Genomic DNA, 72,089 nt, shown 5'->3' on the forward strand with positions numbered 1-72,089 from the left:
GAGCCTTACCTTCAGCATTTTCAATCATCTTCTTAATCCTTTCCTGTTTAAACTATCCAGAGGGGTGTTTTGCTTTGTTTCTAATCTGCAGAACATCTGTTCTGTTGCCCATCGGGCAGCATGTAGGTATACTAGGCTCTCCCTTTTTAAGTAGTGAGTTGCAGGGAGAGGTACATGGCGCTAGTTTCAACTCACAGCTTCCTCCTCTGGTTTCTTCGGGCACTCCTCAATGCCTTTTTTAATAAGGACAAGATGAAAGTGTAAGATATAAGTGTATGTTTGGGAGCTTCTAACTTTGTCTGGTTCCACAGCACGTTCTGGTAGGCGCTAGGAGAAATTGGTACTTGAACTATCCTAAGAAACTCATAGAGAACTCTTCCTTCCTCTCCTGGCCCTCCTTGGTGAGAGGGGCCTGGGGCTTAGCCTGAGGAGACCGGTCCACACCCAGATGCTCCCACAGCTCTGGGGCTCCCGCAGTACAGCTCAGAAGGGGACCTGCCCAGAAATGGACGGGCTCCGGACATCCTAGGAGGGATGCACCCAAGGTGACCTAAAGGTCATAGGAGGTGTTGGGTGTGGTGGTGCTGTACAATATTTTAAAAAATAATTATTTTATTGTTGTTCAATTACAGTTGCCTGCATCCCCCCCCACTCTCCCTGTACAATATTTTTAATATGATAAAGAAGCAGCACCAAGATAAAGCAGCAATGTGTGGAAAAGTAAAATTTTGTGATGATCAAGACAGGAACAGATTTACACACTCTCTAAATTGCTGCTCAGGGCAAAAGGTCAGTGGACAACCCAGGATCAAACAGTTTAGGTACCCTAACAATTCTTCTTAGTCTCTTAATTAACTTAATGCTGCCTTCATGCCTTTCTTAACAGAGGACCCTGTTTTCTCCAAAGAAGGGGACTAGATAGCTGGTGGATAGAGGCAGAAGTGACATTTTTCTTTTGTCCTTTCACATTGTTTGTATTCAATATCATATACAGCTATTGCCTATTGAAAATCAAATTAAATAGCCCCAGCACTTCCTCCCTAATCCATACTCTCAGCTGATGGCTTTGCCTTTCACTTCAGTGAGAAAACTGAACCATCAAAAGATTTCCCTCAGATTCCCATCATCAGCCAGTGCCTAAAACAGTGCCTGAAATATAGTCATCAACTACCTGAGTGTCTGCTGGATGTGAGACAGGCTTTCTGCGGCCTCCCAGGGGCCCAACCTTGGCCTGTCTTGTAAGACCTCCTGGGGCTCCACGCTGTCCTGACTACCCAATGTCCGTTCGTAAGGCTGGTCCGAGACACCCTGTGCCCACCCCCAACCCTAGCCATCGGCATCCTAACCATTCTTCAACAGGGTCCCTTCCTCATCTCTCTGTCAAGCCTTTTTTATCCTTTCCACGCGCCCAGTCACTTCTTCCCCTCTTAATACGTAGACATTATTTGGGACTCACAGTGACCTCAGTAAAATGAATGAGACTTGGAACTTTGTTTCACACCATTTCTCAGCTCCCTCAACACTTTAGACACACTGCCTACACATCGCAGATGCTCAATAAATGCCTTTGGACTGGCTGAGGACATCTTTATAAATTCATGTAAAATTCGGCGACTGGGAATCCTGTGAGAGAAGTGGGGCCTGAGTTCCCCTCCCCCAGTCACCCTCATGGAAATCTGAATTTCTTAAATGAAATTTAAGAGAGCCTCAGGCTTACTTGGCTTATTTCTGCCAAGTGTTAATTATGTGTGGAATCTAAGGGGACTTCCACATATGGATTACAAGGGACATTATGAGGGGACATTAAAAAAGACAGCTGTGTAGCAGGCAGATATTCTTTCCTAAACTTTCAAAGACCTATATTTTCTCTAGGTTGCTTTTGGGAGAGATGTCTTTTCTTTCATACATTTCATTTGCGCTTACTGAAAACGGAGAACATATTTCCGAGAAAAACCCGTTGTCTGATTAGCTCTTTGCATTATCAGGATTCCAAAAACCAAGGGAAAATTCTCAATCGTTTTCTCTGAGCTACAACTGCTAATATATTATAGCTCCTGACTTTGTTGTCTAAATCTCCATCCAGCCAAAACTAACCAGTGTGTAAGAGTGTCTTATTCCAAAATACTTCTAAAAACATCAGTTATTTTAAAAACACCTGAGCATGTGAGTGACCATGAAGGAACAGAATAAACTAGACAGAGTACTGTCTATCCCATGTGGCCACTTGACAGGCTACTTTTTCCAACTTAAACATTGATTCCAGCTTTGCTGTCCGTGCCCCAGATGAGACTGGGTCACCCATCTTTGAAGCCACTTTGCCAGCTTTATGAAGAAAATCTCTTGTTCTTCTATAGTCACAATCTTTTTTTTTTTTTTTTTCCTTGAATGTAAACTGTATTAGCTTGATCATGTACCTCATTCACCGGATTTGGTACCAGATGATTTTGGGCTGTTTCCCAGAACTCGAATCAAACAATGAACATTTGCCAACATTAAAACTACTTCAGAAAGGAAAGTGATACAGGCCCTGAAGGCAATTTCAAAAGAGGAGACACAAAGGAATTTTGAGTAATGGAACGAGTGTACTGTTGCCTCGGGTAGCTTTTTTATTTGGGACAGCACTAGTTTTGAAGTGGAAGAGTTCATATTTTTCTTTAAAATCAATCTCCTCATCTTACATTCACATTTAATATTTGAAAACTCACTTCCAGCTGAGGAAATGGTCTTGTGGATGAAGACTTTGGGTCATTTCTTAAAATGTTTGGGAGAAATTATATCCTGCCAAATTAAAAAAAAAAATGAGTAGCAGGGGAAACATTAAAAAATGCCAGATGGTGGGAAGCATTAGAACCATGTAGACCTCGAGTCAAGTCCTTGCTTAACCAGTACTTGTTTACTGCTTTGGGTTAATTATTTAATCTTTCTAAGATTCTGTTGCCTTGTCTATACCATGATAGTTTATTAAATGGCCCCTTATGTAAATAGTTTAGTACAGAGCCTGGCAAATATTAGGGTATTAGGCATTCAAAGAATGTTATTTTTTTCTCTTTTCCTTGGAGAACAAAACATAATTTATTAGAAAGAAGTCCTTCTAGGACTTAGAAGTTTCAAGTCCTAATTCCAGCTAATCAGTAAGGTGACCTTGACCAAATCATTCAAACTTTCTGGGGACCAGTTTTCAAATTTCATTTATAAAATTTTGCTATTATCTACTGTGGAAATTAACTTTATGTGTCTATTTGGCTGAGCCGCAATGAGCAGATATTTTGTCAAACATTATTCTGGCCCTGGCTGGTGTGGCTCAGTTGGTTCAAGCTTGTCCCATACACCAAAAGGTCACAGGTTCGATTCCCAATCAGGGCACATATCTAGGTTGTGGGTTCAGTCTCCAGCCGGGGAGCCTATAAAAGGCAACCAATTGATGTTTCTCTCTCACATCCATGTTTCTCTGTCTCTGTCTCTCCCCCTTCCTTTCTTTGTAAAAAAAGCAATGAAAAAATGTCCTTGGGTTAGGATTAAAAAAAAAAACCCCAACACATTGTTCTGTATGTTTCTGTGGGGTGTTTTAGATGAGAATAACATTTAAATAGATGGACTCAGAGTAAAACAGCATGCTCTCCATAATGTGGGTGGGCTTCATCCTCTCAGCTGAAGCCCTAAATAGAAAAAAAGACTGACCTCCTCCAAATGATAAAGAATTCTGCTACCAGATGGCCTCTTTGGACTTGAACAGCATCAGCTCTTCCTTGAGTCTCCAGTCTGGCAGCCCACCCTGTAGGTTCCGGACTTGCCAGTCTCCATAGTTTTGTGAGCCAATTCCTGAAATAGATCTCTCTCTCTCTCTCTCTCTCTCCCTTAAATATATACATATCCTATTGGTTCTGTTTCTCTGGAGAACTCTGACTACTACATCCACCTCAAAGAAATAAAGGAAGTTATGTATGGAATGCTGCTTGCCATAGGCCTGGGTCATGACATCTGTTCAGGAAGTATGTTTTCTTTCCTTTTTCCTTCCCTTTGCTCTTCGAACCTTGGCTTTCTCATCTGGAAAATGAAGAGGTTAGACTCATGGGATAATTTGTAAAGCTGCTTCCAGCTTTGAAAGTCTGCGTATGCATGTGAAACTAATTGCTTGGACTGTAACTTTCAAATATAGTCATGGTTAAATTGGGTATCTGCAAAGGGAGAAAGCCATGGGAGTGTACCAAGACTATTTATGTAGAAACCAATCCTTTCAGGGTTGTGCAAAGAGTTAGGGGGACTAACGGGGAACTCCTGGTAGCCCTATATATATTCTTATAAGCCTGAATGCTTTCTCAGTGGTTGGGGGAAGCAAAGTACAATCTCTTATTCTACGTAAAAGTAACAGGGGAAAGTACCTACTTTACCTGTGAGGATCTTTACATGCATCTCTGTGCACATACTGCAGAGAGGAGAGTCATTTGATGGATTCTACAGAATCTTTGGCTGGTGTGGCTCAGTGGATTGGGTGCTGGCCTGCGAACCAACAGGTCACAGGTTCAATTCCCAGTCACAGCACATGCCTGGGTTTTGGCCCAGGTTACCCAGCTGGGGACATGCGAGAGGCAACCAATTGATGTGTCTCTTGCACACTGATTTTTCTCTCCCTCTCTTTCTTTCTCCCTTCGGCTGTCTCTAAAAAGTAAATAAATAAAATCTTTAAAAGAAAGAACCTTTGGGATCAGGTTGAACACTACCATTAACCTTCAATCTCTGAAAATTTAAGGTCCACTATGTATTCTTTAGAAGGAGAAAAGAAGTACCCCAGATTGTGTTTCAACTATATTCTCAGCAATTCACCAGAAAAGTTCCCTAGTGTATTTTAGGACATAAGTGTTATTTCCTTTCTTAACTGGTGAAGTGGCAAGATACTTAAACATACTGGCTAGAGTACTTTGGAGTCTGAGTTTCTAGATGAAATAGTGGGAAATATCCTTTGCAAACTCCATGGTGTTATATAAGCACAAGTGATTATTATTCTTACAATACACACTCAAGTGATAGCAGCAGTTTGAGATTCAAGTGAAAGAAGTCCGGTTAAGAGGGCCTCCTCCCCAACATGTTGTTCCATATATTTGTTCTGGCACACATCGGGAGCCTTTGTCAGGAAGGCCAATGAGCAAAGTTAGCAACTGCTCACACAGCTTGAATTGAGAGGCTCAGACAAAGCTCCCTGCTCCTCAGTCCAACTGCCCACAGCCTGCCACCTGGGCTCTGGGCCACCAGGCTCTACCCTACACAAACCCATGATGCATCAGGTGCCACTGTAGGCACAGTCACTGTCACAAGAGTTCACTGCTTAAAGATTCAATGCTACTCCATTTCCTGTAAAATAAAATTCAAACAATTTAATACAGCATACAAAGCTACTGAAAAATAATGGTTTTGTTATTTCTCTAGTTTCATCTCTGCTGTGATTCTTGACCGGTCTTCTATGGTTCAATTTTAGGCTCCAGTCTGCAAACTTTCATTCTCCAATTTGGTATTTATTCTGCAAATGTTTAATACATGTCTACTAATGAGTGTCAGGCACTGTTCTCAGCACTGGTGATATATCAGTAAGTAAATCAGAGCTTACATTGTATGGGGAGACAGATGACAGACATTGTACAACATGTTAGAAAGTAATGAGAACTGTGGGAGAAAATAAGTGTGTGTGTGTGTGTGGGGCTCTGCTGGCACCCCCACCCCTGGCTGCCGTGGATGAGAATAAATCTACCAAGACATAATCTGCTTGGGGAGGAAAGGTAGCCAATCTCTCAAAGGAGAAGGGCCTTGAGCCTGTTCCTCAATGGGCTTTTATTGGGTTCAAATTACACAGGAATACAGGTAAAGCTCATCAGTCATTGTTAGGCAGTAATGATCAAACAATAGATAACATTCAAAGAACTATGAGGGCTTATTCTGAGTCAGGGTCAGATAGGTACAATGACACCAAAGGGCCATAAAACTTTGGGAAACAAACTTATTTTATGCTGGGACCCTTATCATTTAAATAGACTTTATTCTTAGCAAAGCAGTTTTCACAGGATTTTATGCATTCTTTCTTAGGCCTGATTGCCCCAGGGAACTGCCCTTTTCAGCACAGGACTGCACCACCCTCCAGCATTGTTTTAGGCTTAAGTCAGGTGGGGTACGCAGGCAGCCAAGAGATTAGGAGACCTTTTACAGATAGAATGAAAACTTGGGCTATGACAAAGCCTAGGGGTGAGGGTCCATCACCCCTTTTCTATAGTCCCCTAAGTCCTTCCCTGATGGCCCCTTCATGACGGTGCCTGTCTTAGGTCATCCCTCCCTTGAGGAATCTGCCCAGGGCCAAGCAAGGTGAAGTAAAAGGGCAGAGGCTGTGCCCCTGTTGGGAGGATAAGCTTTGTCTCCTTAGTGGCTTACGGTCCCAATGTCTTTTTACTCAGCCTTAGCCATGAGGGGTTACAGCTTCTGAAACCAGGCAGGGTGGTTCCCAACAAGTAAGAGCCTTACCTGTGCTGGGAATGGGAATGGCGCATTTTATAGAAGGGCATCAGGGTAGGCCTCCCTGAGAAGGCAAGGGAATGTTTCAGTTATGCAGCATTGTTGTAACAATAGCTAGCTGATATATGGAGCAAACCATGCAAGCATCTTGGAGAATAGCTTTCTAAGCAAAGGCAAGGGCTGCCTCAAAGGTCTTTAGACAGTAGGTGGCTGTTGTGTTTGAGAAAGAGTGAAGAGGCTGGTTTGCGGGAATGCAGTGAAAGCAAAAGAGTAGAAAGAAATTAGGTGGGCAGTGGAACCAGATGTGGTAGTTCTTGAGTGCTGCTCTGAGGACTTTGGCTTTGACTCAGAAATGGAAAACCATTGGAGGGTTTTGGGCAGGAGAGTGGCATGATCTACATGTGTTTTCAAAGGACCCTCTGGCTACTGTGCTGTGAACAGACTGAAGTATAGAAGTGGGAGGACCAATTGGGAAGCCATTGCGATAGTCAGGTGAGAAAGGATGATGTTTTAGACCAGGGTAACAGCAGTAGAGGTGGTACAAGGCAGTCAGATTAGGTATTTATTTTTAAAAGTAGAGCCCATAAGATTTGGATGTGGAGTGCTTTAATATGCAAAGGACCAAAGATGGGTAGAGTGGTGGAATCAGTAAGGAGGTTAGGATGGTGCTTTCAGTAAGTAAGGAGAAAAAACAGCAAAGGATAGTGTCCCAGATGTCCACTGAAGAGAGTATTTCCAGAAGGAACCAGTGATTAATTTTATCAATTGCTGCTGATAACTTCATCACGATGACCTGAGAACTGGCAGTTGAATGTAGCAATATAGAGATTATTGGTAAATTTGAGAAGAGCAGTTTTGGTAGAGTGGTTTGGGGCAAATTCCCAATCAGTGCTTAGTATGGAAGAATTGGAGAAGAGAAATGGAAAACAATGAGTCAAGACAAACCTCCGAACACTGTTTAGCAATAAAGGGAGCAGAATCATAAGGAATAGGTGGAAGGGAAGGTGGAGTCGGGAGAGGGTTCCATTAACACTCTGAGTAGTCTCATGCATCCGTGCCTTTTTGAGATTCCTTCCTTAAGTCCACTTGACGAATTTCTTTTTCTTGAGGAGCTAACGTAGCTATGTCTATACTGAGCTTTCTTTGTGTCTGCATTCGTTCATCAGAAAGGACTTGTTGTGTGCCTACTATAACACAGACATTGGTCCATGAACACCTCAATAAACAATGAACAAACCTGATAAGATCTCTGCCTTCCTGGAGGACATTATGCTAAGTGAAATAAGCCAGTCAGAGAAAGACATAGAGCATATGATTACATTCATCTGTGGAATCTAATGAACAAACTGAGCTAACAAGGAAAATGGGGTCAGACTCATAGATGGAGAGCAGGATGACAGCTGGGGGTGGGGGGAGGATAGGGGGTGGGGGGAGGTTAGGGGATGGAGGGATTGAGCAAACAGGAAAAAGGACTCATGGACATGGACAACAGGGTGGTGATCGCTGGAGGAGAGGGGGTATAAAGGAACCAAATGGTAATGGAAAAAAAATACAATAAAGATTGTATTTAAAAAATAAAAATAAAATCTAGCTGTGACAAAAAAAAAAATTCTCTGCCTCCCTATAAGTTATGTTCTAATGGGGAGATAGAGAATACAGAAGCATACAAATAAAGAAATAAGGAAATTGATCACTACAGATTATGGTAAGTGTTGTGTAGGCCATAAACCAGGTCATGTCAGAAAAAGGGTCATGGAAATCTTTCTAGGGAGGTGCCCATTTAACTGAAACCTGAAGGATACTGCTATGGACTGAATGTTTCTGCCCGCCCCATTCATATGCTGAAGTCCTAGTTCCCAACATAATATTCGATACAGGTGGGACCTTTGGGAGGTGATTAGGTCATGAGTGTGGAGCCCTCATGAAAGGAAGTAGTGCCTTTATCAGAAGGCACATGAGAGAGAGGATCTCTTTCTAAACATGTGAGGAGGATGCACCAAGAAGGTCTGCAGAGCAGGAAGAGAGCTATCACCAGACACTGAATCTGCTGGCACCTTGATCTTGGACTTCCAGCCGCCAGAACTGTGAAAAATCAGTATCTGTTGTGTAAGCCATTCGCTCTATGGCGTTTTTGTTAGAGTAGCCAGAATGGACTAAGACAAATCCGGAGGAGCCAGTCCTAGAAAGGATCAGAGGGTCTTCCAGGCACAGGGAATCAACCTCAAGAGCAGAGTCCTCAAGGTCAGGAAGGGGTGGGGTGGTAGAAGAAGAAAAAGTGGTCTAATGTGGCTGGAGTGGCGAGAGCTGGGGGGAGGGGTCCAGATTATGTAAGGCCTAGGAGGCCAGGGTGGCAGGGTGGCAGTGTGGAGGTGAGACATTCAGAGGTAGAGACATCTTTTGGAGGTAAACAAGTTGATGGATTGAATGTGGTGAATGAGAGAAAAGAACACATCAGTATTGCTTCGTTAACGTAAACAGCCAGGGAGATGTGGTACCATCATCTAAAGGGAACAATATTTAGAAGAGAGATGGGCTGGAATATGATGTGGGGGTGGGGAGTAGAGAACTGGTTGGAAAACAAGAGAGTGTCATTAAGGAAGCCTCAAGAGAAAATGTTTCAAAAAGCTGGAAAACAGTCAACCAGAGAAATGCCGCTGAGAGAGGGAGACATCATTAGTCTTAGTGCTAACTTACTCTTCCAAAGCCCTCAAAGCTCCTCTAACAGTGATTCTTCTCTGCCTTTCCCCTTTATTATTTGACAAATTGCTAGAGGTTTTGGGTCTCCTTTTATGTTTACTTTTGTATCCCTGGGCTCAACAGGGTGCCTTAGAAACAAGGTAGATGCATGAAGAGTTCCAGATTGAAAATAACCCTGGGAAGGAACCACCCCAAGGTGCTATCAGTTGAGAGATCAGCTGCCAGATGCCAGAGGGTGATGGGAGGAAGGAACCACCCCAAGGTGCTATCAGTTGAGAGATCAGCTGCCAGATGCCAGAGGGAGATAGGAGGGCCCAGCACTACTCCTTTAAGAGCCCTACCCAGAAGTTGTGCACAACAGGTTCCACTCAGCCTTACAGGATGAAAAGCATTCTGTCTTCTTGGAGCTAGAAAGGGTGTTCCTGATAAGGCAGGGTGGGGAACCTGACTCACAGACACACAATTAGCCGGCTTTTGTCTTTGGATCTGACTGGAAGTGACTCATGGGCTGGAAAAAAACCTTTTGGAAACAAATGAGGGGGGAAAAAAGAGGTTAGGTCATTACAGCATTTCATTCTCAGAGAAAATGTGGATCTGCTATCCCATAAATGTTGAATACTGTACATTTCTTCAGCCTTTCTCCAACAAAATCCCAAGGGGAATTATTAAGCCTGACAATTCACTCATTTTCTCCAAGATTTTTATTACATGCAATTTAAAGGGGATAAAGTTTCCTTTCTTTTTTCTTTCTATTCACTTGAATAAGCCTTGATTACCAGTAGGGCTTCTAGAAGACTGCAGCTATAGGTAATGTTTCCCCTTTAACCAGTTGAAGGCACCTGATGCAGCCACCAAGGCACTTCCTGTCCACTGAATCCTTGCTCAATTACATTTGAAGAGAATTTATGGAGCACCTTGTTAAGGGGCATTGACACACACTCTTGGGGGAGGGGCTAAAAGACACAGCCCTGTCTTCTGGGGGTTTATAGTTGGGGTAGCCAGCTAGTCTTGAACTCAAGATATTGTACAAATTAGACTACTAAATGCCATGTTGATATATTAATTAGAGCTTTTTTGTTGCACGTAAACAATAAGGAGAATTTGTTGTAAGAAATACTGGATTGCCACATGCAATCTGGGGCAGGCAGGACAGTACCAGGGACATAGGAACTAGCACGGCCAACATTAGGTCAGAGGCCCATTCCCACCCCCACCTCCACCCTGTCCCTCAACTCTGCGCTCCTAGTCTTTGTCAGTCTCCACCTCTGTCTTTGTCTCTCTACCTCTATTCCTGTCTTCTGAGAGGCCTCGCCTCCGCAGGATGGGAAACACGGTTATGCAGAAGAGGCCCACATTTATATTTTGCAGTTTAGCCCTGGGGAAAAATTGACCTTTTCACTCCCAGTTTCAAAATTCCCCAAGGCTTATGATTGGACTAAAATATGTCAGCAAGGCGGGGGAGGAGCGGAGTTAGAGGGGGACGAGAATTTGGGAAGCTGCAGTGAATGGTTGACTTGAGGTCAAAGGCACATTCCCCGCCCCTACCCTGGCAAGGAACTGGCTGGGTCCGAAACCCAGTGGGGTGGGGTTGTGGGGGCGGATCCGGAGAGGCCTCCCGCAAGCCAGGAGTGGGGGAAGGGAGGCGTTTAGAAAACAATGGGTCCAGCTCCTCTGCAGACTCGGCCTGACAAGTGTAACTCGACTAATGTAGGCGAAAAGCTGCAATATTTTAAAAAGGGAGTCAGTCTATTCCTAAACCAGGCTTTGTTATAATCCTCACAACAGTTATGAGGGGATTACTCCTGCCCCCGTTTTACAGATGAGGGATTCGGAGAGGTCAAGCACTGGGCCCACACTCACACCGCTGAAACGGCAGAGTAGGATCCGGAACCCGACCTCTGCGGTTTGCAGCTCACGGTGCTTCCACAAACCCAGGGCAGGGGGGACAGAACTGCGGGAGCCCCGTAGGCCCTAACAGCACGCCGTGCCTGGGCCTCCTGGGAAGATTTCAACAGGTCTAGGGGACGGAGAAAAGAGCTCCGCCGTCAGGCAGGCCTCCGGGCGCCCAGTCCCAAGGGTGCGACGTGCCCCGGCGGTGGGCGGGCGCCGCGTGGCCAGAAAGCCAGGTCTGGGCCTGGCAGGGAATGCCACGCCCCAGTTTGGAGTGCTTCCCTCCAGATCCCGGCCTCTCAGTGCAATTCCATTTAAGGGCAACCCAGCCTGGTTCCCACCTAGCCTGGAGGATGACAGATTGCCCCGTGGTCAATTTGCCGGGTGAGAACGGGAGCGTATAACTCTGCACCTGCGTTGCCAGCGCTATAAATGAAGCCAATCACGTCCCGTAAAATGTCACCACTGCTGAGGTGCAATTTGCAAGGGGGTCTTCTGCAGCGTGTAGTTGACCACGGAAAGCGACCCCCGGATCCGCACATTGACTGCAGCCTGGTAGGAAGCATCTAGTGCAGGGTGGGGGAAGGGAGCAGGGAGGGCCCTCCCTCCCATTCCCATTCTTGTTTTCGGCTCCCAGCTTTGGAACCCGGTTCTGCCCTGTGGCAAAAGGTTCGGGAGGTCGAGGGGCGGCTTCAGTTATTTCTGTTTGAAGAGTTGGGCCAAACGTAAACAGCAGAAAAGCAGGAACCAGGAGGCGCGCCTGGACTTGGCTGCACGACCCCGCTGCTGCCGCGGCGGAGCCTGAACGCGGAGCCGCCGCCCCTCCCCCGCCGGCCCGGGAGCCCATTTTCGCTTGGCCGGTCCCCGCGCAGCCGGATGGATTGCGCCCCACCCCCGCTCCTCTGCTCAGTCATTCAGACTTGGAAAGTCAATAACACGCTGACATCATCAGGGGTTTGTGTATTATTACAAGGCTACTTTCCAGAGTACCTGGCATTATCTAAGAGAGGAGCACTCTGGCTGCCCAAGAAAGAGCCTGGATGCGGGGCCAGGCGGCCTCGGGGAGGGGCGGCCCCCCTGAGCCAGGCCTTTTCCTTGGTGGGGAGCATCTTCGGGCACCATTTAGAAACAGATCATGAGCTTTTGCTGCACTAAATGCAGATGCACTTTAGATATCGATACATAACTTCATTTTGGCTTGGGGTGCACTTATAAATCATTCTTAAGTGACCTCCATTTCTACCAAAGACATCCACTTGGTCTTTAAGAAGCATTTTTAGTGATCCTCACAAAGGAAAAGAAGAAAAAGAGCATCTTTTATGACAGGAAGCTAAAGGCTGATTCTTTGGAGACTCTTGGGGTTTGCGTATGCGATTCTCGATTATGTAATCGCCATCACGGGCGATTAGGTCTTCTCTTTCTCCCCAGGGCTGGCCTGGGTGGTTTGGTTGCTGTGTTTTTCTTAAGCCTCATGCAGAGCAAACACACACATAAAAACATGTCCCAGATTTATGGCGCAAAACTGCTCTCCAAAGCAAATTGCCTTAGAAGAGTGTCTCATTTGGAAGAAGGGAAACAGATGAATTTGTTGTTAATTAAGACTCCTTATCTTTCTACTCTAGCATTTCCTTTTTCTAGAATGGGTTTTTAAAAATAATTTTTATGTATTTTCGGTGTTCTGTTCCCTCGCCCTAAACTATTACAATGGGCTTGTAATAGTTTAACTAATTGTGTAGATTAGTGTTCTTTTGCTCTGTTAACACACACACACTAGAAAAACTGAAACTCAGGAACATACAACATGGTACTTTTTCTTTTTTGGCCAGACAGGCCATTTCTTTCTTTACACACACAGGGCTGATCTCATTTAAAATCTCTTAGTGTCTTAAATTGCAAAAAGACAAAAACAACAAAAAAAACCCCAACAACAAAAATACCCCCAAACCCCAAACAAACAAAAAACAGGCAGCCAGCCCAACTACTTGGAGAATGACAAGGGGAGAGCTGTTCTTCACTGGCCTGATTTCCTCCCCCTGTACCTCAGGCAGGAGAGGTCATGATTGATGTGAAAGTCTTCAGAGCTCCCCAGGAAAAAGCAAAGCAGCCATGTTGCTCACAATGTAGCAATGTCCCTATGTGCACTTGATCATTTCAGGAGAATTTGTGGTAGATTATAACCACTTCCCTCCAGATGGTGTGAAGAAAAACTCCCCACCAGGTTTGCACTTCTAAAATCACCTCCCCAGGCCCGTCCTACACCCCTCCCCCCGCCCCCCAGTCTGCCCCGGGAAATTCCCCTTGTTCAGGTGTAGGCAGCTGGCTGGGCCCAGTGCACCAGCCCTCCAAGATAGATCAGTAGGTGTTCCGTGGGTCAGTGGAGCTTGAAGCAGTTGAAGGGAGGAAAGAGCGAGGGGTGGTGGAGGATGGGACTCTACCAATCTGTGCACAATTTACTTAGGGGTTTTCCCTTAGCTCATTAAAGAGTGTGCAGACCTGAGAGTCTGTCCGTTTGATGGTTAAGGTGAAGAGGTCTTTAAGTCTCTAAGCACTTCTTTTCCTTGCCTGTTGGCCCTCTGCCTTTTGCTTAAGCCATCTTAGGTGAGACTGACCCACATGGGCGTCCTTCGCTAGGCCAGGAAATCAGCCACATCATTCTAGATATTGAACTTTGATAGCTGGCAACCAACTTCCTATTCTGGAGCTTCATCCCAAGCAGGGGAGGACAAAGGTCAGAGGGTTGCTTGGGCAGAAGCTCCAGGGTAGGAAGTTGGTTGCCAGCTATCAAGGCTCCAGAACTAGGTGGCTGACACCTCTGCCTAACAAGGAGCCCTATACTGGCCAGGAATAGGAGAGCATTCAGTGGAAAAGAACTATATTGGGGGGATGAAGAAGCCAGAGGCTTGGTCTAGAAGAGCTCAGCATGTGTTCAAAGAGGCAGATACACAAACAGCAGGAGAATGCTGTTTGCCCCAAGGTGAGGGTCTTACGTGGGTTGGTCCTTGTGTACTGGTGGAAGACAAAAGGACTGTGGCATCAGGCCACTCCTCCCACAGTTAGCCATGGAGGAAACTTGGTGACCTGCAAGAGTGACGTGAAATTTCCCCTGTTTTCTGGGGAAAACAGATTGCCACCTTTTGGATCTCCACTGCCAAATATTTGTCATCTGGTTAGAACTGTGTGTATTTTAATTCCTAGGCTTGTGTCTCTTCAGGTTGTCAATGTGAAGATTCCGGGGACCGACATTCAGTTGTCAGCCCTCATTTTGGTTTAGAAAAGGCAGCATCTTCAAGTAGACCCTGTACTTTGTACTTTGCAGACCATGGCAATGCTTAAGCTCTTTGTGGACAAGGTTTCCACTCCACTGCCTGCAGAAATTTCGGTTGAGAAACTTTGAGAAATAAATTAAAAAACAAAAATATAAGCTGTTTTTTTTATTATTAGATTTAGAAAATTATATTCACCAAAACAATCTGTCAGACTACTGCGGCTGTTTTGCAGTATTCTCAGTTGCTCCGTGGATTTCACTGTGGAATATAACAAACCGTTCTTGGATCTGGGGCCTATTCTGAGTAGCTCTGGAGCAGAGGGTGCATACTGGAGGTCCAAGGGCTAAAATCAGCTCACATTTGTGTTTAGGTTGGCCCAAACAGATTTTTTAAAAAGTTGGATTGAAAATTCAGAGGTTTCACATAAAGATCCAGCTTTTCCTGAAAAGTGAAAAGCTCCTACAACACAAGCCCAATTGGGTGGAGCTGAGTAGCAGCTTCCCCTTTTAAGCCACGTGTCTCCAGGCAGGGTCACTCATTTTAGCTACCTGCTGGGCTGCAGAGGGTATTTGAGTCTGTGTGCCCTTTCCCCAGGTGTCCCTCTGAGATGGGCTTCCTGGGTATTTTCCTAGTCTTCTTCTCTCAGGGGAGGACCCTTCAGCAAAGTTCAAACCAACCAGTGCGGAGTGGTTCTGAGACCCCTGTTAGCACAGGGTTTCTGTGAGTCCTTGGATGCCCCAAACATTCTCTTTAGATTATAGTTGATAATACATTTCAAATGTATATGAGTTAAAATCTTCAGAGGCATGCAGATGACATTTTAATGGATATAAAAATTCATTTAATGATTTTATAAGTGTTAATACTAGTTTTTTGTTAGTACATTTTTCTTGGTCAACAGGTAGAGAAAGTAAAACTACAGCTACATTTAAAAAATGTTCAAGAGGTGATGCCCTTCATAAAAAAGTTAGGGGACTGCTCTGCTATAACACTTATCATCTTCAGACGTCTATAGGACTCCCTAAAAGGCCCCTAAAAGAATGTTGAAACACAATGTGTCCTCAGTTTTTTTTAAATAAAATAACAGCTACAGTTTTTGCATTATAAGTTAAAGTTGTTGCAAAGGACATAATATTCAGTGTGCTGAAACAAGTGACATTGTAGAATAAAACTGTTACATCCCTTTTTTTTAATGTACCCAGTGAGATGCAAATATCATAACAGTCAGATACCCATCATCATTCACTTAAAAAATACATTAACAAGGTGTTCTTTAACACTGGCAGGTCTTACATGGTTTTTCTCCTTGGATTTATACAGCTATATCCCTGCTGGGTCAACAAAATACATAGAAATTTTAATTTTAAAAATATTCTGTGTGATTATATGGCTTTAAGTTAATTTTTATTGACTATGAATTGCAATGAGGTGAATATGGCTTTTCTTCCAATTACTTTATGGATTCATGGATGAGCATTAATTGTCTTTCTAACTTTTTATTCACATGCTTGCGTTCAAACAAGAAAACAGGTAGATGGAAATGGAAGTCGGGTATTTTTTTAGTAGCAATTCATCTCCAAAATCTGCATTTGCCATTCTTTCATTCTTCATCTTCAGAATCGTTTGCCATAGATCTCATGATTTGCCCCAAATCACCTGTGACTAGATTCTACTTTGGTCTCTTGGGGAGCAAGACCAAGAGGGCACTTGCTGCAGGCTGAACACTTGTGTAGCCCCCACACTCGTGTGTTGAAACCGAATTCTCAGTGTGATGGTGTCTGGAGCTGGGGCCTTTGCGAGTTGATTAGGTCAGGAGGGTGGAACTCTCAGGAATGGGACTGGTGCCCCTATAAAAGAGACTCCCGCAAGATCCCTTTTCCTTCCTGCCACGTGAGGATGGACAGGGTGAAAAGTCTGTCAGTCGTCTGTGCACCAAAGCAGGCCCTGAACCTGCTGGTCCCTTCTTCTTAGACATCTAGCTTCCAGAACTGTGAGAAAAAAGAATTTCTGTTGTTTATAAGCCTCTGTGGTATTTATTATAGCAGCCCAAACTGACTAACAGCATCCGATGAGCAAAGGTTTTGTTTCAAGTTACAATCATCATTTGCTTTCGCGACACCTTTGCTCAGCCCCAGGGCACGGACAACAGGAGGACTGGGTGTGGATATAAGGTATGCAAGTCTTTAGTAAAGTAGGAGACCAGATAAAGAAGTCAGCTTGTTTATCGGGTAAATAATACTCATAAAAATTGAGGAAATTGATTCCTTTAAAAATATCCTTTCCTGTGTACCCCTTGAAAAGTCTTCATGTATCCACAGAAGTATATATGTACCCCACTTTGATGACGGCAGCCTGAGAAAAATGTCAGGCCCGCAAGTTCGTGGGGTAAAAGGGAGGCACCGTGAGGTCAACACTGGTTACACTAATAACGTATTCCTTCTGTTTGGATTGTACACCCAGTTAGTATCTTGTGGCCCATTCTAGGGAAGCTCCCTGCAGGGTTTCACTAAAGAAATTGTGAAGCAAAGCTTTGCTGGGAGCGTCCTGCTCCCTGTGAAGGTTCCTGGTGGTTCGCAGCAACCTGGGCTTTTAACATAGTTATACTCAGTATATTATTAGCTTTGTTCTGCCCTTTTCACTGGGATTCTAGTGAGAATGTGCTCCACTCCACCTCACCCTCACCCTCCAACCCCTTAGGCTGATTTAAAGAACAATTCCTATTCCTCCCTAGGTGTGGTCAGCTGTTTCTCCCTAGAATCCCTTCCTCATCGCCCATTGCTCTAAGCATCTCCCCAGTTTGCTGTTGTTTTAAAGAAGGTGGCTCTAAGTAAGCCAGTAATTTTTAGAGCTGATAATTTTCAGAGATTCTCCTTTGTTCTCCTTTTAGTTCTGGGGCTTTGAGAGACTTTCATAGCTAACGTTGCTCCTGGAGGGTAAGCAAGTCTTCGCTGCTCCTGACCACTTCATCTGATCTCCCCAAAGAGAATCCTGAGGACCTCAGAAAGTCAGGTCCTCTCTGGAGGTTCCCTGGGGGTTTGGGTCCATTATGAAGTACACCTGAGGGATTCAGCCCAGGACACGTGAAGCAGGTGCAGTAATTTTAAACCAAGTGTAATCTTCTCCGAGCCTACTAGAACACTTCAGATCTGGCATCATGTTAGATTTTTCTAGGTGTATTTCATTCTTCGCCAGACTCAACATTGAGAGAAAGAAAAGAGAAAGGTGGGGAAATTTTTTAAAATAAAATTTGGTTTGAAATTTATAAGCACCCAGCATGCCAGGCACTTTGCACACATTATCTCATTAAATCCTTTCACTATCCACGTGAGGGAGGTATCGTTATCTCAGAAACAATGGATGCTGAACACTTCCCCAGCCTTTCCTCTGGGTTTGCCTCTCTGGCCATTGCGATACTTATTACTCACCTGCAATCTCCCAATATATATGGGAGAGCAGAAACTGGGTGTAGATCTACTTTAGAAAGTAGTGTGTATGTAATTATATGTGAATAAGTTCTTCTAAGGTAATGTTAAGGTATCCCAAATAGGGGGTCTGTCTAATCCTCCTGGTCCCTAAAAGCTTGACTTGCATTTCTAGTGGCACTTTGACAAGAGATTGAAGACTATAAAATATTTCTTAAATTATTTTGTTTAAACCATTTAAGCTGGTTATATATCTTCCAAAGTAGATAAGGAGACATTTTTCTAACACAATTGCCATTTGAAGTTACATGAACAATAGGATGAAAAGAATAAATCTGGACTAATTGAATCAGAATAGTGATAAATAAGTGCACAACTTAGGACCTAAGACATCCAACACTTGGCCTACACTGGCATTAGTGTCCTTCAGAGTATCAGAGCTAGGTAGCTTGTGACATTACCCAAGAGAATAAGTGTGAGCAGAAAAATGAGTCTGGCCCGAGCTGGGTGACTCAGTTGGTTAGAGCATCATGGTGATATGGCAGGTTGGGTGTTTGAGCTCTGGTCAGAGCACATACAGGAAGCAACCAATGAATGCATCCATAAGTGGAAGAACAAGTTCAAGTTTCTCTCTCTCTCCCTGCCTCCCTCCCTCCCTCTCCCTTTCTCTCTCTCTCTCTGAAATCCGTAAGTAAATAAGAAATAAAAATAAATAAAAAAGATGAGTCTGTTTTTAGACATACTGAGCTTGAGGAGCTTCTGGGACAGCCAAATGGTGATGCCCACTGGATGCATGGTTCTGAAACTTAGGAGAGCTAGATGGTGACCGCTGGTCACATGCTGATGGTGATTGAATCTACCGGAGGGAGCAGAGCTCTGGGAGAGCAAAACAAGAAGAATGGAAGAGAGGCAGAACACAAACCTGGGGAGCATATAAACGAAGACTTCAAAATATAAGGCAGCAAAAGAGATTAAGAAGTAGCCAGAAGAGTTAAAACCAGAAAATTTGTTGTTTTTACAAGGAAGTTAAGGGTAGTGGGAGAATTTAACAGCATTAAAAGCACCCAAGGGATCAGGGAAATAAAGACCACTGGTCTTGTCCAAAGCAGATGACTAGCCATCTTGGCAAGAGCAGTTCAGAAGGGAGTGGACTATGGGGCTAAGGAGGCGGTGATCAGACATTACTTTGCAATAACGTTGGAGGTGTGAAGGGCACTGGTTATAGGAGGAATTAATTTTTTAAAGAAGGAGACTACATCAGCATGTTTACGATGCTGATGGTGGCAAGGAGCCAGTAGAGAGGAAGCGCTGGAAGGTGGGAAGAGAGTGGGAATAAATCACAGATTTGAGGTGGGAGGGAATGTCAGGAGGGATGAGATCTGGAGGGCAGTAAAATTTATGATGCACCGAAGGTCTCCCTTCTTTGTACATCCTGGGGAATATCTGAGTGTGGAGGCTGTGTCTCTGTCACAGGTGGCTGGTCTGTCCAGTCTCTCACTAGTGTTGGGGCACCACGCATGTAGCTCTGTATTTCCACTCCTTAACTCACTTGCGGTGCTTAGTCATTATTCATACCATCCAAACTGTTAATATAGTATATGTTTTAGGCCAAAGGGTAGAGCATTAGGCTACAATTGTAAGAGAAAATAATCCCAAACCAGAGGATGGAAGATAAAGGAGAGCAGTTGCTACCAAGTGTCAGGGCTGTCTGTTAATTTACCCAGATGCAGCGCAGTCAAGTCAATCGATCAGGAAACAGCCCAGGTGCATCATTAACTGACTTCACTTTCCAGGTCAGCTGTGCCGGCGTGCTTCATCCAAACATGATTTAAAATGTATTTCCACAGAGAAATCTAAAGATTGGCAATTTATATATTCAGAAACCCCAATTACATACACACAACCCAAAATACAGTATGAGATATTAAAAAATACTGGCTAACAAGAGCAATAAGAAATATTTAGATAATCTTCACAAAATTCTTTAGCTCGTTGGCTGTTGTTTGCCAAATGATGTTATGACCATAGAACAATTTTATGTGTCTCCTTTCACAAAATGTGGTCTAGTTATCAATCTGCCACAAAGAATATGGGCAGTGATATAAACTGTGTCTAAGTGAGAACTCCCTGATCCAAAGGACTGTTGGGACTTTAATTGAATCCATTTATTAGCCTCTCTTGTCAGCACGAGCTCCTGAAGACGATGTATGAGAATATGAATATATACCCGGGACTAGAAAGTTCATGACTCTGTTTATTAGAAGAAAGTTCACTGTTTTAAATCTTGCTGACAGAATTCCACCCAAAATATTTGGCTACAGTTACTGAATGACTGGCAGGATGGTTTCATTAAAATTGGTTTTATTGGTCAAATTTTCAATGGAAGCCAGTGAGAAATTTGCCAAATGAAAAGTAAAAAATCAGGCTCCATCCCAACATGTAATCTGGAAGTATCCTGACTGTTACTGTTTGTGGGGAAGCTCTTCAGCTGGTAAACAGGCCCGTCCAATTTTATTTTAAAGTGCCTTTTGCACCTATGTCAGTTTCTCCTCTGTTACCACTGGGTTCAAGACTTCATATCTCGCCTGCCAATTGCTCCCGCCAGAGGGTCCACTGGTCCCTCTGTTCCTGGTCCCTCACAACCTCAATCCAGCTACGTCAAGGGGAGGTTTTGCAAATCACCACTAACCTTGGGTCATTTTCCTGTTTATAAACCTAAGTGCCTTGATATTGCTTCCTGAATCAAGTAGAAACTTTCATTTTAATAAAAATTATCTATTACATATCTAAGATTATGTGCCTTGATGAAACATCCCTTTTAATGACATTATATAGTAGTGAGACTGGGTTCTTACCTAGGTAATGCCTAGGTAAGAAAGGCATTAAGGAACTGTAAGAAATGCAAAAGATTTTAGTTCAAACCAGAGTCATTCAGAGCCTGGAGCTTACATGGCTTGGGGATTCTCTTTAAGAAACCAGAATAGTTTCCAGCCAAGATGGAGGTGTAGAACTCTGCTTCCTCACACAACCAACGGAAGGATAACAACCAATTCAAAAACAAGAACAACCATAACTGTCAGAAAATTGAACTGTATGGAAGTCCAACAACCAAGGAGTTAAAGAAAAAACATTCATTCAGAACAGTAGGAGGGGCAGAAATGGGAAGCAGGGTGGTGAGGTCCAGGTTGGCGAGGTGGCAGCTAACAGACCAGGAGGTTCCACATTCTTGTGTGGACAAACCGGGAGGAACAACTGGGGAGTGAGACAGACTGTGCAACCCAGGGTTCCAGCGTGGGGAAATAAATCCTCAAACCTCTAGCTGTAAAATCCTGTGGGGATTGCGGCAGTGGGAGAAATTCCCAGCCTCACAAGAGACTCTGTTGGAGGGACCCACAGGATCCTAGAACATACATAAGCTCACCCACCTGGGAATCAGCACCTGAAAGGGCACCATCCACTTATGGGAAAGGAGGGAAGTGACTGAAAGTGGGGCGAGAGCCAAGCAAGTGGCATTGTTCCCTCTCTGACTCCTTCCTGACAATGCAGCAAAGTGGGTTGTTCTGCCTGGTGAATACCTAAAACTCCGCCCCTTATGATGTAACAAGTATGCTGAGACAAAGAAATATGGCCCAAATGAAAGAACAGATCAAAATTTCAGAGAAAGAACTAAGCAACGAGGAGATAGCCAACCTATCAGATGCAGAGTTCAAGACCCTTGTAATCAGGGTGCTCAGAGAAATGATTGAGTATGGTCACAAAATAAAGGAAGAAGTAAAGGCTATGCAAAGTGAAATAAAGAAAAATATACAGGGAACCAACAGTGAAGAGAAGGAAACCGGGACTCAAATCAATGATTTGGAGCAGAAGGAAGAAATAAACATTCAACCAGAACAGAATGAAGAAATAAGAATTCATAAAAAGGAAAAATGAGGAGAGGCTTAGGAACCTCTAGGACAACTTTAAATGTTCCAACATCCGAATCATGGAGTGGGAGTGCACGGTGGAGGGAGACCAAGGGGAGAAAAAAATAGGATGACTGTAATAACACACTCAATAAAGTATGCTTAAAAAACAATGGAAAATATATAATACAAAATTAGATAGATCTTAAACCTTGGAAGGGGGGCAGTGCAAGTGAGGGGCCTTGAAGCTGAAGCTTTATTCATTGTAAATGTGCTTCTGGGTCAAACAAATGTGGCCTATTAACTGCGTTTATTTATCTTGCTTTTTCAAGACAACATTCTCTGATCCCCATCTTTCCTCACCCTTAGTTTCATTCCCGGAAACAAGCTATTTCAACTTTATCTTTCCTCTGGTATTTACTCTAAAAGGCCCAATAATATATGCTTATACTTTTTCCTTCATTAATCAAATTTAAACTGTGTCTATTGGCTCCTTGCTATGAAAGATGAAGGTTGAGCTTATTTTATTCCACATCCTCCCAATGCTTCATAAGTAATTATCATTGTTTTCAGTTCTAGTATTTAGTAACTTAAAGCAGTGACTAACTTTTGCTTTCGTCTCATGTAATTTAGAAATCACTCCCTAAAGTTATCCCACTATCATTCACTGTGAAGCGTCCCTTCTCTGCTGTTTTCTTTGTTGCTTCCTTTAAACACTAGTCATAATAACTCTCCCTTCCAGCCCTGCCTCCCTTTGCATATTTCAGTCCTTTTCATCCTTCAAAGCACAGATCAATTCTTACCTCATCCATACATCTCAGCTGTTCTAATGCATTTTGGTATCTCTCTCTGAATGCTTCTCACTTGACTTGTGCAACACACAATTTAGCACTTAATTATAAAGCTTATTGTTTGTGTTTGAGTGCAGCTCCCGCCTGCTCCTTGGAGCCAATCACTGTATCTCTTGCAAGGTTGGCTCTTAATAACTGTTTATTGAACTGAATCATTCTATTCTCTAATTGTTTCAGGTTTGTGCATTTTACCTGCCTCACTAGATTAAAAACTTCATATACTTTTGTATTTTCCCACAGTGTTAAACACAGAGTAGGCACAAATAATAAACAGCTGAATAATTCTGATTTTCTCTCTCCCAATTATCTTGTAGCATTTCTCCTGCACTTACTGGAAGATAACACAGGTTAGAAGAAAAGTCCTATTTAGTGTTAACTGTCAGCATATAAAGTACATATTTTTTCCTGCCTTTTCTTTGTGAGGATAATTCTATCTCCTCATTCACTCCCTAAGCTCCCAGCAATGTTGTTAAATGTGGCTTTAAAAAATACCCTCTAAGACAGTCTTTGTGTGCAGAAAAGATTACTCAGAGGCTTAAAAAATTGATAATCAATTATTTGTTACAACTCCACAAATGTAGCTCTGTTTTAAGCTTTTAAGTTCAATTTAAAAATCTTCTTTTTCTATTTATATATCTAGCAAATTTTAATAACTTTTAAGGAGACTTTGATGAAAACTTGGTCCCATTTGCAAACATAACTAAACAGCCTAGAACATTTGAAATTTCATTGATAATTTAAACATGCTTGATTTTTTAAATAGACTATGATTGTTATAACTGAAAAAACCCTTCCTAAGTACTTAAAAACCTACCGAAAACCTAACAAATCTAACTCACAGATATGGGAATACTAAAAAGCTCTTAAATCTTTCCATATTCTAGCACTTAAAAAAATTATTTATTTATTTATTTTAATATATTTATTGATTATGCTATTAATATTCTAGCACTTTACATCACAATTCTAAATGCATAACTTAGTAATATATTTTAAATTGGTATTACAAGACTAAACTGTTACTTGAAGAGGCCAAATTCTCGTATGACTATTTAAAATTCCAATATGCATATATCCCTTAATACAAAATTACAAACATCACAAGTTTGATTTTAGTAAACATTTATTAACTTAAATTTTAACATTCCCAGGGGGTAAAATATGCTTATACATTATGGGGAAAAAACGTGCTACCCCGATAAATTTTGGGCCTTGCCTTCCCACTTGATTTTGGTCCTTGCCTTCTCAGCTTGAAGGTGCTAAATGGCTTGAATGGTCTGGTGGTGCCGCTTTTCATAGTTGCTGGATAAATAACCGCCATTTTGAGTCATCCCATAGCTGATGTCCATTGGACTCAGTTAAATATTCTCTTAGCTTGTCTTTACAGGAAGTCTGCTGTTTAACCAACTGTTGTATCCATAGATATAATCTGCAATATCTAGTTGAACCAAGCTAAGGCAAGGGCTCAGGGAGCACCTTGCTCGATTGGATTTTTCATTTCTTTGGCTCTTGACATATGTAAATGTCACTGTATCTAACGCTAAAGACCTTTGAACTGGAGAGAATCATGCATTCTTCTAATATATTACGTATCTATAGAATCCACAATTTTGAATATTTAATATCTAAATATTATTCAGTTGAATTAGGGACATGTCTTGTGGCATTGCCTGACTTTGTGGTCACAGTGTTTAAGCACATTCTATTACCAGATGCGAGCTGTGCATAGATTTGTAAATTAAAGTCTAGAGGAGTGGCCACTTCACACAAACCAGTGATTTTACCAGGCCGGATTTTCCCATGCTGCAGGGGGAACAGAGAGCTAATGATGGAGAATGTAATTCCAACAAAGCCGTTTACAGCTATAAAAATGTCTGTAAAAGGACACAGCTGTGATGCTTTGGAAACTTTGTGTGGAGATCAGGAAAAATTACCCTACAGAGTAATTTTTGTAAAATGGAAAGTGTATCTGCATTGCTTAGGGTGATATCCTCAGAGTCCAGGACAATGCATTGTAGGTTATTAATGAAAATATTTTGAATGGATGGATGGATGGATGGATGGATGCCAGGCAGGGTACACCAGGCAAGTCCTCTCTTGTGCATGTAAAGGACATGTGTAGGAGACTCTTCATATGTCTGTTGTTTAGCGCAGAGCTAGGTTCCAATAAACTGCAAATTCATGAGTGGAACAGAAGAAGCTGATTCACTGAAGAAAGAATTGAGATACTTTTATAAAAACTCAAGGTAAGGCAACAGAACAAAACAAAGTCAACAAAGTAAAAGCAGTAGAACCATGTGCAAGGAGGGCCTTAATGGCGCTCTTGACATAATGTGTGAATCATACAGGGTGAGACAAAAGTAGGTTTACAGTTGTTCATATGGAAATAATACAGTAATTAATAATTAATAATACAATAATGAACTCTGTTTCATGTGCTCATAACTATAAACCTACTTTTGTCCTACTCTGTATTTTGAAAAGCTGGTTCTGGTTTTCTTCAGTCATTTCCTGTTATTTTCTTGTGGGCATAGATGAATGTAACTGATGCCTACAACACCAGTGAGGAAGGACAGACAGACAAGCAGGCAGAACACCCTGTTCTTGCTTGTGATTACTGAAACAGCAAACGTTCCCCCTGCGCTTTCTCCCTAGACTCTCTTAAGTGCCAAACCAGGTAACACTGTAGACAGGGAGCTAAACTGGCTATGGGGATTCTCACCCAGCAGATGGGGTCCTGTATAGTATGGGGAAAAACAACTGAACAATAAGGAACACATTGGGAAATGAAACCTTTGTTAGTCACAGATGAAGTACAGTAATTTTGTGGGGTGTTGTAAGATGAGGCATCATAGGAATTACATGATGAAGTGTGTGTAGAGGAGACATTAAAAGGCATTTTTTTCAATGGACATAGGATTTCAGGAGCTGCTAAATGAAGTATGAGATCTTAATCAGAAAGAAAATGATACTTCAGTTATAGGGTTGGACCTGAAGTGGCTGTGGAAGGATGAATGGGAGCTTGGAAGGTACAGAGGGTACTGCTGGGGAAAATTTCTTTTTGTTAAGAAGTGTTGATCTTTGGTATTGGGGGAATTGAAACACCTTGGATTTGAAATCATATTAAAGATCAAATCAACAAGTATATTTTGAGCACCAGTTGTGTGCAAGGCACTGGCACATTCTGTGTTTTCTCCTTATGTTTCATGGTTGTTTCTCCTGAAATGAACACGGATGACAAAAGAAGTTACACTGTGTCTGTGTATCCTTGGCCATTTTTGTCCAGGGAGTTCAGAGAGTCAAAGACTGAGCCAGCCTTGAAAAGGCAATGCAATGCATTTGTGGACTCCGTCATTACTATTTCTATTCTTATAAACTAAAACTTAAGTACCACGAGACAGTAACTCTAACACCACGGCTCCTCACAATATGGCAATTACTGAAATAGTTTCTTTCCCATTATGCAGCCAAAAAGCAGTGAGGTCATGAGGTAGGCAGCAAGAGAAAACAGTATTTAATTTGTTCTAGAAGGGTGCCGTGGGAATAAAAATATTCCCCTTTTCCCCTGAGGTTTAAATACATGGACACAACCAAAAAATGCAGGAGTGATGCTGTACACCCAACAAGCCCACACTTCACAGCCTAATTAAATCATTTTAATCTAATGAATATAAGCAATGAAATAAATTGGCATAGCAGTGAGTCAGGGAACAAATCCAATTGAGGCAACTGCAGAGCTGGTGCTGCCTTGTCGGGACATGCAGAGCCTTTCCGCTCACTTGCAAGTGACGCCCTATCTGCACTTTGGCCCCAGATGAGTAGGCCTGAGAAAACGGCTCTGTCTGGCAGTCTCCCAGAGGGGACTGGACCTCCTACATGCCTTCACCTTTTGCCTGGTGAAACCTGGGTGTTAGCAGCCAGAGAATGCTGGTGAATGTACGCCAGGTTAAGTGTGTTTCCCAGGGCTGTGGGTAGAGGGGTTTCCACCAGCCCGCCTGGAGTTTGGTGCTGCTAACAGACTCTTTGCAAAGACGAATGCCGGGTTCCCTGATCTTGGTAGTGGTAGATGGAAAAAAGTTCATGGTGTTATTCTGTGTTGTTTTGACATGAGATTAAAGATGAGCTGCATTCCTTCTCAAGATAGTGCGGGCTACTTTGGAAATATTTCAAGAATAATTGTTTTAGCTTCTCCTATTTCATTTGCGCTTCCTTTAGAACTACCTTCTTTGCTTCCTGCTCCTGCTATAGGAATAAGAAAGAGATAGAGGGAAAAAATACTAAAATAAGTTAACAACAAGGGTAGGCTAGTGCATCTTAACATGGAAAAAAATTTGGAATAATTCTGATGATTACGGGCTGACAATTGGGTTCTTCTACTGCTTGGTGATTTGGGCAAGCGCAGTTTCTCAACTGTTCTATAGGGATAATCAGACTCAGTGAGATCACTTGTGAAAAGTGCAAATCGAGCTGATCTTCAAGGAAGATCAGTTTCCTTGGCTGAGAGGTGCCTGCCCCATTCATGATGGACACCCCTTACTTTCTAGATGTCTCTGTGGCAGGGGATTCCCATCTTGTCACTTAGGCAGGAAAGTCCCTTATCATTATGTGGGTTGCCTGAGTGTGGGAAGATTTCTCTTCTTATTGCTGTGGCAGTGAGGGTTAGGGGAGTCCCTTTCTACCCCTTTAAAACTGATAGAAAAGGGGGAAATGTGCAAAAAGTCACTTCAGGACAGTGTGGTTCAGAGGTCGATGGGAATGGAGACAAACTATTGTTGCCATCAGTTTTGCGCTTCTGGAGGTGGGTGTGGTGGTCTATTTCTAATACATATTTCACTATGGGCTGACCCCCACCCCTCTTCAGTGTCTTCCCAGAAATCTTTTAAAGTCTGTAATGTCAACACTGTGCTGGGTTCTTGCTCCTATTCCTCTGCTCTACTTTTTGGCCATGGCTCTTAAATTTTACTTGCAAGATATGCCAATAATGTGGAAACCTATTTTTAGGTAAGGGAGATTTGAGAAGCTCTGCTTCAATCTTCTCATACAGCAAGCAGAATGGTTACAGCTCATCCTTGTGGAGCCTGCTGCTTAGTGGGAAGAATTGGGTATGTGGACACAACTGTGATGGAGGAAAAGCCTTTGGGCAGCCTTGGTACTTCTGAGGCGAGATGCAGAGTTGGCTGTTGGATTCAAATTGTTAATGTTTAGAAGTTAACTATAGGCAAGATATACAGCTTTTGAAGCTGTTGGCATGGGTTTAGTGATTGCATCTGGAAGAGCTAATGACATTACCTGGGGAGAAAGTGGAGCGCCGTGGTTCTCAACTTTAGCCGCAAATAAAAAAGCTTTGGGAATCTTACCTCCAGAGTTTGTGATTTAAAAATAGGGGTAGATTGCAATCTGGGCATGGGGATTTTAAAAAGCCCCTTAGGTGGTTTTCATATGCAGCCAGGTTGAGAGTCACTGCTCTACCCTTCCCTCTCCTCCCCCTTTCTCCTCTCATGTTACCTCAGTGCTTCTCAACTTGAGCTGTGCATTGAGTCTCCTGGGGAGATTTTGAAAGTCTAGTTGTCCATGCTATACCCAAGACCAAGCAAATAGGAATTTCTAGGGATGGAAATCAGGCATCAGCAAATTTTGAGACTGGGTGATTCCGTTGTGCAGCCCAGGCTGGGAAGAAGATGCCCTGGGAGGAGCGATTGTGGGTATCAAGTAGAGACTGAGTTAACAATGCCAATGGAGAGGTAGGCTGAGGCAGACCTGCTTCATTACGCGTTTGGTATCATTGGAACCTTCCATACAAGACTGACAAAAATTAAGGATAGCGTCTCCTTCCTGATTTTAAAGAGAATGTCTCCAGCATTTCATGGTAATAGATACGATGCTTCTAGTCTGTCCTGCTTTCACCAAGAGTTTATATTATGTTGAGTTTTATCAGATGCATCTACTAAAATAGTCATTGTTTTCTTTTTTAAATCTGTTAATGTACTGAATTACATCAGATTTTCAAGTATTGAACTATCCCCGCATTCCTTAAAATGCAGTGTTAAAGGCAACTTGGTCATGGTATATTGTCTTTTATCTATAGCGTTCCATTTAACTTTGCTAGTATTTTGTTTAAGGTTTTTGCACCTTTATTCATGAATTAGAAACCTGAAAGTTACCCTTCTCCTAATGTCTGAGTGGTTTTAGTATCAGGACAACTCTGTGTAAAATGACTTGGTATCGTATTTCTTCTTTTTCTATTTCCTGGAAGATATTGTACAAAACAGATTACTGTTTTCTTTTAAGGTTTGGGAGAATTTTTGTGTAAAGCCATCTGAGCCTAGTGTCTTCATTGTGGGGATATTTTAAAATATTGCTTTAATTTTCTTAAGAGTTATAACACTATTCATGCTTTGCATTTTTGCTTAAAACAATTTCAGAGAGTTGTATTTTTCTACTTCCAAACCTCCCTTATTCCTGCATCTCTTTCAGAAGTCTTTTTAGCAAATTACTTGCTATCTCCATTGTTTCAATTAACACTGACCCTCAACACACTGAAAGGGGGCTTCTGCTTCCTCTGAAGTTGTTTTGACATGGGTAGAAATAGGTGTCCATGATGCCAACTCAAAATCGTTCTTTTTAGTTCCCTGTTTCTTTTGACCTTTCTGTTTTATTTTGAGACTGCTTACTAGTCACTTCTTTCTAAAACTCTCTACTCTTTGTCTTCTGTGACAATATTCTTTTCTCACCTCCTCCTATCTCTTTGGTTGTCTTCTAAAAATCTAATTCGTAAGTTCCTTCCTCTTTCTCTTCCTGATCCTTTCATTCTATGAAATCTTCTCAGATAATCTTATCTACCCTTATGTTTTAAACATCATCCAAAGGGTAGATCCCGGTTTTATCGTGTCTGAAGCTTATCCAATTTTGGGGTCTCTGTTTAAGAAAAAGCATAAAAAATTATTAGGTACAGGGCCTCACCTTGGAAGTGTGGGACATGAAACTTAAACTTCATTAAAATAACAGTAAATGTGTCTCTGTCTTCATGTATAGATGGATACTCCCAACTGGTATATCTTCTTGGACCTCTTTCCTAAACTTCATATCCGTAAGCTACGTTACTTATAGGACTTACCTGTCCCGCCGTGGAACTTAAGATGTCTTACAGTGTGGAGGTTTTAAAATATGACCTCCAAATTATTTGGCACTCCTTCCATTGAGAAGTGGGGTTTATGTCCCTCTCTTTGAGTCTGGGCTTTGTGACTGCTAGACCAATAGAATACAGTGGAAGTGGCCTGGTGCCAAGTTCTAGGCCCAGGCCTTAGGAAGCTGACAGCTTCCACTTGTCATGTTTTAGAATATTTGCTTTTGGAACTCAGTTACCTTTTTGTGACAAAGTCAAGCAACCCCATGAGAGCTCACAGAGGTCCCAGCAGGCAGCTGGCACCAACTTGCAGGCATGTGAGGGAGCCACCTTGGAAGTGCATCCTCCTGCCCCCAGTCAAGCTGTGTATTTGACACCACGTGGCACGCAGATGAAATTTCCCCACTGAGCTCTTTCCAAATGGTAGATTGGTGAGGTAAAAAAAGGATTGTGACTTTAAAACCTTGGATTTGGGGATGGTTTGGTACACAGCAGTAGGTACCTAGAGCATACAGCCTCCTTCCCCTGTATGCTCAATCTTCATTAACAATGGTACCAGTGATACTGTGACCCATATGTGACATGAACATTAATTCTAAGTTTTCCATATTCCCTCTTCCCTTATATCCACTTAATCACTAGGTATGTAGTTTCAGATTTTACCTCTCAGCTATTTCTTTCATCTACTTCCTTTCTTCCATCCCTTTGTTTGTAATGCCCTCTGCCCCTTGATGTTTTGCAGGAGACTGCAAATATATTTTCCAGCCTCCATCTTTGTCCTGCTCAGAGTCCATTCCTGTGCTGCCACAAAAACTCTCACAAAAGAAAGGCTAACCATGATGCTTCTCTGCTTAACCTTTTGATGCAATAAACAGAAGATAATTAAAGACAGAGTGGAATTATTTCATTTTTCAACTTAAGAGAACCTTGAGTTTGCAGATTTAAAAATCACAACACTAACTCATAGGTATATTCTTATTAAATTTCCTTCAGGCATCTTAACCTCCATCCTGCTCTCAACCCCATCATACAGCTACAACAATAACAATATTTTACCTACCCTGGGTTAAAAAACAAGCTTCCTTGGATTTCCAATCTGCCGTTGGAAAAAAAGGAAAAACAATAGAACAATATCTGTGGGATATAATTTTAGGGGTATAATTGTTAGTCCAAAAACATTTTTTTAAAAAGATTTTATTTATTGATTTTTTAGAGAGAGGGGAAGGGAGAGAGAAAGAGAGTAACATCTATGTGAGAGAGAAACATCGATTGGTTGCCTCTTGTATGCATCCCGATGGGGTACTGAACACACAATCCAGGCTTGTGCCCTGACTGGAAATCGAACAGGCAATGTTTTGCTTCGCAGGATGATACCCAACCAGCTGAGCCACACCGGTCAGGTCTTGTTAGTCAAAAAAATTTTTTTCAATTATATTTTATTGTTTATGCTATCACAGTTGTCCCAGTTTCCCCCCCTTTACCCTCTTCTACCCAGCCCCACTGCCCCACTCCCTCAGGCAATTCTTACACCATGGTCCACGTCCATGGATCACGAATAGCTGTTCTTTGTCTACACTATTACCTACACTGTACTTTACATCACCAAGACTATTCTGTAACTGCCGATTTGTACTTCCTTTTCCCTTCACCCTTTTTCCCCATCTCCCCAACCTCCCTTCCCATCTGGCAATCATCAAAACATTCTCTGTATCTATGATTCTGTTTCTGTTCTCCTTGTTTGTTTATATATTTTTAGAATCAATTGTTAATAGATATGTATTTATTGCCATTTTATGTTCATATTTTTGATCTTCTTCTTAAAGAAGACCCTTTGACATTTCATATAATACTGGTTTGGTAATGATGAACTCCTCTAGCTTTTCTTGTCCGGGAAGCGTGCTGTTTGGCCTTTGATTTTAAATGATAGCTGTGCTGGGTAGAGTAATCTTGGTTGTAGGTTCTTACTTTTCATCACTTTGAATATTTCTTGCCAATCCCTTCTAGCCTTTAAAGTTTCTTTAGAGAAGTTAACTGACAGTCTTATGGGAGCTCCCTTGTAGTAACTGCTTTTCTCTTGCTGCTTTTAACATTCTCTTTGTCTTTAACCTTTTGCATTTTATGTTGTGTTTTGGTGTGGACCTCTTTGGGTTCATCTTTTTTTGGACTCTCTGTGCTTCCTGGACTTACATGTTATTTCCTTCACCAAGTTAGGAAAGTTTTCTGTCATTATTTTTTCAAATGCATTTCCAATTTCCTGCTCTCTCTCTTCTCCTTCCATCACCCCCATAATGCAAATTTTGGTATGCTTGAAGTTGTCCCAGAGCCTCCTTACATTATCCTCACTTTTTGGATTCTTTTTCTTCTTGCTGTTCTGATTGGTTGATTTTGCTTTCTTATATTCCAAATTGATGATTTGAGTCTTGGTTTCATCCACTCTACTGTTGATTCCCTGTAAATTGTTCTTTATTTCAATTATTGTATCCTTCATTTCTGACTGGATTTTTTTTTATGCTATTGAGGTCCTAAGTTTTTTGAGAATCCTCATAACCAGTGTTTTGAACTCTGCATCTGGTAGATTGCTTGTCCCCCCTTTGTTTAGTTCTTTTCTAGAGTTTTGTTCTGTTCTTTCATTTGGGACATGCTTCTTTGTCTCCTCATTTTGGCAGTCTCCTTGTGTTTGTTTCTATGTATTTGGTAGAGCTACTACGTTTTCCAGGCTTGGTAGGGTGGCCTAATGTAGTAGATGCCCTGTAGAGTTCAGTGGCACAGCCTCTCCTATCACCCAAGCTTGGTACTCAAGGTGCGCCCACCATGTGGGCTGTGTACACTCTCCTGTGGCAATTGAGCCTTGAATGCTGTTGGCACATTCAAGGTCAGCCACCAACTGTGTTCTGTCTGGGGCTCACACAGCATGAGCTACAAAGTTTTCTGGAGATGGCTGCCACTTGTGCTGGGCTAGGAGGTGCCCAGAGAGGCCAAGCTGTGGTGGGGGTAAGGGGGAGGGCTCAGAAAAGGAACAATGGCCTCTGCCAGCACTTCTTTCTGGGAGAAAGCTGCCCCCAGCTCTCACCCTGATGCTGGACAATTCTGTTTCTCCCCATAGGTCTGTGATGTCTTTCAACCTGCTGCCCCCACACTGGAGCTCACAGGGAGTGAGTCCAAGTAAGTCTGTGTGCAGGCCCTTTAAGAAGAACTGCCTGGGACTCCAGAAGTTTGTCTTCCATAGCCTCAATCCCCACTAGATTTTATAGCCAGAAGTTATGGGGAATTTTCTTCCTGGCATTGGAGCCCTGGGCTGCAGGGCCTGGTATGAGGCCCCTTGCTCCTCAGATATCCCTCCTGATTTTTATCTGTCACACATGGGTGTGGGACCAGCCTGTTCTGCATTTCTGCCTCTCCTGCCAGTCTTGATGGTTTCTTCTTTAATTTTGTAGTTGTAGGACTTCCATTCATCTTGATTTCTGATGGTTCTGAATGATGTTTGCTCTATAGCTTAATTGTAGTTTTGATGTGGTTGTGTGAGGAGGTGAGCCATGTTTACGTATGCAGCTATATGATCCTCAATATTATTTGTAGTCTATCGTGTCCTATTCACAATGAAACTTTCCATGCCCAGTTATGTCAAGAGATTGGATAATACTGCAGTAGCCACTATACCATTATAATGATAAATAGAGTAGCATTTTCAAATATATAATGGTTCAGCAATATTATAGGATCAATTGACTTCTGAAGGCTAGTTTGAGGGGAATAAGTACTATTTTAAAATCTTTTTTCAATGAGAAAATTTATGTCCAACTTCTGTGCATTTAACTTAACAAACAATTTTTGGAGCATAATGTGAAAATATCTGAAGTAATTTGTCTTTCTCTCACACATAGGGTAGCTTGACTTTGAACATCTTTTAGCCAAAGTTCATACTTCTGATACTTAAAGATACACCTATTTATGAAAATGCTGAATGATGTTTTTCTGAAAAACATGCCTTTTATTCCTCGCTACTTCTTGAACTCATTGAAATATTTGGAGATCAGATTCTGAGGCAGTTTCCGAAGCGGCACCCATGAATTGGCTTTACTTTGACATCAATTGGCTTTTATTTTATTTTTTTTAGGTTGCCTTGGGTCCGAATTATGATAGCAAATGACTCTCCTAAATCAACAGGAGGTATGTATGGAGATTTAGAAAATGATAAATTTAATATTCTAGTATTTAATAAAGACTTTCATACCTGGAGTACAGAATAACAGGGATGTATGGTACCCATGACTTCTCTAGAATCACATTTAATTACAGGGATATTTGGGTATTACACTTTCAGAGTAGCTTGCAAGTAATTGCAATACTCAAATAATTTTACTTTGGGAGATATTTTAGCTGTTTTGCTTTTTTCACAGGTTGTTACCACAGACGTGGTTAGGTTGAAGTGAATGTATGTGTTCGTAGGTGATGTAATTCTAGCCCAATTTGGAAATTCCACATCCAAAATGGTTATTTTAATCCAGAAATAATTTTACCATCTAATCTGGTAACAAGTTTAATAGGCAGGAGCTAATGGAGGTAGGAAGGTAGGTATTCTCCCCCACATGTAAAGGATGTTGCATGTAAATGGTCATAGATTGGACTTCGCTTTTTATCATTATTTTCTGTTTTAAAATTCTTTCTTTTCATAAGTCTGAGAGAAAGAAAAAAGGAAAACAAGTTGTTTCTTGCTGTACATCCTTAAAAGAATATGGGAAGTTGTGAAAGCTAGTGTATGCTTTTCTAAGGACTCAGGTTACTAGAAAACTTGAGAAAGTTTGGTTTTTGGATCACTTCATGTTTGTTCTCCATTGAATAGATGAGAAGAGTAGAAAGGTTGAAAGAACTGTGTCAAATATCAAATGATCACGTTATTCAGGTGTTGGGTTGAAAGCGGCTGGAAGGGCTGTGTATTCAGCAACACAGCTCCTGAGTTAGGCATTGCTCCTATTTTTTTCCCCCTTTTTAGTCCCAAGTCTTGGAAGGGGAGGACGGGAATTTGGGCAAGGAAGCACCAGGCAGGATGGATTATGCAAATAAAGGAAGATCCCATCCTACAGCATAATTTGGTTTCAACATAACCACAATAAAACCTCAAGACTTGGAAAACCTGAGATTTCTCATCAGGCCTGGGGCCTGTGGTCCCTGTTTCTGAGCAACCTGGAGAAAATCCTGAAGTTCTAACATGATTTTGGTAAATCCCCAGGGTCATCTCAGTATCATGGTGTGGCTGAATAAAACATGCATGTCGGAGAGTATTCTGGGTCTGTCAGCTGTGGCTTCTCACTAATCATCATCATTATTACCTAAATGACTCTTTTTAGGTCTTCTAGAACCAAGGCACCCAGAAAGTAGCTTATAGTTGAAAGCTATGAAGCCTGTAAGGTATTTATGTGAATCTCACTCCCTCTAAGCTGAGCTAATTATGTCAGCAAATATTTTGCTTAGCTGTCTGTTAACACATTCTAGGGTTACCTTTGAAGGTTATCTAACATCTGCCAGATTTTAAGGTTAATCTGATATCATCATCTTGGAGCTTTGGCCCAAATCCTACCCAATGACCTTGTGCTGATGTGTTTCTGCTAACACTGGACTTTCTGGGTCCAGAAGGTTTAAGTAACTGCTTAGGAAATCTCAAAAACCTTCTTGACCATGAGGTACTTCTTAAAACTATTGAATGGATCAAGTAAAATTGATCAGATAAAATTCCTCTGGTTGTAATTTTATTGATACACAGTTCACAATTATCCAGAGAAGTGCTAAGCAAATTTGTGTTTCACTGTGTTTTCTTTAAAAAAAAAAGACTTACCTAAGTCAGCTGTGGCTTGAACTCTCTTCCAAGCAGCATAGTAAATGGGGCTCTTCTTGGCTGAAGAAATGTAATACAACTGTAGGCAGGGACTTATACTTTTGGACATCCAGTTATCAGGGTGAGAGGGAACCTGCATTATATCTATGCCATGCTATGAACTATTACAACACATTTTCCTTATTTAAAGAGGCAACATTCTTTTTAATTGGGCTAGAGAGTGCCAAGGGTGTCCTGGATCTAGGTCAGGGTGAAGGGGGGCGTGTAAAAGCTGCTGATCTCCATATGGGGCACATACTCTGTGCCTTGGCATTATGAGATTTATAAATATTTCCTCTAAGATTTCTACTAATGCAGGCATAGTTAGCCCTATTTTACAGATCAAGATGCTTCCTGGAAAACAATGGGGGAAGGGCAGAGTCCTGAATGTATAAAATCACTTCCTAAAATGACTGTGAAAAAAATTACTGAATTAACTGGAAGCCATGTGCTAGCAGTGACTAGATCGCATTTCCTGCATCAAAAAGTATGGAGCTTGACATAAAGGGGAAAAAAGTGTTTTTTCGTTTTTGCATACCAGTGGTTGAGATTTGTGAAATTAGTGCCCACTAATATGTCCCTTTATGTATCTTTACCTTGCCTAGTAAGCTCATTAAATACTCATTGAGTATCTACCATGCACACGGCATTTTCCTAAAGTAAGGGCTTCCACTACTTGTTTATAATCAAATAATTCTCAGGTTCTTTCTCTTACCACCTCTGTCTGGGAACTCCTATTCATGCTTCATCTCCTCTTTGCAGCCCTCCTCGAGTGCAAGAATCAGACATTAGTCAACCCTGCTGTAAAGTTCTGTCTGTAGTACATGTGTCATAAAACTTACCCTACCAGCTGTGTGTATTTGTTAATATGCCGATCCCTTCCTGCTGGGCTGTGAGACTGAATTCCGCGCTGCAGGGACCGGTTCCTCTTTCCTTCTTCCTCATCCCCCACCGCCACCCACCGCTCCACAACACTCATTCCCTGATGGGGGTTACATCAGCCTGGCTCTCAGTAGCCCTTTGTTAAGTTTGCTCAGTACATGTATTACTGTATACTAGTGAGGCAGAAAGCTATTACCTTCAGTCACTCACAACAATAAGAAGTGTGCCTCACCGAGCACTGGCTGCTGTGCACTTCACATGCATTATCTAATTTAATCTTACTGCACCTCTACTATGCTGGTATTATTGCATTGGATCCTTCATTTACAAGAAGACTGTGCTCAGAGATATTAAGTACCAAGTCCAGTATTGCTGAGTTAGTAAGTAATGGAATAGGAAACCAAACCTATTCTGCCTGACTCTGAAGTCATGTTTATTCCACTGAGTTATACAGAGTCTCATTTAAAAAACAAAACAAAAATATACCCAAATCTACATCTTACAATGTCATGTATTTGCTTCTTTACATTTCTTTTAACAATATATGATACAGTATTGTACAAGCATTGACTTTCCCAGCTCTGGGTGCCTGATGCCTGTTAATATTCAGGTGGAGAGAAATTTCCTCAATAACCTTCCAGGGTAATGATACATTCAGCATCCACCAAGTTTAGCATGCTAAAAAGGAGAGCACAAAGTGGAATGAGTCAGACAGAGAAAGACAAGTACTGTATGATTTCACTTATATGTGGAATCCAATGAACACAATAAATGAATAAACAAAAAAAAGTAACATAGATACAGAGAGCAAATGGCTGGTTGCCAGATGTGGGGGTGGGATGGGGACTGGGAGACAATGGTGAAGGGATTAACATGTACAAATTGGCAGTTACAAAATAGTCAATGGGGATGTAAAGTACAGAACAGGGAATATAGTCAGTAATATTGTAATAACTATAATAGTGTCAGTTGGGTAAAAGACTTACTGGGATAAACACTTTATAATTTATATAAATGCCTAATTGCTGTGTTGTACACTTGAAACTAATATAATATTCTATGCCAACTGTAATTTAAAAAAATAAAAAATAAATGAAAAAGAGGAGCGCATACCCATGTCGAAATGTCCTTAGAGCTTGAGACTTTAGTCTCAAGAGAGTCCAGGAAAATGCCCAAGTGCCTGGGGGACATGACAGCAGGCAGAGCAGCTAGGTTTATTCTGATAAACTGCATCCTTGAAAAATCCGAGGTGCTGCTCAGTCTCTCAACAGAAGGAGATATGCAACCTGGAAGATAAACACAGAAGACAGAGTGCCTGTGTGTGAGAATTCCTTCGGATGGAGGATATTAACTCAAGGAGACTGTGAGCTCCCCTTTGGAGAAAAAATCTCTCCAGGGCAGGAATGGCGTGTCTCCATGTAATCCCTGGCTCACAGAACGGAGTGTTCACTAGATCTGCTCAGTAAGTTTTTGTTGATGAAGCACTCTCCGTTGTCATATGGATCAGCTGGAGCCATATCCCCAAAGGAAATGTTGTCATAAAAAAGTAGATTACCCCACATTTGAAAATAAGGTGTACTGCTCAGCAAGGTTGAGGGAAAGGAGAAGCTGTGGGAATCAGAATATCTGCATAAAAATCTAGACATCATCTGTTAAAGAGACTGACAGTGCGGAGGGGAAGCAGCATGGCTCTATTAATAGTTAGCGAAATGGCAGGGCACGCACGCTGTAGAATTGTTCCATATGGTGCGAGGGGAGCCGACATCTTTTACTACCGCAGCTTCCCCAATAACTCAGCTGATAGCCTTGTAGCAAAGGGCTGCCGACAGCTCACTGCAAAGTGACTAAAGCCTCACAGCACAGTGAACTGCTAGGTTGTATTCACGCTCTGCCCGGAGAGCAGGAAAATCCCACTTCTAATGTCATTGCATCCATGTGTCGTCCTACGTGTGTGACGTGGAGTCTACCGCCTGAGAGTTCACAGCTGAAATCGAAGGGAACTGGGTATACTTCTGAAGGCAGGGAAGGAAATACAAACAGAACCGTAATTTCTCATAGGCCAGCCATAAAAGATCACTTGCTTGTCAAACTCATTAATCTATGTAGGTTAATACATCCTTTGAACAAAAAAAGCTTATGTATCTTGGACGCACTGAGTAAAGGATCAGCTTTTTTTAAATCAAGGATGTGAAGGTCATTGCAGATATATGAATATGTTAAATGTTATTTTTGCTTCAATACCTATACATAGTGATAACAGAAAGCATTTGAAAAAAAAAGAAGTTTTAAGAAATATTGATATTCCCACCCCTGATACATAATTTCTGTTAATAATTTGGTGAATATATTTGTGGACTCATGAAAATGGACTCATGCTGTGAATAATGTTTTATAACACTTTTATAACACTTTTTTTCACTTATAAACATATTGGAAACAATGCTCTGTGACTATATTTTAAAATTAATTATTTAAATAAAATTACATATGAAAGTACACATATTGTATCACAACAAGGCATATATTGTAACATCATTTTTAATGTCTGTATAGTATTCCATTCTATAGGCATATCAGAATTATTTAATGAGAATTTTGTTTTTAGAAATACAAGATTTCCCCACATTTCAACTCGCTATTATAAACAATATCAATGGACATATATCTTGAAAGTAAACTATTTTTATATCTAATTTATTTCCTTAAGATTACTTACTAAAATTGGAATCACTGGGTTAAATGAGAAGAGATTTCTAAAGCCTAGTCTCACCATTTCCAGAGTGGTACGTCCGACTCTACTCCTACCCACAGGGCGTGAATGTGCATACAGGAGGGGTGGTGTTTCATTTAGAAATTGCAGATAGTTTTCTTTCTCCAGAAATTACGTATATTCCTTCAAGCATAAATTGCCTGAATAAATCCTTTGATTTTTTTCTATTGGGATATTTGCCTTTGCTTTAATTTACAAAATCTCCTTATGTAGTAATTAATACATCTCTTATCTGACATAGGGGAAGGAATTTTCATGTTGTCATTTGCCTTTGAAATGTGTGTGTGTGTGTGTGTGCAGCCGATCTTACCATTTGTGGATTCTGCATCCGCATACTTGCTACTCACCAAAATTTACTTGTGGCGTTTTGTGGGCACTTGTGGACATGTGAAGAGTAGTGAAAATTTGAATCACATGACATGATCATCACCAGCTGAGGTCCAAAAAGATAATCCTCTACATTCTGTAAACAAGGATCCTTTTTAGAGTTTATTTAGTGTCATGTTTTTCACATTTTTGTGCTTTTTGGTGGTGATTTCACTGTTTAAAATACCTCCCAAGTATAGTGCTGAAGTGCTGTCTGGTGTTCCCAAGCACAAGAAGACTGACGTGCCTCACCTGGAAAATATGTACTAGGTAAGCTTCAGTCAGGCATGAGGTTTAGTAGTTGTTGGCTCTAAGTTTAATATACCCATAATATAATCATACACCATGATCAAGTGGGATTTATTTCAGGGATGCAACATTGCTACAACATCTGCAAATCAATAAATGTTATATACAACATAAACAAAATAAAGGATAAAAATCACATGATCATATCAATAGAGGAAGAAAAAAACATTTGATAAAATTCAGCACCCATTTATGATAAGAACTCTCAGTAAAGTGGGAATAGAGGAACATACCTCAACATAAAAAAAGCCATATTTGATAAACTCACAGCCAACATTGTACTCGATATGATATTCAACTTAAGGGAAATGAAAAGTATTTCCCTTAGTATCAGAAATAAGACAGGAATGTCTGCTTTCACTGCTCTTATTCAACATAGTACTGGAAGTCCTAGCCATAACAATCAGACAAGAAGAAGAAATAAAAGGCATCCATACTGGAAAGGAAAAAGTAAAACTCTCATTATTCGCACACAACGTAATATTGTATATAGAGAACCCTACATATTCCACCAAAAAACTACTAGAACCGATACATGAATTCAGTAAAGTGGCAGGATACAAAAATAAATATCCAGGAATCAGTAGCATTTTAATTTTTTTCTTCTTTACAGTTAGATATTTATGGATTTTATTAAGTTAAATATTTCAATCTGTTCTTTATGGATTATGCCTTGGTGTTGTGCTTCATACTGGGAGAATATTCTCTACTCTTCATATTTTCCATGGGGTGGGGGGAGCTTCCACTGGAGTAACACACTTGGCCTCTCTCTGGACTTACACTTACCTGAGTGGTAGATTTGGGAGAAGGAATAGCCCCTTTATCCTTCTCCTTGAATCTGTCCCCTTTCTGCAAACAGCACACATCCTCTGATCTTTGTCATCTAGGGTGGTCCTCCAAAGGGAAGGCCTGCACATGGTTATCAGTGCCCGTAACTGAGAAAGTCAATTTCTGGGATACAGTATTAGCAGATCCATTGTCATTGTTGACTTAAGCTATGTTTCTGATATCTGCTTTATCGTTGAAAATATTCATTGTCTCTCTGACTTGTGGGTCTATCTCTCAATTGGTTACAAACTAAGGAAGCAAAAGAAGGGTTGTTTTTATAGTAGCCATCTTTACTTAAAAAGTCCCTTTTCACTTTAAAAATGATATAAATATTCATATATGGCTTCTTCCAGTTCTTCTTTGCCTTGTATTACTTACTCTCAACTTTTTGTTTTAAGGTAGATGACATTTCTATTGGATATCCCAGTTTCTTAGTGAGGCACCTGGGCAAGAAGGAGCAGACCCTCTTAGCCCCTCACATATCTGGGGGCAGTGAGGGCAGTTCTGCTCTTGTTCCTACCAGCCCTTTATTCTGAGATCCGAGCCCAGTGCTTGTTTACTTTGGCTTGTTATCAGACAGAATTTTACCTCTTGATTCCTGAAGCATTTGACACCCATCCTGTTTCGACATGGCCACTGTCTCATGTTCCCATTGGCTCTGTTCTTTGAAAGTCATGTTCCTCACTCTTCTTTCCTTTAACAATACCCCTTAGATCTTAGATGTTTGACTCAGCTTTGAGCCAAAATGTAGTGATTTTGTTCAAACTTAGTCTCAGAGTTCCAGATATTCATTTTCAAATACCCTGTTATGGTAACATTGATTTTTCACCCCTAAGTGTTACCACTCATTGCTGCGTGTGTGCTGGGTGGCCACCTAACACAAGCCTCGTGTGTAAATTCTCTTGCTTATTAAATCTGCCACTGACCTAACCAAAAAAAAAAAAAAAATCAGAATGGGTAAGTCAAATGATTAAAATCAGAACTTTTCATCTCTTACCAGCTGTGTAAACTGCCATATTAACCTTTAGGACTAAGTTTCCTCATCTATAAAATGGTGATAATAATAATAAAAATTGTCTCAAGAAATGAAAGAATATTTGCAGTGTGGCTAGCACTGTGCTTGGAGATAGGAGAAGCTTGATAAATGTTGGTTAACTGTGTGTTTTATTCTGTTTTCTTCTTTTCTACATTGGGTAGCGTGTGAGGTGTAATCTTTTGGCATGTTCATAGAATAAATGATCTCTGTCTTATTCTGTTCTTTAAACCACTAACAGGAGTAAGAAACTATGACTCTTCCAAGGATCCTGTGAGAAACAGTTGAACCTGATCATCTGGTTTCAGAAGGTGTGTGATCTCATGTCACCGACTCTTATGAAAGTTCTCAGTGCCTTTGGTCAAGACTCCTTTGGCTTGATGAGGGGTGTCCAACCTTTTGGCAGCTCTGGGTCACACTGGAAGAAGAAGAATTGTCTTGAGCCACACATTAAATACATAAACACAAATGAAAACTGATGAGCAAAAAAAAAATCTTTTAAGTAAATTTATGATTTTGTGTTGGGCCATATTCATAGCCATCCTGGACCACAAGTGGCCCGTGGGCTGCGGGTTGGACACTCCTGCTTCACTGACATCCCCCACCTGCTATGTCCCAGCATTGTGCCTGAGATATAGCCTTTCAGACCCAGTTTCAGTAGCATCTTTATACAGCCATTCCTTCTTTTCTCCCTCAAGTAGATGGGCTACTTCCTCCTCTGTGCCCCCTTGGCACCCCATAGTGCGTCTCACATAGGACCTGCTATATGTATGGTCCAAGGTCCTTATTTGTTATGGTAATCTTTCTTTCCTTTGGTGCCCCAAGATCTGGCACAGCATTTGGGGTGTAGTAAGTGTTTAATAAATGTCGGGCGAAGGTATGAGTAATGAATGGTGAAAGAGAGTAGTTATGACGGATGTCACTGCCATAGAAAATGTCCCACGTGCTGTCTATGGAGTGCTATAGGATGCCAAATGGGACCTTCAAATAAGGGTTTGAACACCTGCTTCTTTGTTTTCTTCAGAGAAAATCATGTGACTGAGTAAGTTTGAGAGATGACTGGAATATTTGCTAAACTAAAATGCTTCAGCTGAAGTTTCAAGTGGCTGCTTTTCTTCAGAAACAGATTGGGATAAATAACCCTAATTGGTATAATATACACGAAGCTCTCGTGGTGGTGCAGGAGTAGGTGTACAACCTTGTGTGTACATTTCCCCGGGGCATATGAAGTGCATATTAAACTTGGTTTATGGAAAAGGCCTCAGACACATTAATATGTCTTTGAAAATTAAAACCCCTAAAGTTTAGTGTTTTCTTAGTGTTTTGTATAGTTAAGATGTTCATCATTTCAATGATCTGTCTCATTTTAAAATTAAGGAAAGCAACTGATTGAATAAATAAATAAATTGGGAAAAAGAGACAAATTTCTCTTATAGTCTAATTCCTCCCCCCGCCCCCACGTAATATACAAAGACACTTCCCTCTTCAGGACATTCCCACCCACCACCTCACTTGAGTGTGGGTTGGACCTAGTGACCCTCTTCTGAAGAATAAATAAGGGAACGGGCAGAAGTGTAAACCTAGAGAGAAGCAACTTGGCAAGCACTGCTTTAACTAAGGATGGAGGCTAATGTCATTGTTGGCATCATACCGATATCAGATACCCCTGGTGTGGAGTGACAAGAAGGGCACTTCGGGCACTTTACCTCTGTGTTATAAGTTCCAAAAACATACAACCTTAGTCTAATCTCGAGAAAAACAAGAGAGAAACCCCATCGACTAGTACTTAAGATAGTCAAGGTTGTGAAAACCAAGGAAAGACTGAGAAACGCCACAGCTCAGGGGAGCCGGGGAGGTGCACAATGCGATGTGGTGCCATAGGCTGGAGCCTGGAACAAGACAAAGGACGGTCGTGCAGAAACCGGTGGAATTCTGGCAAGTCTGGAAGTTAGTCAGTGGCCATCCATCAAAGTCACTTTCTTAGTTTTGACAAATGTACCCTAGTAATGTAAGATGTGAAAAGTGGGGAAGCTGGGTAAGGGGCATAATGGGAACTGTATTACCTTGGCTACTTTTCTGTAAGTCAAAAATTATCCCAAAAGACTTTATTTAAAAATAACAAGGGAAGCAGATCTTGCAATCACTTTATTTCTTGCTTAAGCCCATAGTCAAATGACAGAAGCACTCACAGAGGCACATAGGGACAAATGAGCCTGTGTGAATTGCTGTGTGCTGGGAAATTCCTGCTGTATTACAAATTAACTCCTATTGTACCAAAAACTTTCCAAGGGGAAGCATTCAATTAGGAAAAAAAAGTGAGAAGAAAAAATGCCCATTTTCCAGGTTATATAATGTGTCCCGGCACTTTTACAAGGTACAGGTACGTTTCTCTCACGTGATGAGGCACCAGACAACGGCTGGTAGATCTGTCCCGCCTTTAAGAGCACTGTCATTTGGCTTTTGAAAAGGCTTTAGTTATTACTTTCCTTGATCTAACAGTACGGGCTTTGGTACTCTATAAGGACAATAGGTTAAATAACCCCTTTCTTAGTCAACAAGTGCCATGTATTTTTTGGCAAACGTTAACATTTTTTTATGTGTATTGGGGGGGAAAAAAGAATGGTAGACAATTCTCTGGCAATCTACTATGGCTTGAGGAGAGAAAAGGTGAATTTTCCTGTGTACAGACTAAAAACACTCTTAGCCCAAATCACCCTTCTTGAACTGTGATTAGGCAGAGAATGAAATTTTACAATGTTTACCTCTTTGATTTTTTCATTTTCAGTGCAGCATCAGCTCCGTCTACATATCAGTTTTCATCCTTAAATGCGCGCGAAGCCAAACCCGGGGCTTTGCAGAGAGCTCTAATTGCTGTATGATTTGATGTTACTGTGCAGTGAAGCTGTGCTAGTTAATTGTTTTCCTGACTGAATTTCCATCTCTTTTTCCCTCCTGCCCCCATTCTGCCCGAAGGAGCCTATAAAGCAAAAAGCAAACAAACAAAAATCTCTCAGAAGCATAGTTTGCAAGGGTAGCAGCCTCGTCATAATATGGGCGATAATGATGATGGATAATTGTAATCCTTAAGTGGTTTCAGCTTATGATTATTAGGGAAGGAAGCAAAGTGAGGATGGGTGTGTGGAAGAAAAATATGGTTTACTCTGCTTGAATTGCCTTTTCCAGCATTTCAAACAATAGAATGAGAAAGTCATCTCTCCGCTTCTCTTGCTAGAATCTGTTCTAGTGTTGGTTATGTGGCTCTGGGTTATAGTCCATTGGTACCTTGTCCAAGCATGATTCCTGGAGGAAAATTCATGGAAACAAATTAGATATTTGATTAACCACTTTAAATAATGATCGATTAATATGGCTTCCACTACACTGCCTTTTTCATACTAATCAATAGCTTAGGAGATACATAAACAACAACTTTCTGTAATGAATAATTGCATTATATAGTGCTAGTTACATTTAGAAATTGCTATTTTATTGCATATTTCACTCATAAAATGTAGTGCCAAATAGTAATTGAGATTGAGTTAGAGTCTCATAATGCTTTGTTTCCCAACCGGTCCAGGAACTGTTTTCCTCTGAACACCTTCAGAAAGAGACCCCCTGGGTAATAATGGATGACTGAGGAAGACCAGGGCATGGTGGTAGCAAAGGGGGAGAAAAGAAAAAGGGTCCAAATGAGGATGGAGGAGGTGAGGGGGAGGAAAGAAAATAAAAAGCTTGATGTGGCAGGTTTCCTCTTCTGGATCCCAGTAAACCATTTTAATAGAAATGGGCGGGAGTCAAAGAAGAGCCAATTGGGAAGTCTGAGAAGCAGGCCCTGTGTCCTCAGGAGAGCAAAATGTCTCAGACAATAAGATGGCAGATTTATTTTGAAGAAACAAAATGTGCTGTTTCCCTCTCCCTGGTGTTTCTAAAGCCCTCACTCAGCTTGACAGGGGAATGTAAGCTCCAGTTAGCTCTAGTCACTTCAGGAACATCACCAGCTGCTTTGAGAGTACATGTCTACTGGCTATGAATCAATTATCTCGATGCCCTCATCCCCAAGGATAAACACATTCCCCCCGTTCCTCAGATAATTCCATCATCTGCACGAAAAACGAAGATCTCCCAGGTGGCTAGAGGCAGACAGGGGAAAATGGAGCTGCATTCCATTAGTTTTATAATTGGAAGGTGTAGCCTCATCCCAAAGCAGAGAGTGAAAAACAATACCTCTTGCAGCACAGTTATCTGGAAGGGCTATATTTTCTGTTGAAAAATACATAGTAACTGTATTTTGAGTCTTCTTTAGAAGCTCCAATAAACATGCTTTCAAAATTGTAGCTCAAAATATAAATGAGAAAATAAGATTTATGTGGAAGAGGAAAGAATCAAATAAAGTACAACTGGTAGACAAGGAAAGTAAAACCTGGAGCTGCTTCTGCAAAATTTTAATTTGCGTGGTGTTGGAAGAATTGCTCTTCCTTTCCTGGAGTATCTGAAAGTGTCTCGAAAGCCAGCCAGAGTGACAGGAGAGCTCCAATTCCAGCTCAACATTACTATGGCTAGTTTTCTCTACAATTTTTCTTTTTGCTAACTTGGGATGAACTCTCATTTTTTGCTCTTCATTAAATTTGCCTCCTCTTCACTGTCAGCTCAAATCCTACCTCTGCTTTACCAAATCCCACTCTCAGTGTTCTCTTCCTTCCTTTGAACTTTTATCACTAATGCCAAATGCTTTGATTATAAGTATTCTTGATTTTTAATAAGTGGGTTGTCTTTCCAACTAAAGAGTAAATTCTTTGAGGACAGAGATCAGGTAATGGTTTCTTTCGTGGATTCACCAATTGTCACAGTGATGAACTCATGGGTGATGATTAATAAATAGGTGTTAGTTCATTGATTCAGAAACATGAAGGGCTTCTCCAGATATTTACAATCTAGCATAGGACATTTAAATTTTTTTCTTTTTTTAATTTGAAAATCTAATTGTCTTCATTTTTAAGTTTCCTATATATTTATTTATTTATATCATTTATTTTTCAGTTTTAGTTGACATACAATATTATATTAGTTTCAGCTGTACACCCCAGTGATTAGACATTATATAACTTACTAAGTGATCATCCAAATAAATCTTGTATCCATCTGACACTATAACAATTATTGGAATATTAGCGACTATATTCCCTGTGCTGTACATTACATCCCCATGACTATTCTGTAACAATCAATTTGTACTTCTTAATCCCTTCACCTTTTTTACCCGTCCCCCAATCCTCCTCCCATCTGGCAACTGACAAAATTTTTTCTGTATCTATAAGTCTGTTTCTGTTCTGCTTGTTCATTTATTTTGTTTTTAAATTCAGTTGTTGATAGATATGTATTTATTGCCATTTTATTGATCATATTTTTGATCTTTTTTTTCTTCTTAGAGAAGACCCTTTAACATTTCATATAATACTGGTTTGGTGGTGGTGAACTCCTTTAGCTTTTTCTTGTCTGGAAAGCTCTCTGTCTTTCTATTCTAAATGATAGCTTTGCTGGGTAATCTTGGTTGTAGGTCCTTGCTTTTCATCACTTTGAATATTTCTTGCCCCTCTTTTGTAGCCTATAAAGTTTCTGTTGAGAAGTGAGCTGACAGGCTTATGGGAGCTGCCCTGTATATAATTAACAGCTTTTCTCTTGCTGCTTTTAAGAGTCTCTCTTTATCTTTAACCATTGGCATTTTAATGATGGTGCACATTGGTGTGGACCTCTGTAGGCTTGTAACGTTTGGGATTCTTTGAGCTTACTGGACTTGTATGTCTATTTCCTTCCCCAGGTAAGAGAAGTTTTCTGTCATTTTTATTTTTTCAAACTGATTTTTAATTTCTTGCTTTCTCTCTTCTCCTTCCAGTATCCCCATGATGTGAGGTTGTATGAGAGACTCTTTACACTATTCTCACTTTTTTTGGATTCTTTTTTCTTTCTGCTATTCTGGTTAGGTGTTTCTTGTTTCCTTAGATTCCAAATCACTGATTTGATCCACTGCTTCATCTACTCTACTGTTGATTTTCTGTAATGTATTCCTCATTTCAGTTAGTGTCTTCTTCATTTCTGACTGGTTCTTTATGTTTTTTAGTTCCATTTTTATGTTTCCTATCTCTTTGTCGATGTTCTCATTGAGATCGCTGAGGATCCTTATATCCAGTGTTTTGAACTCTGAATCTGATAGATTGCACGTCTCCATCTTACTTAGTGCCTTCTCTGGGGTTCGTTCTGTTCTTTCATTTGGTACACGTCTCTTTGTCTCCTCATTTTGGCAGCCGCCTGGGGTTGGTTTCCATGTATTCTGTGGAGAGGTTATGTATCCTGGGATTGGTAGAGTGGCCTTATGTAGTAGGTTTCCCATAGGGCTCAGTGGCACAGACTCCTCAGTCACCCAAGCTGGGTGTTCCAGGTGCATACCCCCACCCTTGTGTGGGCTGTGTACACACTTCTGTTGTAGTGGAGCCTTGACTGTTGTTGGAACATTGATGAAAGGGATTTACCCCCCAGGCAGATTGGATCACCTGTGCAGGAGTGGACCCCCAGAGCAGGACTTACTTCAGTAGGGCTCTGTTGCTTGCTGAGTCTGCCACTTGGATGTGTTGCTTGTGGAGGTGGTTGGGTTGTGCTTCAGTGTGATCTGAAGCTATCTACTGGGTGTGCTGGCTCTGGGGCCTCCCAGGAATTGTAGGCCAAGGTCTGCCACCTGCGTTCTGCTGTGGCCACCTGGCATGAACTAAGTGATCTACAGATGCTTGCTACTTGTGCTGGTCTTGGAGATATCCAAAAGTAGCCAAGCTGCAAATCAAGGCTGGCTGCTGCTAGTGCTAGGCTTGGGGCCACTTACTGAGAGGTATGAGGCATGCTGAGGCCAGATGCTGCTTGTTTGAGAGATTTTAGGAAAGTCTGAAGCATGAGCCAAGATAGGCCATTTATATGGAAAAGCTTCTGGAAACAACTTGAGTGGGCTTGAAGGCTGGATGAGATGGGGGCATGGTCTCAGGGAATCACCAAGGTGGGGCAAACAGTATGAGCCAGGTTGATGAAGACTTAGATATAGTGCCCACCTGCCAGCCCTGTTGGGGAGGGTAGCTCAGAAGAGGAACAACAGCCTCTGCCAGCACTTTTGTCTGGCAGAAAGCTGTCCCCCAAGCTCTCACCCTCATGTCAGACAATTTAGTTCCTCCTTGTGTATCCCTGGTTCATTTTAAGCTGCTGCCCCAGTGCTGGAGTTCAGAGGGAGTGAATCCAAGTAAGTGTGTGCATGGACCCTTAAGATTAACTTTTGGGACTCCAGAAGCCCTCTGTCTCACTCAGCAACAGTCCCTGCTGGTTTTTCCAGTCAGAAATTATGGGGACTTCTTTTCCTGGTACTGGAATCCTGGGCTGAAGGGTCCGGTGTGGGTTTGGGACCCGTTGCTCCTTAAGGGGGACCTCCACAGCTAAGATATCCCTTCAGGTTTCTATCTGCCACATGTGGTGTGGGACCAGCCTATTCCATTCTCTGCCCTTCCTACCAGTCTCGATATGGCTTCTTCTTTAAACCTCTAGTTGCAGAGCTTCAATTCAGGCAGATTTCAGGTAACTATGAATGATGGTTGTTCTGTTTAGTTGTAATTTTGATGTGGTTGTGTGAAGGACTTGAGTACTGCATTTACCTATGCCACCATCTTGATTGGAAACCTTAATTGTTTTCATAAAGCAATTCATGAATTGAGTAACGTTCCATGTAGGACGTAGAACGTGCTCCAAGCATAAGGCATTTTCTTCTGACAGGTATAGTCATTTAGGAAAAGTGTTGGAATGATCATGCATTATTAAGCTCCAGATCATTGCCCAGGCAATGTGCTTAATCAGTCTCTCAATCAGAATCCAACAGGGAGAACCTGAAACAGAATTTAGTTTTTGCTTCTACAGCCTGAGTAAGGTCCTAACCAGACCTCCTCTCATGTGATTCCTCTTCAGCCAAATTACCTTCTTCTTGCACATTCCTTTCCTCACTGACCATTTGGAACAGACTAATTAACCTGGCTTTACTAGGGCTTTATTATTGGGTCAACAAATAAAGGTTTGAATGACTTGAATAGGGGTAGCTTTGGGAGCATTTGGGGGTCCTTGAAAGTGAAATAACAATGAGCTGTAGACCTGTAATTATGGTTTGGAGCTACCAACAAAGCAAACCAATGCAAAAACACGGCTCAGTCTTGCATGTATATAATCATGTCTTACAGGACACTGCAGCCCAGAATCATGGATTCAGGAGTGTTTGAGTTATGCTAATAGGAATTTCAGGTTGAAGCCTTTACCAGTCTCACAAGTAGAAACCCAGTCCTCCAAAGTTCTCATTGACAGGGTTCCCAGGGTGGATTAAATGCCTTTGGGGGAGCATTATTGTTCCTGTTCTTGCTAACATGAGGTCATTATTCACCCTTTCCACCCACACCATGACTTCACTAGTTGCTGTGTGGGTACCACCTCTATTGATCGCTGGGTCCCCATGGGCACTACCCTGTTGATCAAGTCTTTCAAGTCCCCTGATTTGGGATTCAGGGACTTGAGTAGGTGTCATGCATCTCTTTCAATTCATTAAAAAAAAGACACCCAAATCCTGGCTGGGTGGCTCAGCTGGTTAGAGCATTGCCCTGAGATATGCCAAAGTGTGGGTTTGATCTTGGGTCAGGGCACATACAAGAAGGAACCAATGAATGCATAAATAAGTGGAACAACAAAATCAAAGTTTCTCTCTCAAATCAATTTTAAAAAAGATAACTGATTTTTGACTATTACTCATTTATTCATTCAACATTTCATTCCTGAAGAGATTAGAGACAGTGTACTAAGTGAAGGAAAGGATATAAAATAAAGAGCTGTGAAAATCAGGACCAAAGGAAAATGTAGGTAGGAAACTAATAAAGCAAAGAATGAGCAATGTATACCAAAAGGCATATTATAGGTATATGGTCCTGGAGAGTTTCTGGATGGGGTATATAAATTTGGTTTAACAATTCCTAGAAGCCATAACAAAGATGGAAACCAAAGAGGAACAGAATTTACTGTGTTCGTATTTGTAAACAAAGTGACTAGGAGAATACAGCTTTTCCTGATACTGAGAGTAACAGGAAATGTTTCCCCATGGGTGTTGGTAAAAAGGATACTGTGTCAAGGTAGTGGATGATGCCTTCAATAGCATCTTTGTGTTAGATTTGTTTTGTCCTTCAGTGTTAGATTATAGTGTCCTTCAATGTCAAGCTGATGGCTGTACAGCTCACTAGTGTTCTTGCTTGATCCAAGGCTGAAATTTGAAATGTCTGGGGGAATTGACAGATTTGCATACTCTCCAGACACCCTTCCATCAATATTATTTTGGGCAAGTGCTTCCTACCTCTCTTAACTCCTAAGAGTCTAGTGAGTGGTTAAGCACGCAGACTCTGGAATCAATCAGACTCTCTGGATTTAAATCCCAGCTTTACTACTATGACCCTCAGTTTCTTCCTCATGGAAAAAGGCTAATGCATTCCTCATAGACATGTTATCAGTACAATATGAGATAATGTATATAAAGTGCTGAGCATTGGGAGTGCTCAATAAATATGACCCATTAAGATTAGACCACAGAATGGCTTTACAGTCTCAGATCAGGCCTTTCAGGGAGATATATTTCACCCTTTTTACTTTCCTCTCTTTTTCCCCTCAGGCATAGGAAGAGAATCAGGATGCTAGTATAAGACACTGGCTCCTCTTGCTGACATCCAAATAGGGGCCCTAGACTGAGCCCAGGGCTTTGACCCTTTATCTCCTCAGAATGGACACCTTCTCCATTTGGCACCCACAGCAGCGTCTAAGGGACAGCCCTATTTCCCTCTTTTTTTGTTTGGAGAATTTTCAGACTTGAGTTTCTCAGTTCCAATGTACCTCTTCATTCTGCATGAAGTTTACCAATTCCTTTTGTAAAGAAATCTCTGGTTAGTCTGCCTTGACCTACCAATATTCCTGAGAGGGGCACTAAGAGTAAGTCTTCTTTTGAGACACTTGATATTTATGAATTGGTAGACTACGGTAGGGCCAGAGATGGCACGTGAGATCCCTGTGTTCAGTGAACACAGCGTTGTACAATACAATGAATGTGACTACTTTCCAGTCATGTGCGCTCTGAGTTCCACTGTTCCCACCAGGGGTTGCATTCATGCTGTTGGTGAGAGCAGAGCCATATTAGAGTTGTGGCATGAGGAAAAGTCAGTATAACACCGAGCCTGTCTTTATAGAAGATTTTGTTCAAAATAGATGATTGGTACTTTGATTTTGCTTTATTAAAATATTATTTATCTTGATGACTGAGTTTTTTTGGCATCCCCCTAAGTTTTACATCCAAGGCCAACACCTCACTCTCCCCACCCTACATCCTGGCCCTCTGTGCTGATCCGGTGATTTGTTACTGGCCTGGCTCTTGAAGATATTTGACCTCTGAACTCTAGGGCTGTTATTCTCAGATGCAGGCCTGTGATAAAAATTTCACTCAACTGATGAGACATAAGAAAATGAAGAACAATATATTAAGTCTGTTGACAAGCTAATTTGAAATAACAACAACATGCCTTTCTTAGTCTTTTTGAGTTAAAATACAAATTATTAAAAAACCCGAAACCTGCAAAAATGATCACTTATTAAAAGTAATGATGCTAAAAAAAAAGTAATGACGCTAATAGATTAGTAGCTTTTAAACATATACTTATTGAACAAAATAAAAATGTGGTGACTCAATTAAAAAAATTAACTGCTCTAGGAAAACCTACATGTACATGAACCTCTGCTGTAGGACCTTGGTTTTCCCTTGCACCCTAGGACAGGCTAGAAATAGTGACTAGAGGTGGTACCCGAAAGTCTGTGGCAGGAAGTAAGAGGTGCAGAAGGTTGCTGAGAGGAAACTAGGCACATGCTAGGGATAATGGATGCAGCTGGATGACAGCTTCCAATGAGTTCAACCAGGATAAGCTCCCATGAATGCAGAGGCCCAGAAGCAGGTGCCAGGATATGAAAACAGGTCAAAACCCAGAGCAAATATGGAGCTACAGTAGTGCAGGGGAGCATGTGTGCACATGGGCTCAGAGAATTCTGTTAGAGGTCTGGTTGTCTTCTGATTGACTTGTATTCCTGCTCTTTCTTCATCGTGCTTCCAAAGCACCAACCTGCAACCTCACAGAGATTTTTCTTAGGAGAAGAAAGATAGTTTCTAGTTTATCTAGTGAACTGGTAAAACCAAGAAGAACAAGAATGCATTGCATATGGAACTGTTCCTGAAAAGCTAGAGCTACAGGCTTCCATTAGAGTCATGAAAAGAAGCCCAACTTCCCGTAGTAGGTAGAGACAAATGGTACTCACAAAAGGGCGTGATAGTCTGGGAATGTAGGTTAGCTGAGCTTTGAAAAAGTAGAGATTTTATTTTTCTTATTGTTGCTTATTATCTTTATTTTTCTTTTTAGTTGAAGAGGAGTCTGAAGTTAGAATCGGATGACTCGAGTGTAAATTTTGGCTTTTTTGTTTGCTTTGGTAGTTGCCTTACTTCAGTGAAGTGACTGTTTTCCCTGAGGCCTCATCTTCCTCATCCGCAAAAAGAAGGAGTTGAACTGTATTAGATTTTTTGAATTCCAAAATGTTATGATTTATTATAATTTTTATGATGACCTTGAGGGAACACATATATGCTCCTACAAAGCATTTCTTGTCGCCCCCTTTCAAGTTCAGAGAAATGCCCTGGGTGAGCACTACCTGTAGGGGAATTTCCACCTCCGGTCTGGAAAGGTTTCCATGCAGTCTCTTACATTGTTAAGTTCTTCGAGACTATGAGGAGGCTATTGAACTTCGGGCCTTCATCTGCTCTATCTGTAAAACGCTGTGTTTTTATGCCTGTATCACAATCTTAACATTCTCCAGATGAAAAAATTAACAATTTGTTTTATTTGCTAACATGAATGTTAACAAAGAAATAGAGCTAGGGACTTCAGAAGTAGGATTCACTTAGCAGGCTAGACACAACAGTATCGAGGATTTGCCTCCCAAGCAAATCTTGTCCACTCCATGAACCTAGGCACCTGGAACTGCACTGTTTATTCTTCGGATGAGGAGTTTCTCTATCTCTTTGGCCTGCCCAAAGAGATTAAAACCAGGTATATCTTGATGTTTTTGTTTTTCTTCCTTTCAGGGTGGTCTTACTCCCGTGTGTATCCAATCACCTGTATGTGGCACTCTTTTTCCGAAGTGCTCCTGCTCTCTGGCATGTCCAGCCAACTCTACTGGACAGTGAGGCAGCATCCAGCTGACCCAGAAACTCAGCTCTGAGACTACGGAAATTTTATACTGAAGAGGCTCGAAAGTTCCAAGGGCCATAAAATTTTCAGATAAAAAGGACTCTCAAGAGGGGTTATTTGGGCAGCATATAATTCTTTAATTTGATTACGAAGTGATCACTAATATTTGAATAGGTCTACTCTAGTTGCTTTGGGAAACAGAATCAACATTGTATAGTCTTTGCCTACCTCGAGCTGACACCTTAGAAAACAGAATTCTCAGCACTAACTTATACCATATTGCTGTTTTTATTTTTTAAAGAAGCTTTCTATTTTAAGACTATATTTTCTCTACTCAGTCTTTTTCTCAGTGATAAGATGGGGGTGGAAAAAATAGTTACACTTGAACATAATATCTTATTTCCTAGAGACAGCTGATTGCCAATTAAGCAGAAGTACTGTGAAATAGCAGGTGGATATTTACCCACAAACAATAGGGAACTGAAGAGCATAGAAGGGCCCTGGGAAAGAAATTGTTATTGTCAGTAAAACAATGATTAGTAACTTGGGTTATCTTCATGCAATGATTTCATCCCCATATTTAGCTGAAAAGTCCTGACCTGTCCTTCTCCAGCTCTTCCTGTATTTAAAGTAAAACTACTCACATTCCTGCTCATGCTTGCATTTACTTTGGATGCTTGGGAACAGCTGGTGGGTCGGGATATCTCTGATATTTACATCCTTTGTTGATCCCAGGTTACTTCCTCTCTGAGCCATCTCTGACTCTCCAGGTAGAGTTTGTCATTTCATTTCTCTGCTTCCTCACTCTGCACTTATTTCTATCATGGTATTGATTTTAGCACATGGTAATTATTTGTGTGTCTGTCTCCTTGACTGTTCTATCTTTAGGAGTAGAGAGTCTTTCAGATGGAAGGTTCTCAATAAATGTTTGTTGGATGAATGAATCAGTACATGGAAGATGAATGAATGATGGAAGAGAGCAATCTCTTCATTAGCAGTTGCCTTTCTGACCACTGTCCATCACCATCAGACCCCCAAATTTGGTGCCACGGTGATCACTCCAGCTCGGCATTGCCGAAGAGCTTCTCTGTCCCTTGTTCTATACCAAGGCTTTAGTTACAAAGCTTTAGTTGCAAGCCTTTCCCCCCCGCCCCCAAAGAGATGGGAGGGTAAAGACCTCACACCCCTCCCATTTAGAAATCCATGTGACACAGCCAGTTGGCTTGACACAACATCCACCTTTAGTGAAGCTTGGTCACATTGGTACTGTGGCTTCAGGTAGAACATTCATGAAAGCTGCTTACCTTGAGCTCTTAAGCCGTGTATGAGGGAGGTGGCTTTGGGAGAAGAAAGAGATGGCTTTTGCAGCTGGCCCCAAGGAAGTCTGAAGCTCGTAATTAAAATAGTACCTAACAGACACTCATTAAATATTTTAGGATGAGAGATTGAATGAATCCCGAAGCAGGACAACTGACCTCCTCCTACACCAAAGCAAACTTTATTCTCTCCCACATAGCACTTCAGGCAAAGAGGTGTCATGTTGCCATTTGCTGGCTTCTTTGCTGCTGTTATTAACTAAACATAAGTAAATAAATATGTAAACAAACAATAACAACAAAGCTGCTGCCCAATTTGCTTGAGATAATATAGGCTCCAATGTAGCTTACATGCTTAAAGATATTGGGTAAGGAGGTGGCCCTGGGGAGCCTGAGTTTACTATGTAATTTCCCCTAAGCTACACTCTCTTGAGTGCTTCTTTTGGACTTGACTTCTGGGCAGGTAAATCTTAGAGAAGGTTAGCTTCATACCTCTGAATGGGTTTAGAGAGTGAGTGATGCAGAGATGACTCTTTTTTTTTGTCTTGTGTCTCACTAGATAAGGATAATGTGCAGGCAAGAAGGGAACACAGAGGAAGCATCAGTAACATGAGGCATGCTTAGCCCAGGCCCTGGAATGGCTTTAGATTTTGGAACAGCGCTTCTGTTCCAAGTTCTGTTTTCTGCAGAAAACAGATCCTGTAAACATGAGTGTCCTCTGGCTGTTTTCAACTCAAGGTTTAGGAATTTTCTTAAATTTATATTTTTTTAAAAAGAAGTTTTCTTTATTATTTGATGAGATGGCATGTTTAATTAAGAAATAAAAAAGCTTGTCTTATTTGTGTTAGGCCCTGAAGATCACCAAATAAGAGGGAGAAAATGTTGCTTTAGGATTAGTTACTTTGCAGATTTTGACGTTAGGTTGACTTGTTGATAGATTGGCTCATTTATTGAGAGCCTATGTATAAAGGACTAGTCAGGAAATGGGGACAGAAAGAGGGCCTGGGATTGGACTCAGCCCTCAAGGAGACTGTTGTTTAGTACAGCAGGTGGAATGTGGATGTAAATAGCTATTTTAGCAAGGGCCAAAGATATGGATATAAATCACCATGGAGTTAGAGAGGGGGCAAAGCTCTGGGCTGGGAAAGCCAGGGATTGACCATAGAAAATGTGGGCCTTGAAGAATGGGTAGAGATGGTGGGGAAGATGCTCCATGACAAAGTGAGAGAACAGGAGTCATGTTTTCATTTGGCTTGAGTACAGAATGTTTGACAAGTGTGGGAGTGGGGATGAGAGGGAAAGAGAGAGAGAAACAGAGAAAGAGAGAGAGAATCCTAGGGTCATGGAATTGGAACCACTAGACTAAATTATGTTAAACCCCATGCTATTTCTGTCCTTTTAGTTATATGAGAAAATAAGTATGTTTTTCATTTGTGTTGGTTTGAGTTGGGATTTCCGCTAGTTGCTACAGAAATTATCCTAACTGATGATAAAATTTTATTGGCAAGAGGGTTTGGAGCTAGGCTGGTGAGGAATTTAGACAATATTTCAAAGGCAATATGGAGCCATTTAAGATTTTTCAGCTGAGGAATGAAGTAATTAAAACTTTAAGAAGATTCCACACAGCAGTATCTTCACCAATATATCTTTTGGGGCAAAGGATATAAAGGAAAGAATAAACAAATGGGACTACATCAAATTAAAAAGCTTCTCCATGGCTAAAATAAAAAATCGGCAAAATGAACAGGGAACCAACTATATGGGAAAGCATATTTACCAATGATACCTTGGACAAGGATTTGATCTCCAAAATATATAAAGAAATCATACAACAACACCAGGAAGATAAACAGTCCAATTAAAAAATGGGAAGGACCTGAACAGACAGGTTTCCAAGGGGGACATACAGAGGGCCCAGAGACATATGAAAGGATGCTCAACATCACTAGCTATCAGAGAGATGCAAACTAAAACCACAATGAGATAACACTTCACACCAGTGAATGGCCACCATTACCAAACCAACAAACAACCAGTGCTGGTGAGGATGTGGGGAAATGGGAACTGTAGTACATTGTTGGTGGGATGTAGACTGGTGCAGTCACTGTGGAAAACAGTATGGGATTTCCTCAAAAAACTAAAGATGGAACTGTTTTTTGATCTGGCGAAACAACAATTCAAAAAACCCTATGCTTCCCAATGTTCATAGCAGCATTTTTTATAATAGCCAAGTGCTGGAAACAGCCTAAGTGCCCATCAGTAAATGAGTGGATCCAAAAACTGTGGTATATTTACACAATGGAATACTACAAAGCAGAAAGAAAGAAGGAACTCCTACCCTTCACAACAGCACAGATGGAACTGGAGAATATTATGCTAAATGAAATAAGCCAGGCGGAGAAAGACAAATAATGTATGATCTCACTTATAAGTGGAACCTAGTGAACAAAACAAATGAGCAAAATAGAACCAGAGGCATGGAAATAAAGAACAAACTGACAGTGACCAGAGGAGAGGGCAGAGAGGGATAATGGGGGAAAGAAGGAGAAGATTCTAGTCAAGGAACATATATAAAGGACCCATGGAAATGGACAACAGGGTGGGAACTGACTGAGGGAGGGGCCAGGCAGGGGGAGAGCAATGGAAGGGTGGGAAAGGATTGGGACAACTGTAATAGAACAACAATAAAAAGAAGAGAAAAAATAGTCTAACAATGTTGAATTTCCAGAAATTGATAACTCTTCTGTGGTTATGTACTACAATGTTTTTGTCCTTTGGAAATATGGACTGAAATGTTCAAGGGTAACAGTACCTGATTTAAATAACTTACTTTTAAATGGTTTAGAAATAAAAGTGTGTGTGTGTAAAGAGAGGAGAGACAGACACTACCGATGTTAAAGAAAATGAGGCAAAATTAACAATTGGCAGACATAAATAAAGGGTGTAAGATAGTTTTTTGGTACTTTTCTTGCAAAAAAAATAAAGCGTTAAGAAGATTAATCTGGCAGGTGTATATAGGATGGTAGAAGAGAGGAAAGAGTACCCATAAAGAGGTCATATATTCACTATAGTAATAGTCTCAACATGTGGAATTATGGCGATTAGGTAATCTAGTGTTCATCTTAAGTCAACAGGAAATCTGCGTATTAAAATGTAAAATCAATCTCTGTATAGCTAAGGAGAAATTCTCGATAAGCAAGCTCCCATTTGGTCCTTAAATTGATTTCTATGGTATAGTTTTTGCTTGCCCTGCTCTAATCGGATCTACTTATTTTTAGTTAGCCCATGCAAGGCAGAAAGGATGAACTATGCTAGCAGGCTACTATGTGCAGTAGACATCTTTTCCTAAACCAGCAGTTTGGGATTTACAGAAGTTTCTAGGTAGACCTCTAATACCTGTGGTATTCATCATTGAATATTCACAAGAGTATTGAAAACAAACAAAAAATCACAGAGTATCTGACAACTGGGGCCCAATTCTGCCACTTATTCTCTGACATTGAAAAAATTAATTTATTTCCTTAAGCCTAAGTTTTGCTAACTATAAAATGGAGATAGTATAATATCCATTTAGAGGGTTTTGTGAGGATTGGTGAGACAATACATGTAAACATAGTAAACTCTAAAAAATTTAGTTGCGTTTGTAGTTGCTACTTGTTTTAGTTGCCAAGAGACTTGAAATAAGAGTAAATGTCTGTTCCCTTAGGAGGCATGAGGTCTGTTAGCCTCTGTCTAGATTGGTGATTTTCTTTGTGTATCAGATACCAATTTAGTAGGCATTGAGGAAACAAACATTTCATATCTAATTTTAAAAGGGCAAACAAAAGAAATAGGCAATTATAAAGATGCATTTTGGATATTTAAAATTCAAAGGACTTTGACCTTTAATTTTTGTTGACTCACAGATATGACATGAAAAAAGTTATTGAGATTTAAAAAAATCATACTAATGAATTGGAGTGGGGAAACTATGGCTTTTGAAGAGTGACAATTCAAAAGAGAAATGTTGAATTTTGATAATATCTGTGAATGTTCTCTGTGGTTATGTACTAGAAAGTGAAATGCTATGTTTTCCCCAGTTTGTTTTAACCTAACGAGTTATAAAAGTAATATTTTCTATTCAAGTATGAGAAAGAGATAAGGATGGAGACCACTCCTGTCTGGGCCATCTTGAGGACTTTGCCAATAATGCCTAACTCCAAGTACCTAGGCTTGTTCAGTCTGGCTTTGTGTTTAAACTTTTTATTTTGAAATAATTTTAGACATAGAAAAATTACAAAAATAATAGAGAGTGATCATATACTTTCTATTCAGCTTCCTCTAATGCTATGTCTATCACAACCACTTAACAATGATCAAAGCTAAGAAAATAATAGTGGGACAATTCTATAAGCTCATCTACTGACTTTAATTGCATTTCTCCAGTTCCTCCAGTAGCGTCCTTTAGTTTGCTCGAGGACCCAGTCCAGGACGTCACATGATACTTAGTGTCATGTCTTCTTTGTCTCTTCTAATCTGTGACAGTTTCTTGGACTTTCCTTGTCTTTCATGACCCTGAAACTCTTGAGAATAACTTGTCAGTATTTTATAGACTGTCATTCAATTTGAGTTTGTAGGATGTATTTTCATGGCGAAATGAAAGTTCTGCTTTTGGGGACAAGAATACCACAAAGGCATTCTTCTCACACCAGGCATCATGTCAGGGGGTCCATGATGTTTGATGTGTCTCTTTGCTGGTAATGGTAATAACCTTGGTCCAGACATCTTCATTGTAAAGGTGCTATTTCCCCCTTGGTAAGTAATAATTAGCTTGAGGGAGGTTTTTTGAGACTATACAAATTTTCTCCTCCTCGGACTTTGACCCATACGTTTTAGTATCATTGGTGGGTCCTGACAGCAATGATTTCTATTCCTCTCACCCCTATACATTATTAGTTTGAGTTCTTATGTGAGGGACCATCTTGATTTTTCATAATCACCTGATAGAATTTACCTATGACTTCCCAAGGAGATTTTGCACTTTAAAACTGACCTTACCATGATCTTTTTTTCTTTTTGCTTATTGTAAGCACAATACAGATTCAGTATAAAAGCCAAAGATAATACAAGTTAAAAAAATCTTTAATTTCTCTTAGAGATAACCATCTTAATATCTTAGAGTCTGTCTATATTTCAATATATTTTCTCTGCATATATATGCATACATAAAGAAAAAGTGGCTCATGCTGTGCGCGCTAGTTTGTAAATCTTCTTCTTTGGCTTACAAACACAATGTGAACATTTTTCTATAGCAATAGATACATTTCCATAACATTTTTCAGGGACAGCATAATAGTCATTTCATGGATGTGTCAAAATTTATGAACCATTTATTATTAGATATTTTCCTTGCATTTTAGCTTTTCCCTTTTCCAGACAGTGGTGTGATGACCACCCGCGCGGCGTCATCTTTATGCAGAGAACACAGTGTGGATCAAGGGCGGCAGCAACGTTTATTGACCTCACGCATCTCGCCAGGTGTGCTGGTGCTGAGCATTTACACGCTTGAGCTCATTTTATCCTCACAACAACCTTCTGTGATAGTTATTACTACAACCCTCATTTAACATCCTGGGAAGTTGAAGTTCACATTCAGTAATTTGTCCAAAGTTTCATTCAGCTAGTTAGTGGTATTAGGACCTGGACTCAGGCTCTGTCGGCACAGAGGAGAGGCTCTTACACACGACACTGCATTGATTAAATCACTGCCTTGCAATGCAGTGTACAGGTGATCTGTTGTAGAACTGTATACCTTAAACTGATGTGATTTGGTAACCAACATAACCCCAATAAATTCAAAATAAGTAAGTAAGTAAGTAAATAAATAAAAATGACTGCCGTAAGTAAATTCCCAAACTGGAATTTCTGGTTAAGAAGATTCACATTTTAAAGACTTTTGATACGTAGCATCTAACTGCCTTTCGGAAAAGCAGCTCAAGTGCACATTCTGCTCTGAATGCCGGGTAGTGTGTGCTCATTTCCCTGACTCAACAGCAGTACTGATGCTCCCTGACTCACAGTGGGATTACTTCCCGAAAAACCCACTGTAAATTGAAATTACCATGAAGTCAAAAATGCATTTAGTACACCTAGCCTACCGAACATCATAGCCTAGCCTGGCCTACTTTAAACATGATCAGACACTTACATTTAGCCCACAGTTGGCCCAATCCTTCTCACCGTCACTGCCCAGCACCCCAGGGGAGCACTGTGTTGCTTATACACACAAAAGATCAAATTTCAAAATTTGAAGTATGGTTTCTAGTAAATGTGTACCATTTTGGCACCATTGTGACGTCAAAAAAAGTTTAAGTCGAACCAGTATAAGACCATCTGTACTGGGTTTTATAATTTAAAACACACACACATACACACCTCTTTGTTAAGAAAGGTTTCTAAGGAGGCAGTCTCCCTGAAGAAAAATCTGGTGTAGTTTTTCTTGGCTTCTCCCACTTCCCCTTGGCTCCATGACCCAGAATTCCAGGGTGTGGAGCACAAAGCAAATAGCTGTGGAATACGTGAGTGAACAAATGAATAGATACACCTGCCTCTGCTGGTGCCCTTGGCTCGGCCCCCTCCCACTTCAGTGGCTTTGGAAGGAGACCTCAGGGAGTGGCCATCGCTTTTGTCCTGACCTCAGTGAAAGGAGGGACTGTGCCCGTGTGAGGAGGAGAATAAACAAAGCCTGAGAGACCGCTCTGTAGTTTCCAATTTCTTACTCGGATGTGTAAAACTGTCTTCTTGATCTTCTTACAATAAATGTAATTTCTGACTCAGCAGAAAGTTTTGAATTTAGTCATTTCCAAGTAAACTCAATCCAACTCAGAATTTTCTCAGCAAGTTCAGGTTTATAATTCAGTCACTTAAAAGTTAAAATTTCCCCTGAGGTCTTTTTCTTCCCCTCTCCTCCTCCCGGGGGTGAATTCTATAATCTTTTAGATGTTTATGTAACTGCCTTGGTGTCTTGGTGTCTTGGTGCCTTAGGAGGACACTGTCTGCCTCTTCATTTTGACTTGTCTGGGACTTTTGCCCTTAGTCTCCAGACGCACCCTCGATGGCCTCTGGGCGGTCTGCAGGACAGCCATGGGCTTCCCGGGGTGGCTGTTCCAATGTAACCTCATGTGCACCTCAGTGCTGTGCGAATGGAACCTCATGCCTTCTTCACATACACATCTCTCCTTCCCGTGTTATCACTTCCTGTCAGCATCGTGGTTTTTTGGTTTTTTTGTAGCTTTCCCCCCTTTATCCTCTTTGGAGCCCTTCTTTATAAATACATTTACAACTCAAATCTTTTCCCCCCCAAATCAGTTGCCCTGATTTTAATTCAGAAAAATCTCTTTATTATATCCATCTCTGACTTTGAAAAATGGGGGGGGGCTGTAAAGACATTGTTTCGTAGATTCAGTGGGTAGATTTTTATCTATTCTATTTACACACAAACGCGGCCGCACATTTCCCTCACTTGGACTCGTGTTGTCTGCACAAATGTTCATTTTGATATATGAACGCACCCTTGGCATTTACGGATTTAACATTCCTGGTTTCAGCTATTTGCAGATGACCCAGAAGATTTATGACCTGTGGCAATTTGTTCTTCTGTTGGAGCACAGATTTGAATCACATGCTGTCTGGTCTTGGTGGCCCAGGAGTCACCCAGCTGGTGTATAAACTTAGTCGACTGCCCAGCATCCCTCTCTTACTCGTTCACTACTTCCATTCCTCTTTACATATTCCACTATTTTCATGAAGCACTTGATTGCAGTATTTTAGTTCATTTCACTGAATTTAACGGGGGAAATTTTATCGTGTGCTATGGCGGAATTCATGCATTTAGGCTCTTGACAAGTACTCACATGCATTCTTTGGGGTTACATCTAGGGTCTACTGTACTCAGGGGCCTTCCCCCACTGTCAGCACAGGTCCCCCTTTTTGCCAGAAACGAGGGTGTGCTTGTAGAAATGCTCCCAGGAATGCAGGAATGTAGGAATTTGGGAGTGGCAACTTAAGCATCTGGGAGAGGCCAGAGATCACTCAACTCTGTATGTGCAAGGTGAGCAGCTCTCCCCGGAACATTGCAGCTAAGGCTTCACCCCTCTGAAGGCAATACAGTGACCACGCGCCTGGGCAGGAAGGTGGGAGAGCTGGGGTGTGCGGCCTGCGGCCTCCAGCCCCATCCTATTCTAGCAGAGTCCATGTAGCCCGTGGTCAAGGGCAGTTTCTGTTTATGAAGACTCCACCTGTGACTCTCAACCTCCTAGAATCACACAAGGAACTTGTTTAAAAACAGAGTTGCTGGTGCCTCATTAAATCAAAATGTCTGGGGGTGAGGCCTGGACTTAATTAAAACTATTTCATGTGATTCTAACTTGAAGCTGGATTGAGAATTTGTAGGCCAGAACAATGATTATTCTGGGCCCTTAAGGGACTGGTAGTGTGTCCGAGTGATCTTTCAGGACAGGGACACTTCGCAGCCACATCTTGCACCAGACATTCCAAAAAACTCAGGTGTGACCGTGCCTTTCCATTGGGTGTCTGCTCAGCTGGCCATCGCTTCCTGCTCCGGGAGGCTAACTTCCATGCATCCCACACTCAGCACAAGGGGCTCAGCACAAGGGCATCCTCCGAGAAGCCTTTGCAGAGACTTTCCCTCCCAGCCTTCCACGGGCACCCCCGATTCCACCTGGGTAGGCCTTCCTGCGTCCCCAGAGCCCCTTGGACAGCCTGAATGTTAGCATTTTTTATATCGTAGCTTGCTGGACTGTAGTTTTCAACGTCTCTCCTCTGGTTCTCCACATGGTGCCGGCACATGCGTGCTGTGCACACACGCACTGTCTGTTCTATTAATGGATCGAGTTTGGGTTATAAAGTCCAGACCTTGGAGGATGGGTTAGACAAAAGGAAAATATGGGCTACTTAATTGTTAAATGCAGATGTCTACTTAGATCAAGGAGAGGGAAGAAGCCTACTTTTCTGTTGAAATGGATGGAGCCTATTCTTCTTGGTGGAACGTTAAGGGAGCAGTGGGGCTGGAACACTGGTTCTCAAGTCCGGTGGCCCATTGGGATGACCAGGTGAGTGTGGCAAACTACGAATGCCAAGCCCACTCCACAGATGCTCTACTTTTGCTGGCTTAGGGTCCAGTTGATTCTAGGAGCAGAAAAGTTTAAGAACTCCTCATCCAGCCTGTGTCTCCACTGGGCAGTGTCCTAGGATCTACCTGTGGAGCTGTTGGCGGGGAGAGTGGTGGGTCCTGCGTTGGAGAGTCTGAATGTCTGCTCTGATTTTTAGCAAACATTCCAGGTTGCTCTGAGGGGCCTACTCTTCCAACCACACTTAGAAAAACCCTGACGTAGGCAGTTGGCTTGGAAACCACCTTCACCAGGGCACTCTGACAGCTGAGGGGATGGTTCATATCGGGTGTTATCCAGACTCAGCTTTCAGTCTGCACAACCCAAACTTCTCAACAGATTTGCACTAAAGATGCACACGTACCCGTAAGGTTTCTCCCTAGTATTAAATATTTGTTACTTTTAATCATTTATCTCTCTTCTCCTGAACTGCGTATCTCTCTGGGGCTGAGACTTTATTCTATTCATTTTGTTTCCTTCCGCATATACTTGGCACAGTGCCTTGCAACCAATAAGTGCTTAATAAATGTAGAATGAAAGACTAGAAAAACAATCAGGTATTGTTCTGAATTAGCAGCTTGCCTAATTCAACTGAAAACAAAGACGATTGAGGGAGGAGGATGGAAAAGTGACATTAATGAAAATGTGTATCAATTTCTAATATTTTCAGTTAAAAGGAGGAACTTAAAAAATGGCTTAAAACAATTCCTTGAGGCATGTCGTTTAATTGCCAAATCATTTTTATTCACTTTCCCAAATATCTAAACTAAGCTGCTCTCTCGGAATGTAGTTACAGAGGAGCATCAACACACTCAGGATCAGAAGGCCTGCTGGGTCAGAACGCGTCTCAGCAGTCTCCTCTCAGGTCTGGACAGCGGTCTGAAGGAGGCTGCTCTCCCTGTTCTCCTCCTCCCCAGCTTTTCACTTAAGATGTTGTCTTGCCTTCTCCACCTCCACAACTCTGTGGCGAGGAGGAAGGTGGGCTTTCTGTGGCTGGCAGCTGGGGACTCCTTTCTCAGTCCAGGCTGGACCACCGGCCTCCCCTCCACGCTCATCTTCTGTATTTAGATATGTTGTTGCAGCGAAACAGGTAGCAGCTGCAGGCCTAGGAATTGTCTAGTTCCTCTGTGCTTTCTCTGTACAGCTTTTCCCTTTCTGTTCCGTTGTTCCAAGTCCTTACATGGCATAGAAGCTGTCTAGCCAGGAAGATTCGCCCCGACAGCGGCACTCTCCCCACTTAGGCCAGGACGGAGGAGCAGGCTTGAGACTAGGGCTCAATCTACCTTCAACCGGGCACTAGGTTTCCTAATGAAGAATGTCACACTTCTTCCTAGATATCATTAATCACCGCTTTCTCCACATGAGCAAGGCAAGGGTCAGAAAACTTTTCCTGTGAAGGACCAGATAGTAAGTGCTTCGGATGTCGTGGACCATCGGGTTGCTGTGCCCCCATTCAGTGCCCGCATTGTGGTGACAGCAGCCAGAGGTCATACAAGGAACAAGTGGTCATGGGTCTTCCAATAACACCATTTGAGGGCATTAGATTTTAAAATTTCATGTTATTTTTATGTGTCATGAAATATCATTCTTGTATTGATTTTTTCAAACATTTAAAAAAATGTAAAATCCATTCTTAGCTTGAGGGCCATACAAAAACCTGCAGCAGGCCTGTGGCCTGCAGAAACAAAGAGACAGGAGTGGGGAGGCGGTCGTTTCCATAAAGCGTACCATGGCTTTCTCTGCAGACCCATGCACATGGGTTCAGCCTGCAAAAGGGCGTACAGGATCTAGAAACACGGTGGTTTGAGCATTTTTATCTGGAAACAGCCCCTGATCTGTGTCCAGTGATATGAACATTTTAGAACGTGGCATATGGTACATTCCTTAAATCTCTAAATCAAGTATAGATTTCTCTGAGCCCCCCCTCACTTGCCTGACAGAAGACTCAGGCTTCGATTGCTCTTTCTCTGGAATTATGCGAGAAACATTGGGTTTATTTGGTGCTCGTGGGCATGATGAAGGAGGTCCCATCACTAGTCCATGGTGCTGCCATCTTAACTCGTGGGCTTTCTACCTGGTGCGGCTGTCGGGGCTGATCTCTTGGCTACACTGGCAGTTCATTCAGACATTTGCTCCCCGCGGGCGCTCAGGGCCCCACCACCTGCTGTGCCCTCCGAGTGTCCAGTTGTTAGAGGCGTACTGTGGTATTTGGAGGGATGCAGGAGAGAAGGCCTGTCTCTACACTGTGCAGGAACTCCCCACTCACTGAAACATTCATATCCAAGGAAAAAAGCCTTCCCATTGTAATGCTCCTCAACTCTTGTCCCCTCAGTGCATCAGCCTAATGAGTTCCAAGCAGTTTTCTTTATCTCCAAATCTCTGGGACCACCCGGTCAAGGGTGGTCCCAGAGCATTTCCCCTCACTGGGTGAAGTACATGGGCACCCGAGAACTCAGAAGTACAATGCTCTCCTCTTTGGCGGTCTGAGGCTGGGGTGCGTGGGGTTGGAAAAGAGGGCCCAATATCAGTTAGATATCTTTCATAACATTGCACCCTTTGCTTCCTCTGTGCCAGTCCCTACAGCGACATGCCCTGCTGCTCCCTGGCTGCAGGGCTGGATCCTTCTTTAGCAGGTAGTTCTTGCTGGAGGCGAAAGGTAGGAAGTGATGAGTGCTATAGAAACTGTTCAAGGCCACATGCCACTGGAAGGACAACGCTGGGATCCTGAGTCTTTCTGAGCGGAATCACTTTTCTCTCCCATTGTTCCCTAGAGAGTCATTTGAATATGGAAAGGGAGCTTCAGACCAAATACTGAAGGGTTTCGTACTGAATTTGGACTACATTTTCTAAGCAATGGAGAGCTTCATGCAGGAAAGTGAAATGAGCGGAGGATGGGCGAGAAGAGGGGTCTGGGGCAGGGGGCGTCTGTAATTAGGCTACTGCAGCAGTTCACACAGTCCTAGTTCAGGTTTTCCACGCTCACACCTGCCCCTCCCTCTAGGTTGTGATCTCTTCCAGGGTGGGCAATTTTTATCCTCTCCTCTCCTAACCCCAGGGTCTCAGATATATGAGCTTTTACATTTTTGAGACTTTAAATAGTGATTGAATTACATTGGCCCAAAATGGACTCTTAGATAAAAACACTAAAAAACAAGAGAGTCTCCATTTTCACAAGATTTTCACTGTGGTATACTACTAGAGTAGAAGCAGGGACCTTTATTTTGGCAGTAACACTGATGACGGTGTTGGGTAAACCCTTCTTCCCCTCCTCTTCCTATTAACACCAGAGGCTAATTTTCTACTCTTTCTTATAATATGTATTCATGACAATAGAATGTTATAACCATATTCTCAAGTTGTAACTATTATAAACCACATTTTTTTTACATGGTATTGCATAGCCACTGTCTTTTGCAACAATTTGGCATGGAATTACAAGTAGTGTGCATGAAATTTCATATGCTCTTTAATTTTTTATCTCTTCATTTGCATGCATGTATTTTATAATCATTCATTTTGGTAATAAACCTCATAGGATTTTAAATTGAACTGAAGTCCCACATGCCTTAAAATAATTTATGTTGCATAATTGTACTGGTTTGCCTAAAAACAACAATAATGTATGACTTAAATATTCTACCCAGGAGAGGAGGCAAACTCTTCCTTAAAATTTTTCTGGCTTCTATTGATTGGTGAGAGAAAGATTTCAAAACCTACAGTGAGTGTAAAAATGACAGAGCAAAGGGAAGAAAGACAGGAGCAGCTTTCCAAAGATTTCACTGTCTAGAACCCCATATATATTTCAAGTGAAAATATTTGTGAATTAGCTATGGAGCTTACTCCCCAGCCAGAGAGGGGGAGTCAGTATATTGACACAAATCATTTGTTTATGGAAGGCAAGGAGGAGAATCAGTCTTCCCTCAATGGGAACAACCTGAATGGCCAAGGTAAGAGAAGTGTATAGTAATCAGAGGAAAGTCTTAGGGCTTCAATTTGTTATCCATTGCTGCATAACAAGTTACATCCAAGCATAGGAGCCTAAAACAACAAATATATTTTTTTTGTGGATCAGGAATCTGGGAGCAGTTTAAGTGGGTGGTTCTGGTCCAAGGTCTCACAGGAGGTTTCACGCTGCTGTTTGCTGGGGCTGCAGTCTCATCTGAATACTCACCTGGGGAATGATTGTTTTCTAAGCCCATTCACATGGTTGTTAGACTCTAGTTCCTCACTGTGTGAGTCTCTCTGTAGGCTACCCAAGGATTCTCGGGAGAGGGAGAGGGAGAGGGAGAGGGGGAGGGGGAGGGGGGGGGGAGAGAGAGAGAGAGAGAGAGAGAGAGAGAGAGAGAGAGAGAGAGAGAGAAAGTACTAAAGGCAGAAGTTACATTTTTAAAATAACCTGTTTTCAGAAGTTAGGCATCATCACTTCTTTCACATGCTGTTGGTTATCCAGACCAACCCAGGTACGATGAGGGAGGGAACAACACAAGAGTGTGAGTACTAGCAGCTGGGGATTATTGGCACCCACCTTAGTGGCTGCCTACCCCAGTGCTGGACTTGGTAGGGGCAGTGGCTCAGGACCACAGCAACCTGAAAAGGGCTTCTGAATCAGGTCCTATTTGGTGAAGGCCAGAGAAGAAGATTGGAAAGGGCTGGGGAAATAAGAGTGCTCTCAGCTGCCCCTTGGTCTCATTATCTACCCAACGCCACACCTCTACACCTTTTCCTCTGAGCTCTTCCTGGATAACTACGGAATAATAGTTGCATGGAGTCAGGAGTCATGTGTTTTGGACTTAAGTGTGCTTTGACTCCTAAAAATCTGGAGGTATAAGGATGTATTAATATATGAGTATAGACGTTGGAGTTTAATAAGTTTCACTCAAAGCCAGGCCTCGGTTCTAACTGGCTATGCGATCTTTGGTAAACCATCAGCAAGCCTTGTGAGTCTCAATTTCCTTTGATAGGAAATGTAGATGACATTTTGTCTTTTAGGGTGGTTGAAAAGATTCAATAAAATGTTATTCTGCTTACTTCTTTTCTGTGTGACATTAAATTGTCATCTGACCTCCCTGGATTGCGTCCCAATGGAAAAATGACAGGGGTGGGGAGTTTTGCCCCGTGGAGTCAGTGGTGCGCTCTCTATGGGACCCAGGCAGTGTGGTCCCCCGCTGTGCCTTTCCTGGTTGCGCAGTCTGGGCAGGGCGCTAACTGGGCTGGGGCTGGACACATAATCAAACCTAGAGTATAGTGAAGATGGTGATGAGCAAATTCAGGGGTGTGGAGAGCGGCTGAGAGCTGGGGTTTTTCTTATGAAAATATTTCTGCATAGTGTTTACTACCAAAAAAAAATCATTTCATGAAAGAAAAGACATGTGTGCTCCAAAGAAATGCAAAGGACAAACTCTCAGACTATAGGAGAGTCCTTTATATTGGATCATTTAGCTTTATGAGAAACTCAAGTTTATTGTTCTTATTTTTTTCTCTCACTGTATTGCAAGCTGTTGAAAATTTCATCTCAGGCTGACTCTAGTGATGGGTTGATATTCATCAGCTGACTTGTGTTTGGCAGCTGTTGCTAAACAGGAATACATAGGTCATAGGTTAGAGCAAGCCATCTAGTGATAGGACGAGAAAAGTGAGTATTGTTTGATCATTCATTCATTTGTTTATTCATCCTTTGAACAAATATTTGGTGAGCACCAATATGTAGTTCATTGATATCTAACAACTCATTCAAGATTACTAATTAATATTAGTTAGTGAATTGCTGAATTGGTTTTAAAATCAGTAACCTTTTTTACGTATACATATTCTTTGCCTTACAAATTAGTCAGATTGTGAGAGTTTTAAACTCAATTATTAAACTTGTAGAGGACTTTTAAATTGAAATTTTTAAAGAAGGGGTCATGGTCAAATTAAACCTTCAGGAAAAAAAAAGTTAAACTAGCTATTGCTATTCAAACTTTAAGAAATTGCATTTGCCAGTGTACTAAAATGTAAAAACCGGAATCATTTTGATTAAATTAAAACTTTAATTTAAAATCCCTTTCCATTTTTTCTTCTTGATAGGCGTTAATTTTATAAATGCACTTAGGTGGAAAACCTTTTTATTTCAAGGAATGCTGCTTAGATAGCTATGTTTTTGTTCAGAATAATTTCCCTCCTAATTCTTCAAGGCATTGTTTCATTCATTTGAGTGTCTGGAAAATTTCAAATTCTTAAGATTTCCAATCGTGACCACATTTCATTCAGGTGCTGCTCTTCTTCAAATAAAAAAGTTCAAATGAAACCTTTATCTTGGTTTGACAGAGAGAAAAAGTAAAGGGAGACATGCCCCAGTTCTCTGTTTTCATTAACTTTAAGCAGAAGCTTTGCCTGTGGAAAAGAAGATATTTCGATGGCAAAGAGACTGAGCAGATTAAGTGGCTTTCACACTAACCATGTGGGATGTCATTCACTGAATATCCAGATAACCTGACTTCCGGATCCACCCTGAGCTCTGCGCTCCATTCGGTGCCATCAGTAAGGGCACTGATTCACGCGGGACCCTTCCCACGTTACAGCTACCTTACAGTACAAGTGCTTTGCACTTTAAAGGAGCTGCAGAGTCTGTGAACTCCATTCCTGTGAATTCCATTCCCATTGCCCCTCCCTGATGTTTAGTGTCTGTCAGCATGTATGTTGTTAACGTGTTTCTGAGTCAGCCCCCACCCCCTTTAAATCCATTTATGGGATCGAAGAGTTTACATGAAGCTGTGTTTGGCTTTAAGATATAAACATTTTTAGTAAATACAGAAAAGAACATAAGTACAGATAAAAATTACCAGTAATTCCATTTCCTGGAGAAAACCACTGTTAGCACTTTGGCATATGGCCTTCCCTTCACCCCTCTGCAAAACAGAAAGAAACTACATGCTATTTGGAAACACTGACTGCAGAAGCTTCTGCATTTGAGAGGAACAGCAAAATTAGCTCAGGAAAGGTGTTTTTGGTTTCGCTTTTAATGTAGGCCAGCCTTAGTTTAGGAATAATTCTGAAATTCTGAATTTGGACAATAGAAATCAAATAAGCCTCATATTTCAAAAACCAAATTTAAGACTTGTTACATACATCAAAAAGTAGGTATTAATCCACAAACACTTTGCAAGAAGTAAAATTTACCACTCCATACAAGGGACAGAAAGGAAAAACACTGATTCATTCCAATGGCAGTTTTGCGTCTGTTTAGATTCCGTATTCCTCCGACAGGGACCTCTGTTACTGTCCTGCCCATGCAGGCTGTAACAGTGGGACTGCTGTTAGGTTTTGCGTGTTGACATGCCGTGTTTTTCATGGAGATCAGGAGCCGGGGGTGGGGTGGAGAAGCGGAAAGTCAGTAAGCTATGACACAATTGAGATTTTACATTGTAATGTCTCTGGTTTGTTGTGTTTTGTCAAAGATGTGTCTGCTATCTATTGTTTTTATTATTTCCAGCTGTCCTAATTATTTCTCTCTTTGATTTTAATTCAGCTTTCAAAGAGGAGCTGGCTTGCCAGGTGGTTATTATTTTTCTAAACTCTTTCAGTTCTAATTTAAAAAGATGTCC

Source organism: Desmodus rotundus, chromosome 2 (assembly GCF_022682495.2).
Source record: "Desmodus rotundus isolate HL8 chromosome 2, HLdesRot8A.1, whole genome shotgun sequence".
Taxonomy (NCBI): Eukaryota; Metazoa; Chordata; class Mammalia; order Chiroptera; family Phyllostomidae; genus Desmodus; species Desmodus rotundus.